General features: G+C 40.3%; 3 protein-coding genes across 3 annotated transcripts in view; 2 read left to right on the top strand and 1 right to left on the bottom strand.

Annotated features, from left to right (window-relative positions):
• The window catches only part of LOC306994770 (sodium- and chloride-dependent GABA transporter ine), a gene marked incomplete at both ends in the record, with an annotated part of 14,622 nt that extends 925 nt beyond the window's left edge, over positions 1–13,697 (top strand). The window contains 12 exons of the mRNA XM_079605563.1: positions 1,366–1,500; positions 1,667–1,871; positions 4,333–4,465; positions 6,198–6,332; positions 7,543–7,646; positions 7,919–8,043; positions 8,136–8,248; positions 10,224–10,364; positions 11,885–11,984; positions 12,090–12,190; positions 12,599–12,766; positions 13,551–13,697. Of these exons, the coding sequence (XP_079461689.1) occupies positions 1,366–1,500; positions 1,667–1,871; positions 4,333–4,465; positions 6,198–6,332; positions 7,543–7,646; positions 7,919–8,043; positions 8,136–8,248; positions 10,224–10,364; positions 11,885–11,984; positions 12,090–12,190; positions 12,599–12,766; positions 13,551–13,697 (1,607 nt within the window). The remainder of the gene's footprint in view (positions 1–1,365; positions 1,501–1,666; positions 1,872–4,332; positions 4,466–6,197; positions 6,333–7,542; positions 7,647–7,918; positions 8,044–8,135; positions 8,249–10,223; positions 10,365–11,884; positions 11,985–12,089; positions 12,191–12,598; positions 12,767–13,550) is intronic.
• Positions 13,698–27,501: 13,804 nt separating this feature from the next.
• Positions 27,502–36,553, top strand: LOC306995647 (cytosolic phospholipase A2 gamma-like). Its single transcript, XM_079607434.1, has 14 exons — positions 27,502–27,650; positions 27,755–27,866; positions 27,983–28,125; positions 28,261–28,459; positions 29,636–29,738; positions 32,001–32,141; positions 32,492–32,557; positions 32,665–32,724; positions 32,944–33,051; positions 33,251–33,397; positions 33,724–33,801; positions 33,875–34,032; positions 35,476–35,641; positions 35,716–36,553. Exons 1-14 carry the CDS (start codon positions 27,625–27,627, stop codon positions 35,886–35,888), a joined length of 1,680 nt encoding a protein of 559 aa, XP_079463560.1. The 5' UTR covers positions 27,502–27,624; the 3' UTR covers positions 35,889–36,553.
• An 8,702-nt stretch (positions 36,554–45,255) lies between these two features.
• Positions 45,256–62,032, bottom strand: LOC306994769 (cytosolic phospholipase A2 gamma-like; the record flags this gene model as incomplete). Its single annotated transcript, XM_079605562.1, has 14 exons — positions 45,256–45,546; positions 45,628–45,793; positions 46,201–46,355; positions 46,432–46,509; positions 47,667–47,813; positions 49,117–49,173; positions 58,203–58,337; positions 59,239–59,304; positions 59,513–59,653; positions 59,801–59,909; positions 60,805–61,015; positions 61,169–61,311; positions 61,404–61,515; positions 61,863–62,032. The coding sequence occupies 14 exons, from the start codon at positions 62,030–62,032 to the stop codon at positions 45,383–45,385; spliced, it is 1,854 nt and encodes a 617-aa protein (XP_079461688.1). The 3' UTR covers positions 45,256–45,382.
• Positions 62,033–72,089: the final 10,057 nt, after the last annotated feature.

Raw genomic sequence — 72,089 nt, 5'->3', positions numbered from 1 at the left:
AAAAGAGCATTAGACCACCCCCTTTAAAAAGTAACAAATTGCGTTACTTAGTTACTTTTTAAAGGTGCTGTATGGAGTTTTTCTACTAAAATGAATCCATTTTGTATTGCCTGTGTGTGAAGGGGTTGTAATCTCACAATAAAATGATCCACTTGGCGGGTTTTGCTATTACCTCTGAAAGCAAGTATTCCTATTTCTATGTGATGCTCCGGGTCGAATTTGCCGCGAAATCCAGTGCCGTGACTGAGACCTGCATGCGCGCTCCCGAGCGTCTCGCCTCTCGCCTCGTCTACTGACTGCACTCAACAGTGACGACACTGCAACTTCTATGCTATATAAGTGCTTTCTTTTGTTTTTTATTATTATGTGGAGTTTGTGTTGGAGTCTGTGTTGTGCTAGTCGTTTCCTAGTATTAGCAGACTCCATGCCATGTCGTCGCTGTTGAGTGCAAAGTCAGTAGACGAGGCGAGAGGCGAGACGCTCGGGAGCGCGCATGCAGGTCTCAATCACGGCACTGGATTTCGCGGCAAATTCGACCCGGAGCATCACATAGAAATAGGAATACTTGCTTTCAGAGGTAATAGCAAAACCCGCCAAGTGGATCATTTTATTGTGAGATTACAACCCCTTCACACACAGGCAATACAAAATGGATTCACAAGCACATTGGTTTGTAGTGCAAATATTGTTACTGTTTTATTCTGCTTCTTTGATTTTGTATTGAGAACCAAGCATATTGTACACTCTAAAAAAATGCTGGGTTGTTTCAACCCAATTTTGGTTAAAATATGGACAAACCCAGCCGTTGGGTTAAATTTTTACATTACATTTTTAACCCAATGTTTGGGTTTGTGACCGTTTGTCCATATTTTACCCAGCATTTTAAACAAGAGTATATATAACCAAGCATGTCAGGGTATATAGAAAGAAAAAGAAGAAGAAAGGTTACATTTTATTTTAAGTTGTCATTGTTACAGTGTAATTATATATTTAACCACTGAGTAATATTAAGCAAGTATACGCATGTACTTACTATATGATTAGGATGTGGTTGAGGGTTAGTTGCATGTAATTATGCCTAATTTACAGTTAATACTATGGTAAGTACATATATTAACATATGTAACAAGTACCCTTTAGTGTGGAAAAACTGCATTATGAAGCCATGCACGTGTCTATAAGACAGCAGAGTTTGTTATCTTCTGTTGTTATTTAACAGCTTCACCTTTACCTTTCAGACTGTAAATGTTAGACAGTGTGACAGCTGATGAATGAGTTTATCTGTAACTAATGGTGTGTAAGATGTTAGGGCCCTGAACTGAAGCGAACTGGATGAAGTGTTGTTGTGGTCCCTGTGGTCCTCAGGTGCGTTCCTGGTGCCGTACCTGCTGATGCTGGTGGTGTTGGGCATCCCACTGCTGCACATGGAGCTCACACTGGGCCAGTACCTGCGGAGGGGACCCGTACTGGCCCTCGCCAAAGCCTGTCCCCTGCTGAAAGGTCACCGCATGCATAATCATGACGTTGAAATCCCTGAGATTAACTGCAATGTGAATGTCAAACAAGTCCTTCAGAATCAGATCAATACTGACATAATTGTCACTGATATGAGAATATATGGTGCAGTTCTGACTAAAGGTCAGTAACCTGTAATCAATCTATGCAGGTGTTGGCATGGCAACGGTGGCCATCTCTTTCATCATGTGCACATACTATAATATAATCATCACATGGGCGCTGTACTACATGTTCAGCTCGTTTCGAAGCCAGCTGCTCTGGGAAAACTGCAACAACACGTGGAACACGGCGAACTGCTCCGACCGGGCGAGCAACAGCTCCTCGTCCTCCACCGCCAGCCAGCAGTTCTTCAAGTGTGTTCATCCCCTCTTCTTCCTAACTTAATGATTTTACCACCAGCTACCGTTATCTCTATAGCACTTTATGCAATACAGATTGTTTCAGAGCAGCTATTGCCAAACTGTTCGCCCAATATTTAATATTTTTGATGCTGCTCTCCATTATGCACCATTTGTTGTTAGAATGATGGAAAGTTTTAAAGTCCCCCTGTAGTTTAATCCCTTAAAACTCACCAAAATTACATATTTAAACGTTTTTTCCTTAAAAAAAAAACTTCATGCCTTAAAATATCTTGAATGTAACTCGACACCCTTGCCTCATTTAGTATACGCGGTTCTATGAATATGCAAATGAGCCCCGCCTCCACCCACTCACTCACTCAGAGGCCCTGTCCCAAATGGCACACTCCGGACTTGTGGACTTCCACACTTTGGTGACGTCATGTAGTGCAGACCTATAGGGCCCTTGGCGCGAGTCCACGAGGGCGCATTGAGAGGTATTTTTGGGACAGACTCGATCGCCACGCCGGAAATAGGAAAACGGTCCAGTTGTTGTTTAAATATTATATTTCAAAATTTACATATGACTCAGTAAAGCCCTGACATTCGGTTATATTTATTTAATGAATCATAATGCGATCATAGCCTATTATTCAGCAAGCTATTTATGTTTATATTAAATATAAATATATATTTATATTTATGTTTGAGATATCAACCACTGGTTGATGACCATAATGTTTGTATAAACTGTAGGTAATAACTGGTAAAATGTACACCTAGGTCATACAAACCATAATGATATTTACACTTAAATATGTTCTTCTCATGTTAACGTGAGCGAAAGCTCCTCCCATTCGTTGTCTGATTGGCCTTTCGCAAATTCGCAAGGATTTCTGGGTAGTTAAAGTGCGTGAAGCCTGCATCTATGCGGGCTTCGCGGAAGACCGCTTCAAGGGTACAAAGGGGGCGCTGCTGAGCACACTTTAGAGCGTTAAAATGATGAATGGGACGGTCTACGGACTCGTAGACTCAGCGAGCACGCGCAATTTAAGTCCACGAGACCGAAAGTCCACATGAAGTGCGTCATTTGGGACAGGGCCTGAGATCCACTGGTTGACGATCACACGTTGATCTGATTGGTTACAAGGTAGTGTGTGACGTCAGAAACACCAGCGATTTCAAACCGTGTTTTTTAACACTGTCTTTGGTTCACTGCAGTTTTAAGCAGAAAATACTCAGCAATGCTGTCCACTTATGAACTTACACATGATGTGTGTTAAAGCAGATTAAAAACACCACATAGACACATAAACTACATTAAAAGCTGGATTTTCACCACAGGGGGACTTTAAAAGTTCGATATTTAGACTAGTCCGCCTCAGTGGTCTAACAGCTCTCGTCAATGTCAAAATGGTTGACCAATCAAAACAAAGGAGGCGGGGCTTTACTGTTCACAGAAGCTGTGCATGTATTCAATATAGTGATACTATAGTTTTAAAGGTGAAGAGTACGAGGTAGTCTACTGGAAGTAGCTAAATATTTAATTTTAACTAATGTTTTACAATAGAAATGCTAAACGTCCAACAATATCCAGTGATGCAAATGACTCAGCCGCTTGTGAAAAGTGAGCTAAACTGTAATGAATCTGCACTCAAAATTTATGAGAGTATTTATTAAAAAAAATCTGTACTTGCAGTTAATATAATATTAATGAAATATAAGGCCACGACTTAAGAGTCACTTACATGACTGTTTTTAAAAACACTTTAAGAAGTGCACTTTTGAATAATGTAAAATTATGTTTTAATAATCTTTTGTTGTGCTTTAAAAAGTATACACATGTGTAACTCGATGTGTTGACTAACATACTAAAGCATGTGAAGTACTTTTTTGAGATTACATTTAAAGTTAATAATTTTTTTAAATGTCCTAAATGTGACATTTAATTATATAAGATCAAAATATTTATTTAAAAATGTGTCATAGAATTGACAAGATATATTTTAGTTTACCAGTATATCTGCAGTACACTTTAACCATATTTTAAAGACAATAGAAATAATCATATAACATCTTACTTAAGTGGGTCAGAACTTCAACTAATTGCATTTAATATTATTTAATAGGCTACATTTTAATTTAATAGCAAATAAGTGTTCAAAAACAAAACATTCAGTTTGCACTTAAGCGTATTCTTTATATTTTTCCATAATAAGCTCACTTTTTGAAAGTATGCAGAAGAGTGCTTCTTTTTTACAACACAAGGGACATTTTGTCAAATTTCATGTAATTCATAACTCAATGTGATGTTTCGGCATATATGATTAAGAGTGAAGGTGTGCATTTTTTAAAATATGCACACTTTTTGTACAACATACAAGATTGGTCAGTGAAGTGTTCTGGTGTTGACTGCAGTGTGTGTGTGCGTGCGTGCACGTGTGTGTGTGTGTGTGTGTGTGTGTGTGTGTGTCAGTTTTAAGGTGCTGGAGAGGACCAGTGGTGTGGAGGAGACTGGTGTCTTGAGATGGGAGCTCTTCCTCCTGCTTCTGCTGGCCTGGATCCTCGTCTACCTCTGCATCTTTAAAGGAGTCAAATCCACCGGGAAGGTAAAAAAAAAACCAACAACAACAAAAACAGACGGAGAACACCACATCATCATCACGCAGAGTCTGAATGCAGTTCAGTGTTGCGGGAAACGCATTACAAGTTACTCGAGTTATGTAATCAGATTACTTTTTCAAGTAACTAGTAAAGTAATGCATAAATTTGCAGCAAATTAATCCTTTAGCAAGTTTCTTTGTTTTCTCTTTTATTAACTGACAGCTCCAGTCCTTATGTTGTCCACAATGAAATGCACAATTAGAATATTACGCAAACCTGCAATAATTAAATTATGTTAAATATCGCAAATATACCTACTTTATCTATTTAATGTCACTAATAAACAACGTCTTTGCTGCTGACTTTCGATGATCTAATTCGACTTTAGATTAACATCACATTTGTGTTTCTTTTCTTTGCTAAAAACATAAATATTTTTGTTATTACAAAAAAAAAAAAAAAAACCCAGCCCAGGTGAGAAAAAGTAATGTAACATTACTTTCCACAAAAAAGTAACTAAGTAACGCAATTGCACTGTAAAAAAGTAAGTTACCTTGTTGCCTTAAAATTTTGAGTTCGTTGTAATTCAAAATTTGAATTAAGAATGGTTTAATAAACAGAAACTCAAAATAGTATGTTATCTTCACACATTAGTTATCGAAGTTGATTTGACAAAAGATAAAACCAGCAGCCATATCACCCTGTAGCCCTGTAGACTGGTGTCCCAGTGAAGCTAAGCGGGGCTGAGCCTGGTTAGTACTTGGATGGGAGACTCCTGGGAAATCCAGGTTGCTGCTGGTAGAGGTGTTAGTGTGGCCAGCAGGGGGCGCTCACCCTGTGGTCTGTGTGGGTCCTAACGCCCCAGTGTAGTGACGGGGACACTATACTGACAAAAGAGCGCCGTCCTTCGGATGAGACGTTAAACCGAGGTCCTGACTCTCTGTGGTCACTAAAAATCCCAGGATGTCTTTCGAAAGAGTAGGGGTGTAACCCCGGTGTCCTGGCCAAATTTGCCCAGTGGCCTCGGTCCATCATGGCCTCCTAATCATCCTCCTATATATACTGATTGGCTTCATCACTGTCTCCTCTCCACCAGTAAGCTGGTGTGTGGTGGGCGTTCTGGCGCAATATGGCTGCCGTCGCATCATCCAGGTGATGCTGCACATTGGTGGTGGTTGAGGAGATTCCCCCCTTCTATGTAAAGCGCTTTGGGTGTCCAGAAAAGCGCTATATAAATGTAATGAATTATTATTATAAATTATAAAAAGTTGTGATAACAAATCATGAAGTGTAGTCATGTAGTTACTTTTTTATAGGGAGTAACACAATATTGAAACGCATTACTTTTAAAAGTTACTTTACAAGGTCACATTCACACGCTGATTTCATGTTTTAAAACGATAAAACATGTTTTATGTTCATAAAATACAAAGTGATAAACAATTGAGTGAAAAAAGTGAATGTATCAATGTGAAATACAAAAAATATTTATGCAAAATTAAATATAATTTCTTTTTTAAATCTTTTTTTTACCCATTTATGTGTTTTTTTCCCCAAGGTGTTTCAAATAACGGTATTATCATGTTACCATCTCCTAAACACCATTACTGCAAATTCAGCAAGACATGAACAGATGGAAAATACATCAATCATAGTCATTATATTATTTTAATGTCAATTAAACTCACCTTATATCCTTAATTGCTATCCTTTTATCTGTATTCTCCTCCGCCACAGGTGGTGTACTTCACCGCTCTGTTCCCGTACGTGATCCTCCTGGCTCTGCTGATCAATAACGTGCAGCTGCCGGGAGCCATCGACGGCATCCGCTTCTTCATCATCCCCGAGTGGGACAAGCTCCTGAATGTGCAGGTGCGGAATATACATCACAAATATGAAGCAATTTAGAATATAGTGCAAAAGTTCATTTATTTCAGTAATTCAACTTAAAAGGTGAAACTAATATATTATATAGACTCATTACATGCAAAGTGAGATATTTCAAGTCTTTATTTGTTATAATTGTGATGATTATGGCTTATGATTATGATTATGAAAACCCCAAATTCAAAATTAGAATATTGTGAAAAGGTTTTCTTAAGCTGTAAGCCATAATCATCAAAATTATAACAAATAAAGGCTTGAAATATCTCACTTTGCATGTAATGAGTCTATATAATATATTAGTTTCACCTTTTAAGTTGCATTACTTTTGCACAATATTATTTTTTTCAGAGTGTCTCCTGTATTACAATCATTTATCATTAAAATACAAACTATTTTGTATTTAAAATGATTAGTTGGACACACAAAAAGCAGTGTATTTTGGTATTACTGCATTTAGTTCCTGGGAGATAAAACTAAATTATGTGCATAAATTATGTTTTGGGGATTTTTGTTGCGACTACACTGCAAGAAATGATTTTCTACAAATATCTAAACATTCTTAAATCAGGATACATTTACTCGGGACTGACTTAATAAATCTTGTTCTATGAAAAATGTTTTTTTTTTTTTATTAAGTGACTTTATGCTTAAAACAAGAACAATTATCTAGCAATGAGGTCAGGAAAATAAACATAATTCAATATTTTTCTGACCTCGTTGACAGATAAGTGTTCTTGTTTTAAGCAAAACTCACTTAATTTTGGAAACATTTTTCATTTTGCTTACCGTAAATATATCTTGATTTAAGAAATTTTTGATATTTGTAATAGAAAACAAGACAAAAATGCTAAGTAAGAATATTTTTTACAGTGTACTTTTATGAAATAAATGTATTGTCATAAACTGCATTATTAACCTCTGCCACACACACACGCACACACACGCACGCACACACACACACACACACACACACACACACACACACACACACACACACACACAAACACGTGCGTGCGTGCGTGCGTGCGTGTGTGTGTGCGTAGCTCTTGACACAATACTGTGCTTGTTGTGATCCAGTTACACATTATGTTTTGTTTCACTGTGTTTCACATTAACAGTGTGTAATGTGTGTGTGTGTGTGTGTGTGTGTGTGTGTGTGTGTGTGTGGGGGGGGGGGTCATGTGTGTGTGTTTAGGTATGGATTAATGCAGCGGCTCAGATCTTTAACTCTATCGGGATCGGCTTCGGCTCGCTGATGGCCATGTCCAGCTACAACAACTTCAACAACAATATCCTCAAGTAGAAGATCAACCTGTACTTTTATCATCTCCAGTCTAAATACTGTCACACCATCTCTAATCTACTTTCCTGAAAGTTATATAAAATCTAGTTGTATTTGTCTATATCGCTCTAGAGCAAAGATCACTGATAATTCATTTATTGCTCTCATTAATTTACGGGTATACTGCCATGTATGTAATGTTATATCACCAGAGCTCAAAGTGCAGAGAGAAATAAGATATTCACAAACATTGATTTAATCTCATCATGTTTTATTCCCGTCACTGCAGAGACACTCTGGCCATTTCCATCACAAATTCCCTGACTAGTATTCTAGCCGGATTCGTCATCTTCTCTGCGTTTGGCTACATGTCTCATCTTCAGAACGTGCCCGTCAGTGAAATCGCAGTGGACGGTGGGTTATCTCAGTGTTCATTCCTTTACTATCTTGTTTTTTTTATAATGTTTGCAACTAAATAACTTGATAAATCTGTCTCATGATTGCAGGTCCAGGTCTGGTGTTCGTGGTTTACCCACAAGCCTTTGTGACGATGCCTGTTGCTCCTCTGTGGGCCGTTCTCTTCTTCTTCATGTTGCTCTGCCTCGGCCTCGACAGTCAGGTATCATGACAACACAAACCTGCTTAATGTGGCCAACACAACACTGTGTAGTCCTGCTGTATTATATTATGCTAACATGATGATGTTCTTATAATGAACTTTTATTGTATTCATAAACACTAAAAAGTAGGTCAAGGTGTAAATGCATAACAAGAGACGAGTTCACATGATCTGCTTTCATTTTCTTTAAGGGGGTGGTATAATGCTCTATTCACAAGATGCAAAATAAGTCTCTGATGTCCCCAGAGTGTGTGTGAAGTTTTAGCTCAAAATACCCCACAGATATTTTTATATTGCATGTTAAAATCGTCTCTTTTTGAGGGTGAGCAAAAACACACCGTTTTGTGTCTGTCCCTTTAAATGCAAATGAGCTGCTGCTCCCGGCACAGGGGGCGGAGCTTCAACAGCTCATGTCCTTTTACCTCACACACACACACACACACACACACACACACACACACACACACACACACACACACACACACACACACACACACACACACACACACACACACACACACACACACACACACACACACACACACACACACAATGATGTGTGTGTCAGACAATGCTGGAGAGACTGGAGAAGAAGTGACAACATGTAGAAGAACAGGACATTTCTGAATGGTTAGTTGATGAATTTATGTAAATTATGTGGAGTTATCTTCTAGTCATTGATTAGCATATTCTGTCATGATAATCTATAAATCGTGTTCTGGGGGCGGGGTTTATGTAAATTCTAGGGTTGGTGATGTCACTAACCCGGGAGGAATGTCGTGTAGTTCCTACCAGCCGTTTGTTGTAGTCCTTAAAAAGTGATTTCTTTAAAAGCAAATATCTCCCTTTGCTCTGAACTTTGAGTGTTGTAACTTTGCAGATGTTGTTTATGATCAAACAGCAACATTACACACTAACTACAGTTAGAAAAGTCAAATCATAATCAAACACCCCTTTAAAACTACTTGTGATTTCCAACAGTAGTTGCTCCTTTTATACTGTACATAGATGATTAAACATTGCTTGTGAGATCATTTGGGGGTGAATCTCACAAAACATTTGAAGAACATAACCAGGTCATTCTGTATTTCAAGCTTGATCAAAAGAAGAAAAAATAAAATAATCCTATCAGGCTTCTTTTTTTTTTAATGCAAAATATTGTTTATATTAGTGATGCACAATATATCGGCAACCATATCGGTATGGGCCGATATATGATCATTTTAATGTTATCGTTATCGGCCCGATAAGAAAATGTACCATATCGGTAGGTTTATTAGTGGTGTGGGGTGTGTGTGTATTACACGCAATGAAGTGCATATCAAATGCACGCGAAAACTGAGTATCATATGCACGTAAAAACTCATTTTCGCATATAAATTGCTCGATAAGCACACTGCGTGCTATAGAGACGCATGTACGTGAGAACAGGCTGATTATTTCCTTCAGCTGAGACTCTTCAGATGCGCACTGTTCAACATGATGCTTTTGAATTGCTTGAAATATGATTGAAATCACTTAAAAAAAGGAAAACACAGTTCAGTGCAACACAAGTCTGTCATATCGGCTATAAAATTATCATGAGAACATCATTATAAGTGTGTGCTTGGGACATGGATTTTAATGGTGAGACTTGTTTTTGTAATAAGGCTCTCAAAAATTATAGAAAAATTTGGATTTAGATTTATCGGCCGATATATCGGTTATCGGCTTTCAAATATAAAAATTTATCAGTATCGGGCAAAATTTTAATATCGGTGCATCCCTAATTTATATATATTTTGGAGTGAAATGAAGCTGGCCATGTCTTGTTTAGGATTACATCTGTGATTTATAAATGTGAGCTGTTCATTGACTCTTGTTATCTCACTGCCAGGATAAAACATTAAGCAACGCATGCATGAATGTTTGCTGGAGTAAAGCTGTTGACAGAAAAGGCGTCTGTTAAACTTTACCTTGTGTTGTTGTTCTGCAGTTCGCCATGGTGGAGGTGATGGTGACCAGTCTGCTGGACAGTTACAGTAAACCCATCCTGAAGATCCTCAAACGCAAGGAGTTTGTCGTGCTCGTCGTCTGCAGTGCGGCGTTTCTCATGGGCATCCCTAATGTCATGCAGGTCACATGATCACTTTTACTTTACTGTACTTTTCGCTTTTATACTAACATTAAAGGTGCTGTATGTAGAATTTAGAACTCTTGTTATTAGCGACACCGGTGGCCATTGAGTGAACTGCAGCTTCGCACTCGAGATCACGTGACACACAAGAGACTGAACGTGATTCAAGACCCCGATATACTCGTTCTCCGCTTAAGAGGAAATCATTTGGAAATACCTTAGCAGTGATTTACTGTCAGCGAACATCCCGACGCCGTCCACCGCTGAGAGCGACGTTTAGATGAACATTTGAATATGTTTCCTCTCAATAACACAATAAACACAGACATGAGAAACATCAGTTCAGAAAGCATCTGATCATAGAGATGTGGAGATGTTCTCGACAGGTGAGCTCATTAAAATCACGCGCTTATGATAGTTTGATTATAAAGTATATCTGAGACTATAGACTATATAGATCTGACTCTGTGAGACTGTAGTTTGAATGAATCTCTGTTCTTTGCACATTGACATTACAGTCCAGAACGCTCTTCAGCATTATCCTGAACAGTGCATTAGCGTTAGCTTCATGTGTCGTCGAGCAGAAGAGAGGCTCTCGGTGGAAAACACACTTCTGAGATTTTCCAGACAAAAACGTAATCATAAAAACCAGTCGACAGGCTTTCAGAGACAAACTGGGAAGTCGGAAGTCTCGTTTTTGAAGATTTGTTACAAGCTGTTCATACAAAGAGAACTTGTTTTATAACACAAATAAAACAAATTGACACCAAGCACAACTGTGCAATATGCTTATAAAATCTGTAATCAATAATATTTAAATAAAGCGTTAAGACGTGAATTTTCCAAGGCCAGACATCACTTTCGGCCACTTCTGTATATTTGCACTGCTTATTTTTCCATGCATTTTTAACCACAATTATGTTTTAAAAGAGCTTCATTATTTATGATTCCATTTAAACTATATTTAATATAAAACCGATTGCAGATGCCACTTCAAAAAATGCTTTTCTTACTTAGTATTTTTGTCGTGTTTCCAGTCGAAATATCAAACATTTCTTAAATCTAGATGAATTTCTTAAAGTAGTAAATTGACATAAGATATTATGTCTTGTTTTCTGGGGATATAAATCAAAATGAAGTGAGTTGTTGCTTAAAACAAGCTAAATTATCTGCCAATGGGGTCAGAAAAATAATCTTGTTTCTGTTTGAATTAACATTATTTTTCTGACCCCATTGGCAGATCATTTTGCTTTTTTTAAGCTACAAATCACTTCATTTTGATTAATTCCCCCAGAAAACAAGACATAATATCTAATGGCATTTTACTCCTCTAGTAAACACATCTTGATTTAAGAATGTTTAGATATTTGGACTGGAAACAAGACAAACATACTGAGTAAGAAAAGCATTGTTTGCAGTGTGTGTGTGTGTGTGTGTGTGTGTAAAGCAGGGCTGTATGATGAGGTTCAGATGAAGTAAGTCTGATATTATACTGAACGTCTCGTGGTCTTCTGACTCAGGTTGGGATCTACGTGTTCCAGCTGATGGATCATTACACCGCCATCGTGTCCATCATGTTCCTGGCGTTTTTTGAAGTGATTGGTGTTTGTTGGATCTATGGTGAGAGAGAAACATCTGATAGATTGTGCCATTCTTTATTCACAATGCAAAAATGTGTAAATAAAACAAGCAATTTCTCGGGTCACCTGAGCTCTGTTTTAACAGGTGTGAATCGCTTGTCCAGTAACTTAATAGAGATGACGGGAAATAAACCCAACATCTTCTTCAGGGTCTGCTGGTGGGTCATCTGTCCTGTCCTGATCACCGTGAGTGCGATCTCACTCTTTCTGACACACTGATAGCTTTGAAAACACAACATGGATTGGTGTTGGAACTGAGGGGTACAGGTGAACCTCGAAAAAGTGGTGCAAAAGTTCATTTATTTCAGTAATTCAACTTAAAGGTGCAATGTGTATTATTTCTGAGGATCTATTGACAGAAATGCAATATAAGATCCATAACTATGTTTTCAGTGGTGTATAAAGACCTTACTTAAAGGGATAGTTCACTTTGAAATTAAATGTTGGTATGTGTTATCTTACCTGAAGACTCATTACATGCAAAGTGAGATATTTCAAGCCTGTTATAATTGTGATGATTATGGCTTACAGCTTATGAAAACCTTTTCAAAATATTACATTTTTGTCGAGTTTCACCTGTATTTGTGTGTCCAGGTGATCCTGGTGTTCTCCGTGATCCAGTTTAAACCAGCTCGATACGAGGATTACGTGTACCCGCCGTGGGCTCAGGCCGTCGGCTGGCTCATCGCTTTAGCGTCCATCATCTGGATTCCTCTGGCAGCCGTTCACACGCTCTGGGTTCTGCCCGGCTCCTTCGCTCAGGTACCGGGCCGACTCTACGGTTAAAGGGTTAAAGCTGGAAACATTTATTTCAACGTTTGGGGTCGGAAAGATTTTTTTAATGTTTTTCAAAAGACGTCTCTTCTGTGCAACGAAGCTGCATTTATTTGATCAAAGATACAGTACAAATGATCAAATATGATTAGAATTTAAAGTAGCTGTTGTCTATGTGAATATACAGTAAAGTGTAATTTATTCCTGTGAATTTTCAGCATCATTACTCCAGTCTTCAGTGTCACATGATCCTTCAGAAATCAGTATAATATGATGATTTGCTGCTCGAGAAACATTTATTATTATTATCAATGTTGAAAACAGTTCATATGTTTGTGGACACCGTGATATATTTTATTTTTCAGGATTCTTTGATGAATAGAAAGATCAAAAGAACAGCATTTATTTGAAATAGAATACTTTGTAACATTATAAATGTCTTTACTGTCACTTTTTATCAATAATGAAAAAATTAATAAAAACATCTTACTGTCCCCAACATGTTAAAAGGTAAATTTGTTGTAAATTGAAGGTAATAGTTTAATAATATTTGGGCCTGTCCAGTACAAAATTATAAAAAAAGATGAAAATACTATTTCAAATTTTTGTGTTTAAATCAATGTTTTCCTTTGACATTATTATAATACTAGCAATTTATGAGTGAACATTGTTTCGAAGTAAATCCTAGACCATTTCTATCCAGTGTAATGATATAAAATATGTGAAATGATCAGCGCTGGATTGGTGAAGATACACTTTTCTCTGGTTTCAGAAACTAAAAAAGTCGGTCACACCGTTTTCTCTGGACGAGGACTCGGAGAGCCCGTATTACCAGCAGAAAGCAGCCGTCATGGAGGCGATACCCAACATCGCCATCATCAGCTCGGAGAATAACACACCAATCCAGACGAACTTATGATGAGCTGATACTGGAACCAGACCGCTGGAAACCAGACCAGATCCAGTCAACGTGTCTGAGGATTATTAACTGGATCAGTGAACATCTGTCTGAATATTGGCTGAAACGCTTCAACAAGTATATTTATGAAATAAATTATATCTGAAATATTTTACAAGTATATTCATCTCAACTATGCAGAGGTGGACGGTAACAAAGTACATTTACTTGAGTACTGTACTTAAGTACACTTTTGGAGTATCTGTACTTTACTTGAGTATTATTTTTTCTGTAAACTTTTTATTTTAACTTCACTACATTTGAAAGACAAATATCGTACTTTTTACTCCACTACATTTCTGTCAAGGTCCGTGAGTAGAGAGTAGTAACGTCAATGATGATTTTGGTTGGAAATGAAAGTCTGGTTGACGTCAGAGCTCGACTGATGTTGGTTTCTGACGTCAACTGATTTTCAACCACAATATAACGCCTGTGCAACGTTGGAGATTAACGTCAATCTGACACTGGATTCTGACATCAACCTGATTTTAATTTTCAACGTTGGGTTTGGTCTAAATGCGAATTTTGTCATTGTTTTGGTCTTTTGGAGCACACTAGCTTATAGATAATGGTATGGCTAACATATTCATACTAAAAGACAAAAAACTGGGACTCTGAAACCATTGTGGACGTTATTGAGTGACTTATTCAATCCCACGACTGGAACTGTGTTCTAGAAATAAATGTGATATTGATATGAGGGTATACGCATATTCAGAGGCATATGGTAATGTAAGTATTACATACAACAATAATAAAACAATGCATTGACATTTACTTTTTATACTTGAGTACTTCTAAAAAAACGAGTACTTTTAATTAAGTAAAAAATCAGTCTTTGCAACTTGTATTTGACCAGTAGTATCTGTTTTACTCAAGTAAGGAAGTTGTGTACTTTGTCCTGACAGACACAACCTATTTGGGGTTTGAGGCTTTAACTCTTTCCATGCCATTGACAACATTTCCCAGCTTTCCATGTTTTGACTGTTATACAGTAGGGGGCGCTATTACACATCTTCTGAAAGAGTGCAGAATCTCCAGATCAAAACACAGGAGAAGAAGAAGCAGAAACAAGTGATAGAAGCATTGCTGAGCTGACCCACATGTAAAATAACGGGATCATCAAACATTGAACGGCATAGGTTGGTATTGCAATTAAAAACTGTGTTACATATTTGGCTATACAAATAACCAAAGATAACTCTAGATGCGCTGCTAATTTGGACCCAATTATTATAAAAACAATGAAATGCCTTAATCTGCAGTTAAAGGAGAACTCCGGTCAATTTTAACATTGAGCTCAATTTTTAGTAAATTTGGAGTGCTGTCAATACAGAGAACAACGACAAAAATCGGTGTTGCCTACACTGTGTTATCCTATTTTTTAAATTTGCACCCTATTGACTTGAATGGGGCAAGTTTTAAACCTGCTTTTATCCTCTTAACATATTTGATGTGTCATTACAAGTGCCCAGCCATGTTGAGTGATACCTTAAGAGTGAACACGAGTGAATCTGACTGCAGTAGATGTGAAAAATATGAATAAAAATGATGTTATATCAGCCAGCGCAAATACCTGTATTTAGTTCCTGTTTTCGGTGGAAGTCCAAAGTAGTCGATTGTCGAGTTCACGCGCATAGGTTTAGTTACTATGATCACGCGCATGAACTCGACAATCGACTACTTTGGACTTCCACCGAAAACAGGAACTAAATACAGGTATGTGCGCTGGCTGATATAACATAATTTTTATTCATATCTTTCACATCTACTGCAGTCAGATTCACTCGTGTTCACTCTTAAGGAATCACTCAACATGGCTGGGCACTTGTAGTGACACATCAAATATGTTAAGAGGATAAAAGCAGGTTTAAAACTTGCCCCATTCAAGTCAATAGGGTGCAAATTTAAAAAATAGGATAACACAGTGTAGGCAACACCGATTTTTGTCGTTGTTCTCTGTATTGACAGCACTCCAAATTTACTAAAAATTGAGCTCAATGTTAAAATTGACCGGAGTTCTCCTTTAAGGCGTTTCATTGTTTTTATAATAATAGGGTAGGGGAGACCAGGGACAGTTGTAACACTTTTAGCAATTTTTAGCAATACATCAAAAACCATTTATACTGGAATAACCAATTTATTATATTATAAACTTCAATCTGTCAACTGCTGAAACAATGTATTTAAGTGGTTTTATGAAATATGTACAGGTTGCAAAATTGATTTTAATACAGTCTCTCCACTGTTACAACCGTCCCAGTGTACAGGGACGTGAAACATGTCTAAAATATACATAATGAATCAATCATATACGCAAAATGGAAAATATTATTTATCAATCATGTTATTGTGACTATTAATTTCATGTTTTTAAGTAATGATTACCTTTTTTTTCATACTACATGACAAAAAAAGTATAATGCAAGAAAATTATTTAATGGGTAGAACACCTAAAAAAAGTTTACATTTAAACTTTTACATTTAATTTGCAATGCACAGTGCTCATTTTACTTTTAATTAGCAAATAAAAAATAAAAAAATGTTTTTTACTTGATTAGTTTTTAAAATATAAGCCTAAATGACACTTGGTTGGTGATACTGGGACAGCGTTTACAACGTTACAACCGTCCCAGTAACACAACCATGTTTTCATCTCATGTGAGCTAGCTTGACTGCAAGTTTGACACTTGTTAGCCATTTTTATTTTTAGCTTACAAAACAGTGATTCTAAATAATACTTGTTTGAATTCATATACATTTGATCTTATAACAGTAGCCTATCCAAAAAAAGTGCATCAGAAAGAAAAGTATTTTTTTTACTCAATAATAACCTTTTGTAGATAACTCCGTCAGGAAGTTTCAAATGTGGCTCCCTTTTTGGCAAGAATGGAGGGAAACTAACTAAGCATGAGCACAGTGAGGTGCTCACTCTAGGTTGTTTCTGATGGGAGGAATTCAAGGTGTTACAACCATAGACATGTATAAAGGCTAGATGGCTTACCGGCGCTGAGAGCCAATGGGACCCGACGACGTCACACGGCGGCCATCTTAGGACAGCACCGCTCGTCCAGTTATAACATTAAAGTCTATTGCATGTAGTGCTGAAATAACTATATTTTGCTAAATTTTCAACCGATTTTCAAACGGCTTGGTGTGTCATAAACGTCAGGGATGCCATGAAACACACAGCTACGCTGCAATGTTAAGCGTTTCTCAAAACGTGAAGCTACAATTTAAACATCGGCATCAGCACAAATCATAGCCACGTTAATAAGGTTTGTAATAAACCAAACCGTTTGTAAATCCGTCAAGAATTCAGCAAGTTACGAGCATTTGTCACTCACCTTCCGTCCACAGCAGCAGGGAGCAGCAGCGCAGTCTCCTGACCTAAGATGGCCGCCAAGTGACGACACAGCTAACTCCGCCTTGAGCCATCTAGCCTTTATACATGTCTATGGTTACAACCGTCCCCTGTTACAACCCAACTGTCCCTGGTCTCTATATCTCATATCCCGGTTTGCATGTTAAAGCACAGGGTCTGTCTCGCCGTACTTATGCTGCTCAGTCACTGATTGATTGATGAGCACACTTGTAAAATTATCGATGGAATCGTAGTTACATTTTTATGGAAAAACAAATTATTTGAAAAAGTCAGTGATACTAAATTCTCAACAAAAGAGCGGCTTAAACTTCATTGATTTTAGTTCACTATATAACACGATTAAAATAAATCGGCTTCATCGATTCCTTAAAAATCCCACCTCTATTTGGAATATTTTCTAACTTGGTTGCGCAAAGTTTGCTCTAATGTGTAATTATGATATTTATAAACTCCCTGTCAAGCTATCTAACTTTCACCAACAAGTTCTTTTGGCATGGACTCTCATTTAAAAACATAACTTTTCTCCTCTGACATTTAAAAAACAGACGGACTTGTGTCATTTTATTTTATTATACATGTACAGTGAAGAGAATGTATAATAAAATTAATATAAAAAATATTATATATATTTTAAAATATATAGCCTAAAATAAAATTACACAACCCTGTCTCTTTTTGTTAAATGTCCGTTTTAATGATCTGATATCCAGTATAAAAGTATAAGTAAATAAAAATAAATAAAGCAAACAATTCAGTCAAACATAAGTCAGCTTAAAATAGCCTATAACGTTAGCTCAAGTTAAATAGCCTAAATATATAAAATTATGAAACTTCACTTTTCCCTCAGCCAAAAACGATTTGCCATGGAACAAATTATAGATTAATGAGACCAAAGATCGCCCGTTAGATATACACAAGACGAATTATATCTCATGTTTAACCGCTAGACTAGAGACACCAGAGCCAGCGGCAAACATCAGAAGCACTAGCCGAAGAAAAGCTGGTCCAGTCGGGGTTATTGAGCGCTGAGCGCCCGGTGATCGCCTGGATCTCACAACTCCGAAAACGTCAGATACATTTTTCAAATAGGCGCTATCTTTATAAATAAACCACAGATTTGAGCTTTAAACAACTACATTCTCGACTGAAACACTCTTAGAATTACATTTCGTGACACGATAACAGTAGTATTTTGATATTACGCGGGTTTTCTCCTCTGCCATTGACGCTTGCAGGTGGGACGAGATGCATTCTGGGATACCTGTCTGTCTCAAGTCTGCACAAGTCACCTCTACATGCATCCTCGGTAAAAGGGCGGATCAAGAACACATCCGGGGATTTGAACTGGACTTGGCTAGATGTGAACTTTTGAATTGGAACAGTACTTGGGCAGCGACTGATGACGTTTCACAAGTCCACAAGAACACAAGTACAGACAAGAACGCATATTGAGACTGTGTTTATGAGTGAGTCAGTCAGTAGAGAAGACTTTTATATTGAAAGGACTCAGAGTTCAGAGTTTCTTTCAGAATATAATATAACCGGTAACTCCCAAAGAGTTTGCCACAGTTATGGATGCTATTCCATCTGGCATACTCATGCTTTTCAAAAATAATTCTCTCTCCTTGAGTTCATTGTCTTCTCCTGAGACATGTTGAGATAAGTGTCACTGGAAAAAAGGAAGAAATTATAAAGTAAGAGTTCTATTCATCGAGAACATTATTTCTGCCCCTCCTGCAATCGCATGTTGGAATGGACTTTTTGATCATTTAAATTGGAAAAATATATGGTCCACACAAACAAAGGTTTTTCCTCACAAACAAAGTAAAAAAAAAAAAAAAAAAATCATTAATTCATAATATTTACCCAGTCAAAATTTTCCTTAAAAAAAAGAATCCGATCTGCTTTTGACACTAATTGCTCTTTCTGTCAGAATGACACTGAAACTCTTCTTCACTTGTTTGGTCGTGCCGTTATACTCTGACACTTTGGAAAGATGTTAGTTGGTTTATCTCAAGCAATATCTTGCAAAATTTCTCTATGAAATAATCCCCAAAATGTTTTTTTTTTTTTGAAGCGGATTCAAATGCCTGCTTTAATAAATATAATTATTTTCCGGTGTAGATTTTATATTCACAAATGTAAGATTTCAAATTGTAAACCAATTATTTTGGTTACACTCACACATTACTTGATTACAATCTCATCCTCTCTTAACCCAAAAGCACTCAGAACATGTACAATTTGCAAGATCTACAAACCTTTTACCTTATTACATGTTTAGATTTCCTTTCATTTAAGTAATGCAGTGTTTCCTTTTCCTTTTCTTTTCTTTTCCCCCCCCCCCCATTCTTGTTTATCATTGTCTAACTGTTTTTTGTTTTGTGCTATGATGTTGTTGAAGTGTTTTCTTTCACTATTCTTTATATTTTTGTTATTCTTAATAATTATTGTTGTGTTCTAATTCTGTTGTTTCACACTGTAAATTGAATGTTCAAATAAAGCATAAAAAACATTTAAAAAAGCAAATTCAAAATTGCATAATGAAATGTCAAACCCAGGATACACGACTGTTGAAATGTGTTTGATCATCACTCTGAATGTCCAGACCAAGTATTTGACAAAAACACGATTTTGTTTGAAACGCTGTTTTTTTTAATGAAACGTATCCACATTTTGTTGATATAAGAATGCATGAAGCTGTAATACAATTACTTTGATATATTGGTTATGATATATTGATATATTTTATATATTGGTTACACTTTATAATAAGGTTCATTAGTTAACATGAACTAAGAATGAACAATACTTCAGCATTTAGTAATATTAGCTAATATTAATTTCAACATTTGGCCTGGGCTACTATAGCCTACGTTAATAACGTAGGCTATAGTAGCTTAGGCTACATATGTCACGGTTGGCCAATCGTGCTCCGTTCGTGTGTGTATGTTTTTGTGCTGATTGTCATCATCTGGACTGATCAACTAATTACTACCTCATCAGCACCGGCACACCTGTTAGTATTTAGATCTGTCTATATAAGCATTGTCTCTTGTTTTGTTAACTGTCGGATCATTGTCATTGTTACCTGTCTCTGCTTCATGTCCTTGTGACTGGTTATCCTGGAGGTCGGTTGTTGTGTTTATTTGTGTAAATAAATCTACGTTTTTTACTTGCATTTGCATCCTCACCGTTACGTGACAGAATGATCCGACCAAACATGGATGCAGCAAGTAACGCGGCTCTCTTGAAGTTTATCAACCTCGAAGCCTCTCACAGAGAACAGCATCGGGAGAGAGACGCCGAGATGAGGCGCGCGGCACGGGCACTGGCGATACAGATGGAGGAACTGACGCGACAGATCCAGGGTCTGAAGAGTCTTACCACGAGACCTATACCGCCAGTTCCTCTCACACCTACGGAGTCGAGTAATCGAACGGAGACGGACCTACTTATCCCGGAGAGATATGCGGGTGAGCCCAACGTTTGCAAAGACTTTATTAATCAGTGTGATATGTATCTGTCCAGGCAACCCAGCATGTTCGAGAAGGAGAACTCTAAAGTGGCGTTTGTATTGACTCTGCTCACTGGTCGAGCGGCATTGTGGGGAACTACTATGTGGGAGAACCGGCACCCATGCTGTGCTTCGTTTCAAGCGCTGTCGACCGAGATGAGTAGGGTTTTCGATGGTGTGGGAGCGGATTTCCCTTCCTTAGAGATGGGATCGAGGCGGCGGACTCACCTTAATAATTTTTTTGGGGGGAGTAGTGAGCACCAAGCTATGCAGGCTGTAGAACCAAGTCTGCATGAGCTTTTGCCCGAACCAGTGCCCAAGATGGCCGTCACCATGCTTGATCCAGTTCACAAGATGGCCGTCACCATGCTTGATCCAGTTCCCAAGATGGCCGTCACCATGCTTGATCCAGTTCCCAAGATGGTTGTCGCCATGCTCGATCCAGTTCCCAAGATGGCCGTCGCCATGCTCGGTCCAGTTCCCAAGATGGCCGTCGCCATGCTCGATCCAGTTCCCAAGATGGCCGTCGCCATGCTCGATCCAGTTCCCAAGATGGCCGTCGCCATGCTCGATCCTGTTCCCGAGATGGCCGTCGCCATGCTCGATCCTGTTCCCAAGATGGCCGCCGCCATGCTCGAGTTTGTCCACGAGATGGCGGAATCGTCTGAGTCTGATCGCGAGATGGCGGAATCGTCTGAGTCTGTTCGCGAGATGGCGGAATCGTCTGAGTCTGTTCGCGAGATGGCGGAATCGTCTGATTTTGTTCATGAGATGGCGGAATCGTCTGAGTCTGTTCGCGAGATGGCGGAATCGTCTGAGTCTGTTCACGAGATGGCGGAATCGTCTGAGTCTGTTCGCGAGATGGCGGAATCGTCTGAGTCTGTTCACGAGATGGCGGTTCCTATCATGGCTGAAAGCTCCAAACCCGAATCCCCTGAGCTTCCTGTTCCGACCAGGTTTGCTGAACCGGAGTCCCCTGAATTCCCTGTCCTGACCATAAGGCATGTATCTGTATTTCCTGAGAGTCCTGGCAAAGCTGAGGTGGTTGCCCCTGAGGTTCCTGTGACCTATAGGTCAGCCAACATGATCGTTCCCAAGCTCTATCGACTCTCGACCTTAGCCAATATGACCGTTCCTGAGTTCTCTAGTCTCTCTGCCCTACCCAAGATGGCTGATCTTGAACTCCTTGAACTCTCTGCCTGCCCCAAGATGGCCGATTCCGAGCTCTTTGAACTCTCTGCCTCATCCAAGATGGCGAATACTGAACCCACTAATCTGGCCGTGAGGCCTTCCGTGTATCTTGTTTCTCTCTCTCCTTCTACCCAGGTTCCTGTTGTCTCCAGCGCCCCTTGGATTCCGGTCCTAGTCTGGCTTCCTACTCGGCGAGCTCCACCTTGGCTTCCTGTTCTACCAGCTCCGCCTTGGTTTTCAAGCCCTCCGTCCCTCCCCCAGGTCCACCTCCATTCCTCCACCCACCTGGACTCTTGTTTCTGTTTAGTATGGAGTGTCTGGAAGCCACTCCTTAGAGGGGGGGTACTGTCACGGTTGGCCAATCGTGCTCCGTTCGTGTGTGTATGTTTTTGTGCTGATTGTCATCATCTGGACTGATCAACTAATTACTACCTCATCAGCACCGGCACACCTGTTAGTATTTAGATCTGTCTATATAAGCATTGTCTCTTGTTTTGTTAACTGTCGGATCATTGTCATTGTTACCTGTCTCTGCTTCATGTCCTTGTGACTGGTTATCCTGGAGGTCGGTTGTTGTGTTTATTTGTGTAAATAAATCTACGTTTTTTACTTGCATTTGCATCCTCACCGTTACGTGACAACATATTGAAATTTACCAAAATTACACATTACTTAACAATGAGTTAATAGTCATGTGCCTCAACGAGTAAAGTCATAATATAATGATACATTTGCAAATCATTAGCTAATGATTAATTAAAGCAGACAATTCGAAGTTGAAGTACATGGCTTCAACCCACTGCGATAATTAACACATTAATTTACACTATTAGTTTATAAAATATGTTATTAAGGAATTAACACATTATGACATAAACACATGATAATCTGTGCATTAGTTAAGCATGAATACATGCATATTAGTGCACCCGTATCGTAAAGTGTTACCAAGAAATGTTTTAAGAGAGTTTATTTTCTTCAAGTCCACATGGCCAAATGTGACCGTAGTCAAAGATACACCGTCCGGTATACTAATTCACAAATACACATATGCCAATTGCCAAGTATAGGGATTTTGCTTTATTCTTTTGTATGACTAATGCTGTGCTGCAATCATTCATTTCTTTCATTCATTTAATTTGGGAAGTTCTCTCTAAAGCGAGCTGAGATTTGGTCTCATTGACACTGATCTCTCTTTAAAGGGGATGTTTTTGAGCATGTGCATAACCACATTGTGTTGGGGAATTTGACAGCATATTTCATAACATCTTACACAATTCAAAACAGGGAACTTCTTTCTGTGAGACGACAGTAAATGTTATATCGTAACATTTATATCACACTACCCTAAATTCAAAGTCCAGTTTTCCACTGGATTTGTTGGATTCTAAGGACGAATTTATTTACTGGAAGGTAAGTATCTCTCATTTAACCATTAATTACACTAAATAACTTGTATAAATGTGCAGAAGACTTGGCTTAGCCTACGAATCTGAGGAAGTTTTTGCTATAGTTTCATTTGTAGATGTTCCTTGCCTGTGCAACTGTGCAAATGTTTACAAAAACTTCCACAAAATAAATACTGAAATAGTCTATTCTAATATAAGATCTATAATAATGCTCAAATGTCAAATTATGGTCATTCAATAAGAACAGCGTATATTGATATTTGGTAGTAGCTTAAAATCTTCTGTATCTTTTTCTAAGTTGCTTCAAAAGTGGGGGCTAAAAATTTAGAGGAAGATCTGAAGGCCAGACCAGGGAAATTGGGGTGTTATTTAACATCAAATAAAATAAGTAAAATAATACATTTGTAAGTTATATAAGCCAAGAAGCATAAGTTTATATACAGTATTACTGCTACCACCAAGCATTAACTCTTTATTGTGTTTAACAAGAATAGCTTTTGCTATAGCAAGAATAGTGTTTAAAGTAGCACATGAATAACAATATTCATAAACTCTAGCAAACCTTTAACTAAAACTGCATATAATGATTTAAATGTAAATAAAATTTGAAATAATAAAACAAATATTTTAAATAAATTAATAAATAAAATTATATTAGAATGTCACTCACAGAAAAAATGGAGCCCAGACTTCTTGGAGGGTCTGTTAGTATAATTAACCGCACAGCAAGCCATACTATTTGATAATTGTATGAAATAATCCAGAAAAAAGCACAAACACGGCAGAGATGCCAAGTTCAGCGCTGGGATTACCTGAGATGACGTGACTCGTATAGTTTTTTCTCTCTCTCTCTTCAAAACCAAATATCAGTGGTTACAGTCTATATCATGCAGGGACACGTTTGTGTGCATTATTTTTGTGATTTCACCGGAACGATTAGAGAGTCTCCGCAACGGAAAGATTGAAGAGCGCATCTGAGTGAAGACTGTGCGCGAGCCACAAGAGAACACTGTATCCATGACACTGATAGCAGCGGCAACGAGCGCTCAGCTGATTTAAAAAACAACCGATTTTAGCGCTAGATCTCTTATTTAATAGCGAATTAAATGAATGCTCTGCTAGTTAACTGGAGATGTTTTATTTATTTGTATTGGGTACATCCGTGCCTCAATGTTTCAAAAAGTGGTGGGGGACAATATCGATCCTGAGAAAAAGTTGTGGGGACATGACTCACCTGCAAATTACGCCTGACAACTTAATAAAATATACCTCTCCCACCTCCCACAAGGGCCGGTGGTCTACGAAATTTCCCGGTAGATTTTTTGGTCCCACTCCGCCCCAGCGTGGCGATAACAGACAGCAGACAACCGGCTATTAGCCACTCAAGTACAAACCCCCACGGGCCTCCTGTGATATGGTGGTCCTGAAGCGCCCCCTGGCTAATCCTTGCTAGGGGTTCGAGATGTCGACGAAGTGCGCTTTCTCGATGCTCCCATCTCACAAGGTGGCCTTTTCAGCGACCCTGTCGACAATTGTGCCCAGCAGGTCTCGGCAGTCGGTCTCAGCCTCTGTTAATCCCCCAAACGTTCGGTGAAACGAACCGGAGATGGTGTGAGCTGGAGGGCCGTGTGCAGATTCTTCTGCTGTTTCCTCAAAAAGAGTTCATTTCTGCTTGAACTCATCCAAGGGCAGGACAGCAGCTCCCCTCGGTCAGGGAGTAAAGCAACTTGCAGTGGGACGTGGCCGGAGAGGTTAACAGGTCTACAAGTGCGGCTCCGAAGCGTCTCCAAATCAGCTGGACCGTCTGGGGGTGGAGTCTCCACTCTTCCAGAAGCGCAGGCTGTCGTGAAAGCTCGTCGGCTGCACGATTGTGCAGGCCCGGGATGTGAATGGTGCGAAGCGACCTTAGATGCTTTTGACTCCAGAGGAGGAGATGGCAGGCGAGTTGCGACATATGACGGGAGCATAGACCACCTTGATGAGGACTCAGGTCTCTGGCTTCATTGGAAGCAAAACCGCGGCGAGGCAAGATGTGTTTTATGGCCTCCTTCTGTTTCTTTACAGTTGAAAACTGTTGAGTGAAGTCCCCAAAAGTGTCGCCACCTTGGGTGATGTGGGTGTCAAGAAACCGATCCTTCTTTGACTACCTTCGTCAATGCAAGGTTAAGCCACAGGTGGCGCTCCTGGACCACTAACGTGGATATTGCCCGACCCAGAGCCTGTGCCGTAACCTTCATAGTCGGTTGCCGAACGCAGATCCTGCAGTAGCTCTGGGTCAGGACTATCCTTGTGCAGGTCTTTCAACGCTTTGGCCTGGTGTACAGCAGGTTGGTGGAGGTGGCTAGGTCAGGAGCAGTGTAAACTCCAGAGATGAGATAAACTTACATGCTTTGGACAGGAGCCTTGGCCAATTCCTGCAGTTGCCGTCGTTTTGCGGGCATAAATGCACCTCAATCACATGCTCAACCTGTGGAACGTCCCAGAACCACCACACCACCCCACCATCGAAGGTAATGAGGACGGAGGAACCAGCGAAGCGTGTTTTGCCTGAGAACTGCACTTTCCATGTCTTATGCTGAGTTCACACTGCATGATTTTAGCCCAGATTTTCACTAGGCAACAGGTTTTGCGAGCTCGCCAACAAATGCCCGAAATCATAGGCAAATCGGTGCTCGTTCACACGAGTGATGATCACGCAGTGTGAATTATCAAAGACGTGATTTGAGAGAATCGCAGATGAGTCGCTGACGCCCGTGAGATATTTGGCATGCTAAAAATCTGGACCTTGAAAATCCTGCTGTGTGAAATGTGTTCTGACTAAAAACTACATCAGTGACCTACAGCCAATGAGACCTACAGGGCAGCAAGGTGTTCGGGGAGGAGTTGTAGACCAGAATATCAGTATTTTAATAGATATATTTACAATCATATCAAACAGAAATAAAGCACAAACATTTGCTTGACCAGCAGCAACAGCAGCACATTGCAAAATGATTGATTTACCCCAACTCTCTTTGCAGAACACACAGTCCTTGCTCCCCGCGTCTCCCCAACCATTTCCTTCTGCATATGTTTCTTTCTTTTTCTTCCTTTCGTTGCAAAATCAGCACACAGTCAATTTGGATCGCAAGCTTCTTGCGGACTATCATTTTTAATAACAATTTCAGTCTTGCGCGAGAACTCGGGTCTCACGCATTGATGATTGTGCGTTATTTCCTTATCACTTCTCGTGTGTTTAGTTGTGAAACGTAGTTTGTGGACCAGACAGAAGTCGGCGATTCTTTCTTTTGTATAAGGTCATGCAATGTGTGCATGTGTATGTCCGGGGGTGTGGCTTGGCATGCAAATTACACACACCAATTCCATTGGCCTTTTCCTGATACTGTCAGGGGTGATTGGGGCTCCCAAGAATGACCCCCTGAGTGTCTGTTCGACACCATGCCGAACATGACTGACAGAAAGGGAACTACAGTTTTCCTGCACTAATACTTTCAGTTCCACTCGTTTGCGCACTGTCTCGAGGACAAGCCCACAACAGGGGGAGTATCATGCATTTCATGAATACTCAACCGACTGGGATAGTTTCCAATGGGAAATGAAAATTACACAAAACCGAAAATTACACAAAAATGAAAATTACACAAACCGGCTTTATCCGAAACTGAAGAAAGGATTGGTAGGCAGCAGAACTAAACAAAATCAAATCAAAATCAATATAGCCTACTTGTAAAATATCAATTTGAATGTACAAGCAAGTAAAATCATTATATATGAAATTAATTTTATATGTATTTTATATGCATTACTAGCTTATGTGTGTCTATATGTGAATGAGCTTACAGGAGTTTCTTCATCAATATGGGCATGTGTTTTCGAAAATAAACTCTCTTACAACACTTTTCACACACTCTCTCTCTCTAGCTTATTTAGATGCAAAGGTAATGTCTCCATGACACAACAAAACCATCCAAAAAAGTATTTTTGCTTGTGTATTTAAGTTTTAATTTTATTTAATCTGTGTCTGATTTTATCTATTACAGATTTTTACAAGACTGTACAGGAACAGTGAGTGCATGTTTTAAAGCTTTTACAACAAAGACATTAATAGGCTTAATGTTATTATAAGTGATAACAGAAGTATGAATGAATCTAGACTTTAATGCTTTGATTCTTAATTAAAGCTTCGCCAAAACCAGTGGCCTGACGCAAACTATTAAACACTATAACTTCCACTGTTAGCAACTTACATTAAAAAACAAAAACACACGCTTAATAATTTACATTTGAGGTATAACAAATTTTGATCAACAGAATTATATAGATGATCATTTTCAAAAGATTTATTAGTTTTGGAATTATAGATTTTAACTTTAATGTCAACTATAGATGAGTGGATCCAAACCCCAGGAAAGGTAATTCTGCTTTTTATTAAGACTTTAATGTATTTAAATTCTAAAATCAAAATATATGAAATAGCAGTATGTTAAACTCAGCACTGGTCTGTCTGTCTCCGCAGTGGTTCAGTGAGAATCGGACACTCTCTGAATAAAAACGAGGAGGAGTTTGTAGACAATAGAAGAAAAGATGTTCTACAAAGTCTGAAGAAAGTTAAGATACACTGCAGTGAGGTAAAACCTAATTGTATAGGTTACTTTATATCTGTCTGGCTATCAATTTTTCTTAGAAATTATGTTGTAAATGATCAACCTCAAATGTTTGTGAAGTCAAACTGTGTGTGTTTCAGAATGAGGTGCCAAACATTGCATTACTGGGATCTGGAGGAGGAGAAAGGGCCATGGTGGGTTTGCTGGGATCCCTGGATCAACTCCAGAAAGCAGGTCTTCTGGACTGTGTGCTTTACCTGAGCGGAGTCTCTGGATCCACCTGGTACACACACACACACACACACACACACACACACACACACACACACACACACACACACACACACACACACACACACACACACACACACACACGGGTTGAATGCCATTAATGAGAGCATATGTTGTTCCTCTGAAGGTGTATGGCCTCCTTATATCAGGAGTCAGACTGGTCCACCAAACTAGAGACTGTGGAAGAAAAGATCATCCAGAGACTCAACGGTCCTGCCGTCAGTTGGGGAGATGCTTATGACAAACTGAAGAAATATTACCATAAAGACATATTCAGCTTGACTGACGTCTGGGCAACGATGTTCATTACAAATTATGTGAAAGAGGTCTGTAACTATTCATAATACAATCCTGTATGATCTTAATGAGCTTCTCACATTCAGTCAAAAATTTTTTTTAGTAGGTTATTGAAATGTACGACACACTAGGGGCCCTATTTTTGCGCTCTGAAACGCAAGTATCAAACGCGAAACGCAAGTAGCTTTGTGGGCGGATCCCGGGCGATGTCGCTATTATACCGGCTGGATAAACGACTCCTGCGCCCGACGCAAATCTAACATGTGTCGGTCTGAAGTCGCTTCATTATTCATAGGTGTGGTTTGGGCGTAACGTGAAATAAACCAATCAGAGCGTCCTCTCACATTCCCTTTAAGAGCCGGCGCACTTGTTCCACGGCGGATTGCTATTATAACGGCGGGTTTGCCGGCGCACGCCAGGAGCGATTCACAGCCGAGGAGACCGACGTTCTCGTCAGGGCCGTAAAACACAGAGAAGTGACATTGGGGATGATGGAGAAACACACACACATTAGCTTCGGTTAAACAGGCGTATAATAATTTGGGTAAATGTGTATCTAGATTTATGCCTATTTTTTTCACATCTTCATGGACACAACAATGATTTCCCTCGTGTGTTAATATTTTTCCTTGTAATAATGATTTGCAAAAATGAAAACTGCTGCGTCTGTTTAGATTAGAGAATCAAAGTGTGTGTGCGTTGCATGCCCCCTTAAAATACTGTAGCACTATCACGCAACGCGCCACTGTCTTTAGACTCGGTTTTTCCTGGTCAGTGGCGGAATTGCTTTTTAAAACTGCAAAATATCACCAGGGAACGTTTGCGCCGGAACACACTCCTCTTTTCACTGAACCGCCCCCCCGAGCGCAAGTTCATTCCCTAATTTACGTCTGTGGAGGGAAAAGTCGCTGTGCGCGGGTGCAAAATAGGAATGATACATGCGTCGGTGTACAAAGTCAATTGCGCTGGGTGCAAGATAGGGCCCTAGATATGATTTTGTAAGTAACTTTCTCATAATTATTAGCAGGGCAAACCATAATAACACGCAGTGACATCAGCTGGTTAAAGCTGTGTAAATGAGAGAACACAGCGGTTTATGTATATATTTAATTATAATTAATACATTTAATAATGAATATAATTAAAGTAAAAATATTTTAAATATTATATTAGCTCATTAAATGCAAAGAAATTATTCTCTTCAGATAGACGAACACACACTCTCAGATCAGTGGGACCAGAAGAGAAAAGACCCGTTTCCCATCTACACAGCGATCGACAAGCAATGCAAACAGAACAAAGATGGAGGTCTGTGTGTGTGTGTGTGTGTGAGAAAGACAGACAGACTTAATGTGTTTGTTTCAGCTGTTATATAGATGTTCTCTTTCATCTCGTGTTCGAGATCCACCTATGGGAAGATCATCCGTACCTGACCTCTGCAGAAGTATCCAATTGCACCAAGTCTGGCTAGACAGACAGAAGCGTGCAGCCAATGCCAGGTAAGACCCCGCCCCCTTACCTGAGGGCATCTCCAGGAGGACATGTCATTCAGATCATCCTCCGCCGGACGTGATTGTCTCGCTCTCCACTTCAGCCGTGTCATCCTGCAAGCCGCCCACATTAGGCTGTCCGCCTTTTGTCTCGCTCGTTCCCTCTGTCACGGCTGCAAACCATTGGGATTTTACTGCCAATATTCACTTTGAATATTCACTTTTATTCGCAAGAACTGTACACAAACGCACCAGCATAACTCACTCGCTCGTTTCTCTCTATCTGGCCTTTTTCCGAACTCATCGCCTTAACCCTATAACTACCGGTGCAAATAAAACAGAAATTTCACTACAATTATAAAGAGTCTGTGCGCTACAGTAGGCCTTTTTCTTTGATTACTTGCACTTATTGTTTGCACTTAATAAGATTAAGAGAAAACTGTTATTTATTTTTGTTTTGTTTTTATTTCTATGTTAAATTTGTGGAAAGGATTTCAATCAGGATGTCAAACACAGCCTCAGTCAGAAGTTCTGAAGCTCATGTACAGTAAGGTCTGAAGAGAATCATGTGAAATCATACAGGAGAAAAGCCAGTCAGTTAAGTTTGTGGCAAAACCTTTTACAGTGCTTGTATACTGTTGTTTTTCAATGCATATGATAATTAATACTCATAAAGTAGAACTGAAATGACATTTATGAGAAGATTATTAGTTAAAAGATTTCAAAATGCACCTGCAGACTATTTTTCTAGTCATGAACTTTGTCATTGGGGATTTCTATAAAATATTGTGCAAAAATCTTGTCTCATCTCGTTCTCGTGAATCCAATCTCGCGTCTCGTGAGATAAGTGTCTCGTCATTTTTGTTTGTTTCTGAGTTGTTCCTGAGTGGGAGCTCTCCATGGAGCTGGAGGCTCTGTCTCAATATCCTTTTGAGCCTCTGGGAAGTATTTCCCTAAAGCTGCTGTCTTTTAAGAAGCCTTGGCGTCAGCTAAACGTGTCCGTGAGCTGCATGCACTCTCGGTTCATTCCTCGTGCACAAAATTCTCTCTTAGTGCAGATAAGGTTTTCCTTAAAATCCGGCTTTCATGCCTAAATGCTTCCCTGCGTTCACATCGGAGGAATTGTTGGAATTGTCCGCTTTTCACCCTCCACCTTTTTCCTCCATGGAGGATCAGAGGCTCTGTGTCCTATACAGACATATATGGCCAGGACCAGTGCTTTCCGGAAGAGCGACCAGCTCTTTATTTCATGGGTGCCCCCTCACAGAGGGAGTCCCATATCTAAGCAACGCCTCTCACATTGGCTTGTGGATGCTATAGCTTTGGCATTTGAATTGAAGGGAGTGCAGCCCCCAGGGGACATCACAGCTCATTCCACAAGGGGCTTTGTTTAGGAGAGTGTCATTGCAGGACATCTGCTCTGCTGCCAGTTGGGCTTCTCTTCATACCTCTGTGTGTTACTACCGGCTGGATGTCACCACAACCTCGGTAGCACATCCTGTTTTGGTGCTGGGGTCTTCTTAGCCCTTCCCTGCGACCCTCCTTTTTCTTTTCCGATTAAAAGCGCACATTCCTGTCACCAAACATAAATCACATAAGCATATGTTGCTGGGATTATTTTCGTGTGTGTGCCACGTACAAGTTTCACGTCCTGCATGTGCACAAGAGTTATGTGTGTACGTCAGGATTGCAGGTCCATGTTATGGGACGTGTCAGGCACCGCCTCCCTGGGGCAACCGTCCTTTTCTCTGGCTTACAGAACCTCAATGTGAGTGTATTGGGAAATTGGGGAGCTGTCCATGTCTCTACCATAGGTGTCGTAACCCCGGTTCTCTTGCAGCACGAGAAGCGAATATACTTACTGGAGAACAGTAGTGCATGCAGGCTTTATATGCCCTCAGGTAAGGGGGCGGGGCCTTACCTGGCATTGGCTGCACGCTTCTGTCTGTCTAGCTAGACTTGGTGCAATTGGATACTTCTGCTGAGGTCAGGTACGTATACCCTTCCCATAGGTGGATCTCTCCACTCGATGTTTCAGAGAACTGGGGTTACGACAGTAATCTATTATTTCTGTCTGCAGACCCCTGGTTTGAGTTCACTCCATATGAAGCCGGTTATTCCCTCACTGGAGCGTTTGTGGAGACATCCAGCTTTGGCAGCAAGTTTGAAAATGGCCGTAAGATCAAGAACCAACCTGAGATTGACATGCTGTACCTGCAAGGTAACAATCTCTGTTTTAAAGGAGAGTTTATTCATATTTATATTATCAACTTCTACAGATTGTCTATTGTACATTGACCTGAATTAGAGAATAGTCCAAAATTGATCAATAGTCTCTGGGATGTATATTGATCTGGAGATCAGGGCTGTCAAAACTGAAATATAAACATTACAGTTAGAAATGTTAAAAATCATTTAAAAAGCAATTTCACAATAAGAAATACAATAAGCTACTTAACAATAAGAGCTTAAATGATAACTTTATGCATCAGACTGTTTGATGATACATGATACAATGATACATTTTTGTTTATTGTAAACACTTTTAAACTTAATTTTATTTTTCTGCAGCTCTGTGCGGCAGCGTTTTAGCCGATGGAGACGAGGATAAGAAATTCCTCTGGGAACTAATAAAAGGTGCAACTTAATTTCTTCTCAGGATTTAGTTCTGTCTAAAGTCGACAGTCATTTCATTATCATGTGAACCTTAATTCCATTTAATCCCCCCCCCCCCCCCCCCCCAGATTTCTTTCATAATTTCCTGCTTAAAAGCGAAACAGGGATGTTTGAGGAAATGAGTAAAGGTAAAGCATTTCTTGATCAATCAAGTTGATCAATCTTTTGTGTCTAATCTGTTCATGAAAATCTGCTGATTGTAAAAAGTTGTAAAACTCTTTAAAGATAAAAAATAATAGTAAGCTATAATGATGATTATCACCAGAAAACACCTGATATCTGAATGTCATAAATTTGGGGATGGAAAGAAATTTAGCACATGTTTGTTCAATATGTGTTTTGTTCAGAAGACAAATGTCACCAGGTGCTCATGGATCTCGTGGACATGAATCTCTCTGTTTTGAATGGCATCGATCCGTCTGCTCTCGATGAATCCATCAGAACTAAGCTGAACGGTAAGATTTTTCTAAAGTGTGCTAGAAAATGTATGTTTAATGGATTTTCTGCAACACTGAAACAAGCTAATTGATGAAACCACTAATATGGATAAATTAATATGCAAAAACATCCATTTTGGCCAACAAAAACTCTTAAAAAATGTTTTTTATCTGCATCAGATAACAAGAACTCAATCATATTCCCCTTTTTTCACAGAGATCTCTGAAGGCAAACATCAGCTGAGTTTTCAAAAGAAAAAACTGAATCTCACTGATAAAGAAGCTGTAAAACAGTATATGAAACAATACACTGAGGATGTGTGTAATGATTTGAGTCGTTGCTGTAATTTCTGGCCTTTTTCTGGTAGGTTGAACTGTCTTTACAATGTGTTGATTTGTATAATGTACTATACTTATTGATTTTCTAGCCAGATTAATGCATAAACCGAATGTGCGTTACTCTAAGCTTCCATAAAGCTTAAATTAGCTTCAACAAAACCGGTTTTAACAGACTGATGCCACAGACGAACCATTAGACATTCAATGAAGTACTTTAAATCTGAAGAAACTATAATGAAGCATCAAAACCTTTTCTTTCAAAAATAGTCAACTAAAAACATACTGTATTCAGAATTTAAAACAACATCAGAATATTTACTGAATATAAGAACCACTGTATTTGTTTTACAGATCTTTGGAAGAGTATTTTTGATTGCATTGTTCAGTGGATCTGGGGCAGGAAATATAACTTTCTTCACAACATGAAAGGTGAGAACAGAAACTCATCGACAGATGACTTGAAATTCATTATGAATAATATAATAATGCTGTGATCTCTCAGATAAAGATGTGCCCTCCACTCTTCTGGAAAGTGAGACGAGAGACTATGAAGATGGAGGACTGTTGCTCAACTCACCCTACTTCTCAGTGCTGAGAGAAGAGAGAGACATCGACCTCATCATTTCTCTGGATTTCAGTGACGATAATGATCCTTTCACGGTAGTATACGCACAGAGAATTCACTCATAGAAGTTCATTTAAAGAAATGAATCCCCTAGAAATCATCATTAATTCCCTCTCTTGTCGTTCCAAACCCGTGACTTGTTTCTTCTAGAACACAACAGGAGATTTTTGTTAAATAATCTTGCTGCTTTTTTCCTCATGACATTCATAGTGACCACCAGAATTCACACTTACCAAAAATGTACAGGATTTTAAACAAATTAACAGATAATTAGAAATATGTTTTGTTTTAGTTCTCTGAGAATGTTAGTTTCCATTGTTATTCATTACTTCCTCATCTGTTCGTAGTTACTCTGTCTGTGTATTTAAACTCTCAGTTTTCTCTGTTCATTGTCTCGTGTTGTCTTAGTTTTAACTTGGTTGATGTCTTTATTTTCCTGTGTTCTCCTGCGTGCCATGAGCATTATTATTTAAAGGGATAGTTCACACAAAAATGAAAATGAGCCCATGATTTATTCACCGTAAAGCCATCCTACAGTAGGTGTATATGACATCCTTCTTTCAGATGAATGCAATCGGAGTTATATTAAAAAATGTCCTGGCTCATCCAAGCAGTATAATGGGAGTGAAGGGGCAATATTTTTTTTTAAGTCCATACAAGTGCATCTCTCCATCATAAAAGTTCCCCAAACGGCTCCGAGGGGGTTAATAAAGTCCTTCTGAAGCGAAGTGTTGCATTCTTGTAAGAAAAATATCCATATATCGACCGTACTTTGACTTATCGCAAAAGAGAAACACTTGACGATGTATGTGTCTCTCGCGGTTTAAACAAACAGGACTGGGCAACTGCGTTTGTCATTACATTGTGCGTCAAGTTCAAGGGTTAGTCTTTTGGCGTAAGTCGATGTGTACGGCCGTCTGCCGGAGGCTAGTTATAAAGTCGATAAAGTTTTAAATATGGATATTTTTCTTACACCAACACAACGCTTCGCTTCAGAAGGCCTTTATTAACCCCTCGAAGCCGCTTGGGAGACTTTTGTGATGGATTGATGCACTTGTATGGACTTCAAAAAAATTGTGCCTATTCACTCCCATTATAATGCTTTGAAGAGCCGCGAAAGTTTACTCCGATTGTATTCGTCTGAAAGAAGAATGTCACCTAGGATGGCTTCAGGGTGAGTAAATCATTTTTGGGTGAACTATCGCTTTAAGACTTGTTCTAGTAGTTTCCTCTTCGTACGATTCATAACCACCAAGACACCTGACAACATCATTTAAACAGATAAAAGAAAACCATTTAAAAATAAGTGCATGGGTTTTCATGTAATCATATTATGATACCCAAAGTGTGCTGTCCATTAGCATTCCCATTTATCTCAGAGGGGGGTTCTCATCCTGACAATTTCAAACAATAATTTCTTAAATTTAAACAGTCTAACCTTTTTAATCAAACAATAACAAGCTGCTTTTCCACTACAGACAGTGAGGGAAGCTGCTGAGACGTGCAAGAAACTAAAAATCCCTTTCCCTGAGGTCAACATTCCTAATAATGACATAATAAAACCGCAGGACTTCTATGTGTTCAAAGGCCAAAACACTCCAACCGTGATACACATCCCTCTCTTTAATGTGGTCAACTGTGGAGGCAAGTTATGATCTAACAATGCCCTGAATAAAACAATACAATGTTCTGATTTAAGTGTGTTAATGTTTCTTCAGATGATTTTGAGGAGTGCAAGGAAAAATATCACACTTTTCAAGGTCCTTACAGCGCTGAGATGATCACTGATCTGATGGAGATCGCTGGAAAAAACATCACAAACAACAAAGTCAATCTGGTGAAGCAGATTCATCTGGCCGTACGGCCAAAAAAGACACAAAATAATGAATAATAAATATCAGAGTGTGGTGTGTTCTGAAATGATGTGGCAAAGTCCTCACTTTTTGGTTTAATGTTTTTTTTTTAAGGTAAATTCTTGTTCCAGTTACACTAAATGACGACACATTTTTGGAATGTGAATGAAAATGAAAGGCGGAATTTATTGTGTGAACAGAGCAATAGGCCAATCAGACAATATTCACAGCAGCGCCATCTTCGATTTTTAAAGGGAATGAAATTGAGACTGTGAGGGAGACATACATCTCTTCAGTGGGTTGTACTGTTATTTAATGTGTTTTTGCTGATGAAAAACGGCAAAATAACTTTCCAAGAAATTTCATTAGTCAAAAAACATGAGCTGCAGAAAATTATAAGTGACATAGGACCTTTATACAGCTTTTTACAGCGGATACCATTGAAAACATTGTAAGTCTCCCAGAGCTTTGCTTTTATTCGTCCTGGCACTGCTCTGAAAAAGGTCTTTAGGCCAATCATTATATTTCTTTTTTGATAAATATGTTAAACATATTAAGCATGTCTTCAGTCTTTTCATTAAGCAATAAATTGCGAATCATTAATAATCAAATCAACCACAACACAGACTGATTTACAACTGTGATTGCCAATAAAAAAGTAATACTTTGTTTCTGTTTTAATGAATTAATAAACTGTTCTCTTAAAATAAGGTTTTGTCCTGGTCATTTGATATCAAACAGCACAAATGCTCATTTTAAAACTGATAGTTATGGACTTGGATGCTGATTGGACAATTTAGAGTTCCAGTGTTTAATCTTATAACGTTTACCTTTTTTCTAGTATTTTGGACATACAGTATTTGAGGAGGCCCACCGTCCTTCTCTCTGAGTGTGTCAGAATCAATCCATTTCACAAGAATCTTCTCTCACAATGACAGCTGTTGTAGACAATGATTGATGTTATAGACAAGCACCTGATCCAAAGGAAAATACTTTTCAAAGTAATTATCAGATCTTCAAACTTTCATTTGAAGTCTAGGAGGTTTCAAATACTCCCCCTATCAGCCACTGGTTAAACAAATTGGTAGCCCCACCCCAAACTCAGAGATGGCTGTAGAGGTGGATGAGGAGCTGGTGAAGACCTTGAAAAAGACAGAGATGTCAGATGAAGGGACAAGGGTGGAGTAGATGGTAGAAGCATTCATGGAGGAGTGGCCGGTGTTAGAGCCCATGGAGGAGTGGCCGGTGTTAGAGCCCATGGAGGAGTGGCCCATGGAGGAGTGGCCGGTGTTAGAGCCCATGGAGGAGTGGCCGGTGGAAGAGCCCATGGAGGAGTGGCCGGTGGAAGAGCCCATGGAGGAGTGGCCGGTGTTAGAGCCCATGGAGGAGTGGCCGGTGTTAGAGACCATGGAGGAGTGGCCCATGGAGTTGTGGCCCATGGAGGAGTGGCCGGTGTTAGAGCCCATGGAGGAGTGGCCGGTGTTAGAGCCCATGGCGGAGTGGCCGGTGTTAGAGCCCATGGCGGAGTGGCCGGTGTTAGAGCCCATGGAGGAGTGGCCGGTGGAAGAGCCCATGGAGGAGTGGCCGGTGGAAGAGCCCATGGAGGAGTGGCCGGTGTTAGAGACCATGGAGGAGTGGCCCATGGAGTTGTGGCCCATGGAGGAGTGGCCGGTGTTAGAGCCCATGGAGGAGTGGCCGGTGTTAGAGCCCATGGCGGAGTGGCCGGTGTTAGAGCCCATGGAGGAGTGGCCGGTGGAAGAGCCCATGGAGGAGTGGCCGGTGTTAGAGCCCATGGAGGAGTGGCCGGTGTTAGAGCCCATGGAGGAGTGGCCGGTGGAAGAGCCCATGGAGGAGTGGCCGGTGGAAGAGCCCATGGAGGAGTGGCCGGTGTTAGAGACCATGGAGGAGTGGCCCATGGAGTTGTGGCCCATGGAGGAGTGGCCGGTGTTAGAGCCCATGGCGGAGTGGCCGGTGTTAGAGCCCATGGAGGAGTGGCCGGTGGAAGAGCCCATGGAGGAGTGGCCGGTGGAAGAGCCCATGGAGGAGTGACCGGTGGAAGATCCCATGGAGGAGTGACCGGGGGAAGATCCCATGGAGGAGTGGCCGGTGGAAGAGCCCATGGAGGAGTGGCCGGTGGAAGAGCCCATGGAGGAGTGGCCGGTGGAAGAGCCCATGGAGGAGTGGCCGGTGGAAGAGCCCATGGAGGAGTGGCCGGTGTTAGAGCCCATGGAGGAGTGGCCGGTGTTAGAGCCCATGGAGGAGTGGACGGTGTTAGAGCCCATGGAGGAGTGGACGGTGTTAGAGCCCATGGAGGAGTGGCCGGTGTTAGAGCCCATGGAGGAGTGGACGGTGTTAGAGCCCATGGAGGAGTGGACGGTGTTAGAGCCCATAGAGGAGTGGCCCGTGCTAGAGCCCATGGAGGAGTGGCCGGTGGAAGAGCCCATGGAGGAGTGGCCGGTGGAAGAGCCCATGGAGGAGTGGCCGGTGTTAGAGCCCATGGAGGAGTGGCCGGTGTTAGAGCCCATGGAGGAGTGGCCGGTGTTAGAGCCCATAGAGGAGTGGCCCGTGCTAGAGCCCATGGAGGAGTGGCCGGTGGAAGAGCCCATGGAGGAGTGGCCGGTGGAAGAGCCCATGGAGGAATGCAGGAGTGCAAGAGTGCAGCAGATGCCCGGAAGACCGTGGCGATGGTGTGGGGACAACTGACCCAGGGGGAGCCGGTAGGACGAGGGAGACGGGTGGAGCCGAAGGGCCAACGGTAACGGGCAGAGCCAAAGAGACAAGGAGCCAGTGCGGAGCCGATTGGTCGACGGTCTGAGGTGGAGCAGAGGGCTCAGAGTGATGAGGCAGAGCCAGGGAATCTCCATGCCATGGCAGAGCTGGTGACTAGAAGTCCCAAGGTTAATCCAGGTTGTATGGCAGAGCCATTGGATGTGCCGAGTGAAACCAGCGGAGGTGGGGTCTGCAGTGGGCTGTGGCTTAATCTCTGCAATAGGCATGGCTCTGGGGGCTAGATGTTGGCGGCAGGATCCTCTTCTACCTCGCCCACTGTAAAAGAAGATCATTCCACCCATTAGTCCAAGTTGATATACTCAGCTAGCGTCCAGCAGGAGTTCTCTCTGTATCACCATCTGGCTCTCGTTGTCGAGTCCGGCCTAGAACCCCTCCATGAGCGTGATGTAAAAAAATAAAAATAAACTTTGTGTCCCCTGGGGGCTGGTGAGAATTCCCCATCTGGGCTACGTTTATGGAAGCAATCTCTATTCTTTTTGGGTCTGGTATTCTGTCACGATCTGGTCCAGATGAAGATGATGAAAACATTCAAACAAGTTTCAATAAACAAAAAGGTTCTTTGATAAAACAAACTAAGGTGATCCAATGCAGGAAGGCAATGTAACAGAGTGTTTTACGCATACACAAACAATACCAGACAACAACTGAGTGAAAAGGAGGAACTTAAATACACAAGGTGATTGAATGACAAACAGGTGGTAACTCATTCATCAGAAACCATAGTAACAAACGAGGAGCGGGAACCTGGAACAAAGGGAAACAGGCAACTGATAGAAACAATAAGAAAGTTCATGAAACGAAACAGAAACTATATAGTAGGTGAAAAACTGTGTGACAAAAAACTCATAAAAGAGTAGTCAAAAGTACCTGGATGACCTACTACTTCTGGCGAGATTCTATGCATGCGATGGACACTTTACTATCCCATGAGGCCAAGGGAGAGGGTTTGTGAATGGCAGTGAAGCGATGCAACTTACACTGGTAGGTCACATGATAATGACAACATGGTGAAGGTAGTATTCATACTACACACATTCATACTATATAGAATGTTTTAGCTGTCGTGTATGAGGTTCCATTTGTGCCAAAAATGTGTCGCCTTCTTTGTGCTTCGTACTATACATTTGTCCTCATTGCCTAATTGTTCAGATAAATTAGTATGTGTATGTGTATGTTCTCTGTTTATAGCGTCTTTACTGTCATCTTTCTGTCCTCTTAATCTGTCGTCTTGTTCTGTTGTTCTTACTGTAGTCCTGTCGTTTATGGAAGGGTGTTTAAAAAAATGTGTTGGGCATCAGAAGGACGACAGAAAATTGGTCGTCGTCAAAGACATTGTTTAATTAAAACAAAAAGAGACAGAAAAACTTTTTCAGTGTGAATGGCCCCTGTATTCACATGACACAACACTAGTTTAATTTTCTCAGTTACCTCTCAAAAAGTAGCCGTACAATTCATTTCAATCAATTGTAGGTAACAGTGCACAGGAAGGAACGTGTTAGTTTCACTTCGTTTTCTGAAGTTGGTTCTCGATGTTGAGGGATCGACATCCTATTCATTCATTCCTATTCAAGGTTTTCTTTTTTTGAGGGAAATATTTTCTCCACATTAAGGTGTTAAGGAGGAATCTGTATTCAGCTAATGTAGGATCATGCTCCTTGTAAATGGGTTGATCCCCATCCCCATGCTACTTGTCGGAGCGGGAATGGTATGGTTGTATTGTGGTTAGAAAACCTCTGTTGATCTCATTAGTCTGGTTATTCTTGGAAGCCGGGGGATTCTTGCCTCATATGCTCCCTTCGGCTTGTGTTCAGGTCTGGTTATATGTAGAGATGCTGGTTCAGTTGCTAGATGTAGTGCTAAAGACTTGTCTGGGGCTTATCTATAATCTCCCCGGGTAGCTCTGCTCTTAGGGACTCTGGGCTGTCCTGCAGCTGTGGCTCGGACTGGTTTAATGCAAGAGTACAGAGTCAGAAATGGTTGACCATAGAGGCTTCAGGGTTTTTTCCTAGCGCACATAAAACTGAGCTTCTAGGGAGCAAGGCTGTGGTGTGGCTGGTTCGTTTAAGTCATTGATCTCATCAGTAGTGATGGTGAAATTAAGCTTTGTGAAGCACCGGGGCTTTCCCCCTCGATGTATCGTAAAATGGTTCATTACTCGAAGCCTTTCAAGACGTTCTGAAGTGCCTGTAGGGCCTGAAGTGCCAACTAGTCTCTCCCCTGTGAAGGATCCCTTTACCACTCTACAGATAAAGCGTTGTCGGGATAATTTCCCGAATTCGTGTATCTACCCTGAAGTGATACAATTCTGTAAAAAAAATTTTTTAAAAGGCCAGACAAGTAGTTTAAGACTTGGTTTGTAGGGAATTACAAACCTGCGCACATATATTCAAATGCGCATAACTATAGAATTAATTATTAATGCGCACGTGAGTGCCATCAGCGTTTCTCACAGGTTTGCGTTTAAAGTCTGAGTAGAGAGAACGGTGTCGTCTTAGCGGCCCCTAATAACTAATGACCGTTGCGACGGAAGTTAATCAATCAAAACTAACTTTAGCTGGAAAATATATTTATTCAAGAACCGCTATAAAGCCAAAACAATCTGTTACCTTAAATTATCCGTTTATCACTGTAAAGCTGCTTTGAAACAATCTACATTGTTAAAAGCGCTATATAAATAAAGATGACTTGACCTGGTGTCACAGGATGGCACTGGTGGCACATTGCGTCTTTGCGAAGAAGTGACCTCCTTCACCACAAACACGCAACAACCACACACACTTTTCTCACCTGTTGATGCTGCTATTGGAGAAGCGGGTGCACACACAATAACGATAGCACATCGTCATTCATTCACATTCCATACTTCCCCTCTGTTATTCCTTCCGGACATATCACTCCTTCTCATTATTTGTTTGTTTTATGTATTGATTTTAAATTGTGTGTTATATGTTGACGCAACCGGGTTGCTGGGAGCTGCGCCGGCAAACTCAAGGCCAGGTAGCGCGAGCGGTTATGACGTCATCGGACTATGCCGCGCCGGCGCAGTGGACCGGAACCTGGTTAAACCATGTTGGGCCCTATTTTGACGATCTGAAACGCAAGTGTCAAAGTGCAAAGCGCAAGTAACTTTGTGGGCGGATCCCGGCGCTGTTGCTATTTTCCCGGCGGGATAAATGACTCTTGCGCCCAACGCAAATCTAAAAGGGGTTGGTCTGAAGTCGCTTCATTACTCATAGGTGTGGTTTGGGCGTAACGTGAAATAAACCAATCAGAGCGTCCTCTCACATTCCCTTTAAGAGCCGGCGCGCTTGTTCCATGGCGGATTGCTATTATAACGGAGGATTTGCCAGCGCACGCCAGGAGCGGTTCACAGCCGAGGAAACCGACGTTCTCGTCAGGGCCGTAAAACACAGAGAAGTGACATTGGGGATGATGGAGAAACCCACACAAATTAGCTTCGGTTAAACAGGCGTATAATTTGGATAGTAAATGTGTAGCTCAATCTAGAATTTTTTTATTTTTATCTAGATAGATCTTTTTCACATCTTCACGGACACAACAATGATTTCCCTCGTGTGTTAATATTTTTCCTTGTAATAATGTATGATTTGCAAAAATGAAAACTGCTGCATCTGTTTATATTAGAGAATCAAAGTGGATGCGCGTTAACATTATGGCCAAGCACGCGCCCTTAAAATACCATATCCCTAACGCGCAACGCGCCACTGTCTTTAGACTGTTTTTTTCCTGGTCAATGGCGCAATTGCTTTCTAAAACTGGAAAATAGCACCATGGAAGTTTTGCGCCGGAACACGCCTCCTCTTTGCGCTGAAACGCCCCCGCGAGCGCAAGTTCATTCCCTAATTTACCAACGTGAGTCTGTGGAGGGAAAAGTCCGCTGTGCGCGGGTGCAAAATAGGAATGATACATGCGTCGGTGTTCAAAGTCAATTGCGCTGGGTGCAAGATAGGGCCCGTTGTGTCTATATGTGGGGTACCCAAGTTTTAGGTTAAAAGACACACAGTAATTTGAGTTATGGTGGTCTTTTTTATTATGTTATTATGTTAATTGAAATTAGTTTGTATAAAGTTTGTTTTGTTATAAGGTGGGGATATATGTCAATCTGAATGTGGAAGATATCACCTTATGACACTTACCTATTAATGGTGGTGCCTGAGAAAAGGGGCGGAGTCTGGTCTTTAAAAGCAGCAGCCAGACTCCAGAACAGGACTTGTTTACCAAGTCGAGGCAACATGCTACTGCGGAGTTGTGAGCTATACCTATATTGTGGATACTTGTGAGTTTGTGTACATATTCGTCTAGTTTAATCTCTTTGATTTATTTTGTTGTTTTATTTTTGTTGTTTTGTTACTTTGTTTTACGGGACTGTACACTTGTGTATATATACTGTATATATTCAGTGCTGGATTATTGGACTTCCGGGCACTTGTAAATAAATACCACCATACTCTGAAGAGTGCTACGGGTTGAGCCATCATTTTTATTAATTTTTTCGACTGTAACACGTCCGCAGTAGACTCGATGTGACCCAGTTGGGTCTGCCAAAGGTCTACTGCATCACAGTCCTTCAGCACTTAAGCCTGACAAGGTTGTGCTTGCTGACCTTCACAGTGCACAGGCAGGCATTGGTCAGCATGGCGAAGTGGGTATTAACGTCCCCATAGCGTCAGTTACTGACGCAGCGTTGAGTTCCCTTGAAATTGAACGTCTTTGGGTTATGTATGGTATGTGGGTTCCCTGAGGAATCTTGATTTATTTAAATATTTTTCTAAATTTGTTAATGATATTGTAATCATATTGCGTAGTTGTGCTTGGAGTTGATTGTTTTATTTGTGATCATAACGCAGTGAAACATGCTAAATTGTGCAATATAATTTTTGTCCAGGCGGTCATACAAAGAAATTATGAACACATGCATAGACAAGAGAACCAACAAAATATGAATAAATTATAATGCTGTAATCAATGTTTGCTTTTTCCTTTCAGCTTTTTGTTTTCTATGATTTTTTTTATTTGCATAGTAAATTACAACCTGTAGCTATAGTTTGTGTTTAATGGCAAGTAACTGTGTCAGATAAAAAGTTTAGTGTTTTGTTCTTCCCTCACCTTTAAAATATATATATTTTTAAATATATATTTAAAATGATTTTCCTCATATTCTGATGGTTTAATTGAACTTGTATGTATGTTAAAAACCTCTGGACATCACTTTTGACCACTACTGTATGTAGGATATTTTTATTTAATATTTATATTTAAACTGTTTTAAAATGTGTAACATTTTTAACATTTTACTACATTGAACATGATAAAAATAGTTTTTTTATTCTAAAAAAAAAAAAAATACTGCCATTCCAAGCAGAGAATGTTGCACTTTGTTGCTCTCTTGTGGTCATCAAATGCTTTGTCCATTATCTTTTCTTCTTCGTGCATTTTGTCCTTTATATGCATAACAGCACATGTTGTCAGGTTGTACTTCTGAGATGTCAAATTCAAGTTATGGTTCCCTCTTCTGATTCAGATAGCAGATTTCTAGTTTAAAAATATTTTTAAAATTATTCGGCAATTTCCCGATGTCCAAATGATTTAGTCAATTTTATTTGAATTTTTTTTTCCAATTACTTTTATTTATTCTATTCTACTTGTTTTCTTAATCAATTAAATGTATTATTATTAACATATTTTCAATTGATTTTTTGTTGTTTGTTGTTGACTTTTTTTTTTTTGCCCTACTGTATTTTTATTTCTAGTATTTTATTATTATTATTTCTAATTCATGCACCAGTGTTAGCATCAAGCCAAATTCTAGTCTATTTGTTTAACCATCTGAATGGGACATGACATCATTGATTCAGCCAATGAGGTGAGTTTGGGGCGGAGCGACCGGTTTATCAGCTCTCTCTCTCTGTCTCTCTCTCTCTCTCTCTCTGTCTCTCTCTCTCTCTCTGTCTCTCTCTCTCTATGGTTTGTCCAATCAGCATCCAGGACCACAACTATCAGTTTCATAATAATGAGCATTTGTACTGTTTGCTATTAAATGACCAGGACAAACCCATATTTGTAGAGAATTATTTATTAATTAATTGGAACAGAAGCAAAGTAAATACAATATTTTAATCAGCAATCATAGCTGTAAATCAGTCTGTGTTATGGTTGATTTGATTATTAAAGGTGCAGTATGTAAGAATGACAACTGTTGGTCGGAATAGGTACTGCAGTATTATAAAAAAATATCGGAGATCGTGGTTTCTCCCGCCTCCTGCTCCTCAGACTGGACGGCGCTCACTCGGGTTGGACAATGAAAATTGGCAAATTGGCAACGTGCACTGTCACAGACCAAAACAAAAACAAACATTCCAGCCTGGAAATGCACATTTCTAAATAAAATAAGTAAAATAGCTGTAGAAGTGTTTTTCAGAGAAAGGAGTATGTGAACTTAGCATGTTTCCCAAATATCTGCAATATGGCATTTTTATGCTTTAGTAGAGTGAAAAAGTTACATACAGCACATTTAATGATCAGACTGAAACATGCAAAAACTATTTAACATTAAACAGAAAATAAACATAATGATTGGCCTATTGCTCCGTCCACATGTTTTTATTGACATTTCATATGCGTCAAAGATTTATCCACATAAAGTGTAACTGGAATTTACATTAAAACAAACATTGAGGACTTTGACTCCTAGTTTCAGAACGCTGCACACCTCTGATATTTATTATTCATCTTTTGTGTTTTTCATGGCCAGACGGACCTCCTCCAGCAGATTGTCTTTGTTGTTTGTGATGTTTTTTCCAGCGACCTCCATAAGATCAGTGATCATCTCAGCGCTGTAAGAACCTTGAAACGTGGCATATTTGTTCCTCCACTTCTCAATATCCTCTGAAGAAACATTAACAAACTTAAATCAGAACACAGTTGATATTTCAGTTTTATTCAGGACATTGTAAGATCATAACTTGCCTCCACAGTTGACCACATTAAAGAGAGGGATGTGTATCACGGTTGGAGTGTTTTGGCCTTTGAACACATAGAAGTCCTTCGGTTTCTTTACGTCTCCACTGGGAATGTTGACCTCAGGGAAAGGGATCTTTAGTTTCTTGCACGTCTCAGCAGCTTCCCTCACTGTCTGTAGTGGAAAAGCATCACATTATTGTTGGCTTAAAAGGGTTAGACAGACATTTCGAGTTTAAATTTAAAGTATTGACCAAAATCGTCAGGATGAGAAACCCTTTTTGAGATAAAAGAGAATGCTAATGGACAGCACTCTCTAGGTATTATAAATAAATATGGTTAGATTTGGGGATTTGGATTTAGATTTTTAAATGGTTTTCTTTCTTGTTTTTTGACATACAGCATTTGAAATTATGATTAGTCTAAACTCTGTCACTATGAATGTCATGAGGGAAAAAGCAGATCATTTTATAAAAAAATCTCCTGTTGTAGAAGAATCAAGTCATGGGTTTGAAACGACATGAGAGGGAGCAAATGATGATTTATGAACTTCTATGAGTGAATTCTCTGTGCGTATAATACCGTGAAAGGATCACCATCACTGAAATCCAGTGAAATGATGAGGTCGATGTCTCTCTCTTCTCTCAGCACTGAGAAGTAGGGTGAGTTGATAAGCAGTCCAGCGTCTATATAGTCTCTCGTCTCACTTTTCAGAAGAGCTGCGGGCACTGCTTTATCTGAGAGATCACAGCATTATTATATTATTCACAATGAATTTCCAGTTAACATCTGTCTATGCGTTTCTGTTCTCACCTTTCATGTTGTGAAGAAAGTTATATTTCCTGCCCCAGGTCCACTGAGCCATGCTATAAAAAATACTCTTCCAAAGATCTGTAAAACAAATACAGGTTCTTATATTCAGTAAATATTCTGATGTTGTTTTATATTCTGTATATGTTTTTAGTTGACTATATGGTTTTTTGGAGACATGTTTCATGATAGATTATTCAGCTTTAAGTATATATTTGGACGTCTAAAGGTTTTGCATCAGTCTGTTAAAAACATTTTTGTTGCCCTAGTAAAAAAAAAAACCCTATACCAAAATATATTTAAAATACATTTATTTCATAAGGATAATTTAAAACCATTAACATATTTCTTGACATATCGCTTAATACTTACTTATATAAAATATAATTCAACTTTATTTGGAGTATTTCTTTATTTCTCACAGCACGTTTCTTAATATTATGCCTAAAATGTGTTTTAATATCATTATTAATAAGGATTGTATGATTGCTGTATAAAATCAGTTTTTAAATGCATGATATTTAAAGTGTACTTACAGTATACTTGCAATTGTTCCACTTTAGCACAATCAAATATACCATGTCTTTAGTTGGACCTCGGCACTATTTCCTCACAATTAAAGTGCATTAAGTACGAAAGTAGTTGTTCTAGTTTAGCAGACTTTAAATATACCAGTTTGGTATTCCAAAAGTACAATTGCAGGGTATTTTTAATAAGAAAATAAATATGTAAATGTATTGTAGTATACTTAGCACAAAAATTATTTCAAATACATTTTAGTGTATTCGTTTTTCAATAAGATGGTGCTATTGTAAGCTTTATGGAATCTTAGAGTAAAGCACTTTGGTTTATGCATTAATCTGGCTAGAAAAATCAAAAATCAACACATTGTAAAGACAGTTCAACCTACCATAATCCATGAAACTGACGCAACGACTCAATCTTTCAAACACATTTTCTATCCAAAACTGTTTTATATCCACGAATGCAAAATCCGCTATTTGAGTACACACAAGTTCGCCTTCAGAGATCTCTGTGAATAGAGGAGAACATGATTGAGTTCTTTTAATCTGAAGCAGGTTTGTGTATCTTGTGTTAATTACAGTTTTTTTGGGGCCAAAAGTGATGTTTTTGCATATTAATGTTTCATCAATTAGTTTGTAGGTTGTTTTACTGTTTAAATGTTGCTGAAAGGCCATTAGAGATACATTTTCTAGCACACTTTTGTGTTTTCTTACTGGCGCTCGTCACTGTACTGATGTATTTATCGTGAGCAGGCGGATCTTCGTCATTCAAAGCCTCGAGATTCATGTCCACTAGATCCATGAGCGCCTGGTAACATTCGTCTATGGATGGGGAGTCTGAATCTTCTGAAGAAATCTCACCTTGAACACAGGGCAAAATATCTTGAATATCAAGTGCTTTCCAGTGCAAAAACAGGAAATTTATGGAGATCTTTCATAGTGCAATTTTTATTCTTTTACTGATTTGGTCATATGATACATCATGTCTGATTGTATCATATGATACAATGTCATCTATACGATGTTGTGATTAGGATTTTGCGAAGACGAAGATGTGCTGCAAGACGGTTCTGGCGGAGAGAGCATGCTCTTCACTGATAGGTGTTCTAACATTATAAAAAACAAGTGAACAGCCAGTAATAAAATGAGAACAAATACACAAATTACAAGCAGAGATGAATACGAAATATCAAAGTTACGAAGTCTAATTCCGGTACAGAAATTCCTAATTAAGCCTAAATGTAAAATAACACCATTTGTTAACTGTAAAAATTAAATGTATAGTTTCATCTTTGTTAAAGCTGTATTTTGTTGTTTTATTAACATTAATGACACAGGCAACAGTAGGAATGTTGGGTTTCTGCTCGGACGAGAAAAAAATGACAAACATCTGGTTTCTTTTTCAACTATGATATAACCGAGAGAATACTTGCAGACAATTTAAGATGAGTCCGTCTTAAGGAAACGCAAAAGAGGAATCAATTCGCTGTTCGAGTCCTATATCGCGCTAGCCTGGTCCTACCAGACTCTCCTACATTTCATCTGTACAGAGAGTCTGGCCACTCTCCATTGACAAGCGTTCACTTCCTTGTAGACGGTCCTCTGTTGAAGTTCAAAACTATTGGATCTGCCCAGAGCCACTCTCGATCTGCCGTAACTAATCGCTAACGTTTGGTCGCAAGTCTCGTGACTTGCGACCAAAAGTCTCGTGACTTGCGACCAACGCGTTCTTCCTGAACGCGTTGTTTGTGTTTGAGCTCCGTCGATTTGATTCAAAATCCGGGATTTCTCTCTTTAAACTCACTTACAACTAATATTTTCTACTTTTTCTCACCGAGAAACACTGACGCTCAAAATATCGTAGTTACAACGCGGACTGTTGAGTAGACGCGTCTCAAACCGATTGACCCAATACCGGTCCGTTACACCTGTGGGTCGGACGGCTGAGCGCGTCTTCTTTACACTCACTTACAAACGAACATTTTCTCGCCTATCGTGCGTCTAACGTTACATCACACCCGTACCATTAAAAAGACAGATTATATCCAAGATTTCAGTTATAAATTAGCGTTAATATTGATAGCATCACTGGTAGCGTCGTTGCTAACTTACTGTCCATCTGTTTAAATGGCGAATATATCAAATGTAACGTTATGTTGTCTACCTTTTGGTGCAGGTGAGGACACATTCGAGCTGCAGGCGGTGCAGTCTGAGCTGGAAGCTGTAGAGAAGCAGATTCACAACCTTTTAGAGAGACAAGCCGAGCTAAGAGACCGGCGTTTAGCTCTTGAAACATCTCGCGTCGATGCACACAAATCAGTTAATAATCCGCAGACTCCGATTGCGTCAACACCGTGCGTCTCTCAGCATTGGTCCCGTGCGCCAAGGCGGTTCTCACAAGTTTCATACACCCCGGCTCCGAGGCGCCGTCACGAAGCTTGGGTTGTTTCGCAGCGGAAGACGCGAAGAATCTCTCCGCCCCTCCCGGTTTTCGAGATTTCCACTCAGAACCGCTTCTCTCCTCTTCGCGAAACGGAACGCGATGCTGTGATTATCGGCGATTCAATTGTTCGGAACGTCCACGCTACGTCAGGTAAAAGTAAGGTGCGTAGCCACTGTTTTCCTGATGACCGTGTTTCTGATATCGCTGCGCGAGTACCCGAGATCTCGAACGGTGACGAGCGCGTCGGAGCTGTCGTCTTGCACGCAGGACTGAACGACGTCAGGCTGCGGCAGACGGAGGTTTTGAAAAAGGATTATAGGAACCTAATCGAGACGGTACGCACCGCATCGCCTGAAATAACGATCATCGTGTCTGGGCCGCTTCCCACGTATCGACAAGGGCATGAGAAGTTCAGTAGATTATTCGCGCTAAATGAATGGTTAATGTCATGGTGCAATGAGTAGAAACTGCTCTTTATAAATAATTGGAATCTGTTTTGGGAGCGTCCTAGGCTCTTCCGCGCTGATGGCTTACACCCAAGTAGAAATGGAGCGGATCTTCTGTCGCATAACATCTCCAAGACGTTAAAGACCGGTTGACTAGTTACCAAAAATCCAAATCACAGTCTCTGCTGCACCAAATTAATTGATATAAATACTAGTGTAGAACATTTAATAGAAACTGTGTCTATTCCTCGTTTAGTGAGATCAAATAATAAATCTACTGTAGGATCTAGGAAAAATCTAATTGTTATTAAAACAGAAAATCTCACTATTAGTGAACAAAAACAATCTCTAAAGCTAGGTCTTCTGAACATTAGATCACTCACACCTAAAGCAGCTATTGTAAATGAAATAGTCACAGATAATAGCATCGATGTACTTTGCCTTACTGAAACCTGGCTTAAACCAAATGACTATTTCGGTCTAAAGGAGTCCACTCCACCAGGATACTGTTATAAGCATGAGCCCCGTCTGATTGGTCGTGGCGGCGGTGTTGCAACAATCTATAGAGATATTCTTAATGTCACTCAGAAAACAGGTGACAAATTTAATTTGTTTGAAGTACTTGTATTAAATGTTACGCTCTTAGATGTAAGGAAAAAATCCCTATTATCTCTAGCCTTGGCTACCGTATATAGACCGCCAGGGCCCTACGCTGATTTCCTAAAAGAGTTTGCAGATTTTCTCTCAGATCTATTGGTCAACGTCGATAAAGCATTAATTGTTGGAGATTTCAACATACACGTAGATAATTCAAATGATGCGTTAGGGGCTGCGTTCACAGATTTATTAAACTCCTTTGGGGTCAAGCAAAACGTCACCGGACCAACTCATCGTCTTAATCATACACTCGATTTAATTATATCATATGGAACCGATCCAACCGATATAGATATCATTCCACAAAGTGATGGTGTCAGTGACCACTTCCTGGTAACTTGTATATTACGGACTACAGTACTATGTCATACTGCGCCGCGTTACCGACCAGGCAGAACAATCCTTCCATCCACCATAGATAATTTCTCAAATTGCTTATCTGATTTGTCTCAGTTACTGCCTAAACCCAAACAAACAGACGAATTAGACGAAGTAACTAGCACTATGAGCACCATTCTCTCTAGAACATTGGATATTGTTGCACCCATTAGATTAAAAAAGGTCAGAGAGAAAAGTAAAGCACCATGGTACAACAATACTACGCATGTTCTAAAGAGAGAAACCCGTAAATTAGAGCGTAAATGGAAACAAACTAATTTAGAGGTCTTTAGAATCGCGTGGAAAGACAGTATGTCACGTTATAAAAAGGCCCTAAAAGCGGCAAGGGCTGAGCATCTCCGCAAACTAATAGAAAACAACCAAAATAATCCAAGATTTTTATTTACCACCGTGGCTAGACTAATAAATAAACAAACGTGACCTGACCAAAATATCCCATTACAGTTTAGCAGTAATGATTTCATGAACTTCATCACTGAGAAAATAGAAAGCATCAGAACCACAATTGTAAACACTCAATCTTCAATCGCGCCTTATAAATCAGCCTCAATTATCACCCCGCAAGAACAATTACAGTGCTTTACAACTATAGAACAAAAAGAGCTAAATAAACTTATCACTTCATCTAAAACAACAACGTGCTTATTAGATCCTATACCCACTAAACTACTAAAAGAAGTGTTACCTGTAGTGGAAGAGCCTCTACTCAATATTATTAACTCGTCTCTATCTTTAGGTCACGTTCCAAAAATATTTAAACTGGCAGTTATAAAACCACTATTAGACCCACATAATCTAGCAAATTATAGACCCATTTCAAATCTTCCATTTATGTCTAAAATATTAGAAAAAGTTGTGTCCGCTCAATTGTGCTCTTTCTTGCAAGAAAACGATATCTATGAAAAGTTTCAGTCTGGATTCAGGCCGCACCATAGCACAGAAACTGCGCTCGTTAAAATCACTAATGATTTACTTTTAGCTTCGGACCAAGGCTGTATCTCAATACTAGTTTTACTTGATCTTAGTGCTGCGTTCGATACTATAGATCACACAATACTCTTAGATCGACTACAAAATTATACTGGCGTTCAAGGACAAGCATTAAGCTGGTTTAGATCATACTTATCTGACCGCTACCATTTTGTCTATTTAAATGGAAAAAAATCGATCATAACTACAGTAAACTATGGAGTGCCGCAGGGATCTGTGCTAGGCCCTCTATTATTCTCAATATATATGCTGCCACTTGGAAATATTATAAGGAAACATGGAATTAGTTTCCATTGTTATGCTGATGACACTCAATTATATATTTCATCACGGCCGGATGAAAACGCTAAATTATCAAAATTGACAGTGTGTTAAAGATATAAAAGATTGGATGACGCGTAATTTTCTTCTATTAAATCCAGACAAGACGGAGGTACTACTCATCGGTTCAAAAAACCGCCCACAAAACCCAGAGGTGTCAAGTAACGAAGTACAAATACTTCGTTACATTACTTAAGTAGAAATTTTGGGTATCTATACTTTACTTGAGTAATTATTTTTCAGCCGACTTTTTACTTCTACTCCTTACATTTTCACGCAATTATCTGTACTTTCTACTCCTTACATTTAAAAAATAGCCTCGTTACTCCTATTTCATTTCTGCTTGTTTTCATTCCCGCTTGTTTTCATTCTGGCTTGTCGTCATTCAAAAAATGGCCAATTATACTACAATAGATCTGAGACCCGCCTCTTGAACACACATCGCTAAACTGATTGGCTTTGTGTTTTCTTTCTAACTTGTGAGAGGCTGTCCGCGCGGCGCGCTGTAGTTACATTTGGTTTGTGCGAAGCGGCAAAACTCCTCCGAAGGAAACCTACTGTAGATGCGGTAAGCGAGGGATAAATCAACAGTTTTGTGCTCAAGAATACGGGGCAAATCGCGTCAAATATTGCTTTGGGGACAGCCGTTTTTACAATATTACCTACTGTATGACAATCGCGGGAAAAGTGGCAAACATAATCGTTAGTGTGTGTGTGTGTGTGTGTGTGTGTGTGTGTGCGTGTGTGTGAGAGAGAGGTGAGAGAGAGTGTGTGCGTGTGTGTGAGAGAGCGAGTGTGTGTGAGAGGGAGACTGAGTGTGTGTGTGTGTGTGTGTGAGAGAGAGAGAGAGTGTGTGTGTGTGAGAGAGAGAGAGAGAGAGAGAGAGAGGGGAGAGAGTGTGTGTGTGTGTGTGAGAGAGAGAGTGTGTGTGTGTGTGTGTGTGAGAGAGCGAGAGTGCGTGCATGTGTGTGTGAGAGAGAGAGAGAGTGTGTGTGTGGGAGAGAGAGAGAGTGTGTGTGTGTGCGCGCAACCATTATAGTGTCAAAATATCCCCACAAAGATGGCAATATCCGAAATCCTTATATGTGGCTGAAACAGGTATACCTGTTATACAGCTATAGCCTAGTGCCTCACAAGTTTTTCAACATTTACATTTTAATATATATAACATTATAGTCATTATGGCCTTAGAATGTTTGAGGAGGGGGGGTGCACTATAGGCCCCTTTGGCGCGGTCTAAGCTTTTGTCCTTAATGGCATTTTTTGCCTTGCATTACTTTTACTTTTATACTTTAAGTAGTTTTGAAACCATGTACTTTTACACTTTTACTTGAGTAAAAAGCTTGAGTTGATACTTCAACTTCTACAGAAGTCATTTTAAACCCTAGTATCTGTACTTCTACTTGAGTAATGAATGTGAATACTTTTGACACCTCTGACAAAACCTCTCACAATACAACTTTAACATAGTAGGATGTCCTGCTACTTTATCCTCTACAGTAAAAGACCTGGGTGTCATACTAGACTGCGACCTGTCTTTTAAAAATCATATTTCATGTTACAAAAACGGCATTTTTCCACCTTAGAAACATTGCTAAGCTACGTAATATGCTGTCAGTTTCTGATGCAGAAAAGTTAGTTCATGCATTCATGACCTCGAGACTAGATTACTGTAATGCTCTATTAGCTGGTTGTCCTGCATCCTCAATAAACAAGCTACAGTTAGTCCAAAATGCAGCCGCTAGAGTTCTTACCAGATCAAGAAAATATGATCATATAACACCGATCTTATCATCTCTACACTGGTTACCTATAAAGTTCCGTATTAATTATAAGGTATTGTTACTGACTTATAAAGCCCTAAACGACTTAGCTCCAGTTTATTTAACGGATCTTCTATCGCCCTATAATCCATCGCGCTCTTTAAGATCGCTAAATTCGAGGCTTTTGGTTATACCTAGAATATCTAAGTCCACCAAAGGAGGGAGAGCATTTTCACATTTAGCTCCAAAACTCTGGAATAGCCTTCCTGATACTGTTCGTTGCTCAGACTCGCTCTCCCAGTTCAAAACTAGATTAAAGACGCATCTCTTTAACCAGGCATTCATATAAATGTTTTAATCTTACAGTTAAATCCGGCCTCTAGTTCATAACCGCCAGAGGAGAACTGGCCCCCGACTGAGCCTGGGTTCTCCCAAGGTTTTTTTTTTTCTCCATTAGGTCACCTGATGGAGTTTTAGGTCACCATTGGGTCACCTGATGGAGTTTTAGGTCACCATTGGGTCACCTGATGGAGTTTTTCGTTTCCTTGCCACTGTTGCCTTTGGCTTGCTCAGTTGGGGATATTCAATTTAATGAATCAATCAATATTACTATTGATTAGCATTACCAAACATGGACGTTTTATTATTATTTTATTTTAATACTGTGAAGCTGCTTTGATACAATCTGTATTGTGAAAAGCGCTATACAAATATTCTTGACTTGACTTGACTTGACTTGACGTATGCCAACTCAAACTAGCGCACAACCTCAACGTTATCGTTCTCGACCACTCCCTCTGTTCGCTGGTTGGACCGGTAAAAAATTGATCAGAGAAAACCCAATAATACACCGCAATCCCAGACGTAGTTCCAGAGAATGTCTAATAATGGGAGAACTGCCACTCTCATTAAACTTCCGGCTTCTGAACTGGTTGCAGTTCCACTCTGGCTCCACATGACGAGTCCTCACAGGACGAGTGCAGAATGAATGCAGGTCTATGGAGCTATACCCCTCAAAATCCACTTTTCTCAGGATATAATTTTTTGTCTAGTAATTTGAATGTTGTATTCGAAAGGAGATGCAAAGAAATTACATATTGCTGGGTGATTTTTTAGAGTCACTTATTTGCTTTAAAAAGTATTTTAAAATGTCAATGACGTCAAACACATCGTACGACCAGAGACACTGCTTTACGGCAATCCTTCAGTCACTGGTGCTTTCAGCTCTGCACTTTCTTTTCCCTCGAGGCATCGACAACACAGCTGATTCAGGTAAACACACAACACAGCTGACACAGGTAAACACACAACACAGCGGACACGAGTAAACACACAACACAGCGGACACAGGTAAACACACAACACAGCGGACACAGGTAAACACACAACACAGCTGACACAGGTAAACACACAACACAGCTGACACAGGTAAACACACAACACAGCTGACACAGGTAAACACACAACACAGCTGACACAGGTAAACACACAACACAGCGGACACAGGTAAACACACAACACAGCTGACACAGGTAAACACACAACACAGCGGACACAGGTAAACACACAACACAGCGGACACAGGTAAACACACAACACAGCGGACACAGGTAAACACACAACACAGCGGACACAGGTAAACACACAACACAGCTGACACAGGTAAACACACAACACAGCGGACACAGGTAAACACACAACACAGCTGACACAGGTAAACACACAACACAGCTGACACAGGTAAACACACAACACAGCGGACACAGGTAAACACACAACACAGCGGACACAGGTAAACACACAACACAGCTGACACAGGTAAACACACAACACAGCTGACACAGGTAAACACACAACACAGCGGACACAGGTAAACACACAACACAGCGGACACAGGTAAACACACAACACAGCGGACACAGGTAAACACACAACACAGCGGACACAGGTAAACACACAACACAGCTGACACAGGTAAACACACAACACAGCGGACACAGGTAAACACAACACAGCGGACACAGGTAAACACACAACACAGCGGACACAGGTAAACACACAACACAGCTGACACAGGTAAACACACAACACAGCTGACACAGGTAAACACACAACACAGCGGACACAGGTAAACACACAATACAGCTGACACAGGTAAACACACAACACAGCTGACACAGGTAAACACACAACACAGCTGACACAGGTAAACACACAACACAGCGGACACAAGTAAACACACAACACAGCGGACACAGGTAAACACACAACACAGCGGACACAGGTAAACACACAACACAGCTGACACAGGTAAACACAACACAGCTGACACAGGTAACACACAACACAGCTAACACAGGTAAACACAACACAGCCGACACAGGTAACACACAACACAGCTAACACAGGTAAACACAACACAGCCGACACAGGTAAACACACAACACAGCTGACACAGGTAAACACACAACACAGCGGACACAGGTAAACACACAACACAGCAGACACAGGTAAACACACAACACAGCGGACACAGGTAAACACACGACACAGCAGACACAGGTAAACACACAACACAGCGGACACAGGTAAACACACAACACAGCTGACACAGGTAAACACACAACACAGCTGACACGGGTAAACACGCAACACAGCGGACACGGGTAAACACGCAACACAGCTGACACGGGTAAACACACAACACAGCTGACACAGGTACAATACAATACAATACACAGGTAAACACACAACACAGCTGACACAGGTAAACACACAACACAGCTGACACAGGTAAACACACAACACAGCGGACACAGGTAAACACACAACACAGCTGACACAGGTAAACACACAACACAGCGGACACAGGTAAACACACAACACAGCGGACACAGGTAAACACACAACACAGCGGACACAGGTAAACACACAACACAGCGGACACAGGTAAACACACAACACAGCGGACACAGGTAAACACACAACACAGCTGACACAGGTAAACACACAACACAGCTGACACAGGTAAACACACAACACAGCGGACACAGGTAAACACACAACACAGCTGACACAGGTAAACACAACACAGCTGACACAGGTAAACACACAACACAGCTGACACAGGTAAACACACAACACAGCGGACACAGGTAAACACACAACACAGCGGACACAGGTAAACGCACAACACAGCTGACACAGGTAAACACACAACACAGCTGACACAGGTAAACACACAACACAGCGGACACAGGTAAACACACAACACAGCTGACACAGGTAAACACACAACACAGCGGACAAAGGTAAACACACAACACAGCTGACACAGCTGAAACTTAGGCAAAGGAATTTATATCCTGACCTAAATTGAGGGTGTCTTGTCTTGTTTTGTTTGTTTATATTGTGATAATGATGGTAATGTATTGTGTATGATGGTCATCTTCCTAGGTTCTTTATTTCATGGTCATCTTTGTGTATTATGTTTGTTTTATGTCATTAGTGTCTTTTAAGCCTATTGGGGCTGGGCATGTAAGTGCAAGACACTTTAATTTTACATTTACATTTACATTTATTCATTTAGCTGACGCTTTTATCCAAAGCGACTTACAAATGAGAAACAATAGAAGCAATTAAACTAGCAGTAGGACAACAGTATGTAAGTGCTATGACCCTTCACAGTACAATCCAACGCAATTTTTTTTTTTTTTTTTTTTTTTTTTTTTTTTAGATAAGAAAATGATTATTATAATTAATAAAAATAATAATAAAAAAACAAAACAAAAAAAACTAAAAACTAAAATTCGGTACAATAGGACTTAATAGGGAGTGGCCAGGCTCTCCGTAGACAGGCTCTGGTAGTACTGAAGGAAAATTGAGCGGAAGTACATAGGAAGGCGGAGCCAGGCTAATAATGCGCCTCTCTCGCGTCACTTTCTCTCACTCTCTCTGCGTGCGTGCGCGCGCTTAGGGTGCGTGCGGTTGTGGTCACAGATAACATGCGACTCCCGATTTTCGCCTCTTTTGCGTTTAAAATAGTTTGAATGTGTAAATTGGCAAGAAAAAACACGTCCAAATGATAAACGTTCAGTCTATGATGGTTACATTTAGTAGTTAATCTATTTTACACTATTCTCTAATTCAGGTCAATGTACAATGGAGAATCTGTCGAATGTAAGTTGATATTGTAAATATGAATAAGCTCTCCTGTCACAGAGTTTGTTACCTTGCAGGTACAGCATGTCAATCTCAGGATGGTCCTCGATCTTACAGCCATTTTCAAACTTGCTGCCAAAGTTGGATGTTTCCACAAACGCTCCAGGGATGGAATAATCAGCTTCATATGCTTGAGGCCTGGGGACTGCAGACAGAAACACATCCATATAACAGCTGACAAACACATTAACTGTCTGTCTTTCTCACACACACACACACACACACACAAACACACACACACAAACACACACACACACACACACACACACACACACACACACACACACACACACACACCATTGTACATAATACAATATACAGTAGCAAAACAGCAGAACACTAAACAGAGGGTTGGAAATACTGTAAGTAAAGATAGGTTTTTATTTGAGTGAGAGTAAAAGTGTAATAAAGATTTAGAGGAAGAGAATTCCAGAGTTTCGGAAACACAGCACTGAATGATCTACCACCCATACCACAAAAGATAAATCCACCTGTCAATAAATAAAAGCTGTAATACATGCTTTACCTTCCCTTTCCTCCGTTTCAGGATCCATCCTCATTTCTGTTTGTGATTTAAATTCAGGTGTTAAAGGGTCTATGAAGTCAAATAGAATTAAAGTTAACATGATAATGAAATGACTGTCAGCTTTAAAAAGATAAATCCACTTGTCAATAAATAAAAGCTGTAATAGATGCTTTACCTTCACTCGTTTCCATTGAGATCCTATGCAATTTTAGTGTACCCTTTGAAGGGCCTTTGTGAGCTGTAACAAATGAGGAATCAAATAGAATTAAAGTTAACATGATAATGAAATGACTGTCAGCTTTAGAAAGATAAATCCACTTGTCAATAAATAAAAGCTGTAATAGATGCTTTACCTTCCCTCCTGCTCGACATGCTCCTGCTCGTCCTCGCTTGTGGTTGTGATTCAAACATAAAATAACGTAAGAACCCTGGGGGATCAAATAGAATTACGGTTCACATGATAATTAAATGACTTTCAGCTTTAGAAAGAACTGAATCTTCAGAACAAATGAAGTTGTACCATATATTTTATCCCAGAGGAATTCACGGTTCTCCTTTTCATCTGCTAAAGCGCTGCCGCACAGAGCTGCAGAAAACACATTTAAGTTTCAGTGTTCACAATAAACAAAATTGTATATCAGTTTTAAAATAAAATGCGTAATACAAACAGTCTGATTTAAGCTCTTATTGTTAAGAAAAAATGATCTTTCCTTTAAATCACTGTGTAATGAGAAGGTTTATGTTGAAAAACAGCACTAAATACCGGTAGGCTGTCCCGTCACAGGGATTGTTACCTTGCAGGTACAGCATGTCAATCTCAGGATGTTCCTCGATCTTACGGCCATTTTTAAACTTGCTGCCAAAGTTGGATGTCTCCACAAACGCTCCAGTGAGGGAATAACCGGCTTCATATGGAGTGATCTCAAACCAGGGGTCTGCAGACAGAAACACCTCCATATAACAGCTGACACAAAACACATTAACTCTGTCTGTCTTTCTCTCTTACACACACACACACACACACACACACACACACACACACACACACACACACACACACACACACACACACACACACACACCTGCATCGGTCCTCTGTTTGCATTGCTTGTCGATCACTGTGTAGATGGGAAACGGGTCTTTTTTGTGATGGTCTCGCTGATCTGTTAATGTGTGTTTATATTTTTCTGTCTGAAGAGAAAAAACAATTCTGCAGCTGTTATTTATCATGTTGGTGATGGAGAGACCTGGGAGAATTTCTTCAGTCACAATCAAGCTCAAGTGAGAGTTACTCTTGAGATCAGGGGAGTGAGGTTTTACACGCACAGCTCTCACTGGCCTACCACACTAGGAATCGTTTATAAATCTCAGATTTTCAATTTGGTCTCAGACTTATGACTTTATTTTTTTACTACTATGGAAGTCAATGGGGTCCATCAACTGCCTGGTTACGTCATTCTACAAAATATCTTCTTTTGTGTTCAGCAGAAGAAAGAAATTCATACAGGTTTGAAACAACTTGAGGGTGAGTATATAGGGGCCTTCGCACCGGGTACTTTTAGGAACTTAGTTCTAGGAACGGGCCGCCAGGAAGAACTGCTATACACAGAGAGTAGACAATGGTGAAGAGTTATGTCCAGTGTTGCTGAGCAGAAATACATGATCATGTTTCTCTCGGTCTCCTCAGAGTCGCGTTGGGTTTTCTCCTCAGCGTAGAGATTAAGAGCTTCATCTATCTCTGTTTTACATGTTCGTAGAGTTAGTTTCTGGAGTTAATATATAGGCTATAATCTGTGTGTTACACAGCCTTTTTTTAAATGGAGGGTGCCGGTGTTTCGCGTGCGTTCGGCCAATACAAAAGTAGAAGTAACTTAGTTCCTCCAAAAGGAGTTCCTAGATCTATAATCGTTCCCAATTCCTGCACCGAACACGCCAAAATCTGGGAACTTCCACCAATAGTTTTAGGAACTATGAAAAGGTTCCTCTGGTGCGAAAGCCCCTAATGATGACAGAATTTAAATTTTTAAGTGAACTATTCCTTTAAGCACCCACATCATTGAGTGTTGTATTATGAATAGTTACAGACCTCTTTCGCACATGTCGTGACGACCATCGCTGCCCAGACGTCAGTCAAGCTGAATAGTTTTGTGTCTTTTTTTTCTTCGTAATATTTCTTCAGTTTGTCAAATGCTTTTCCCCATCCGACTGCAGGATCACAGAGTGTCTTGATGATGTCGCCCTTCACAGTCTCTAGTTTGGTGGACCAGTCCGGCTCCTGATATAAGGAGGCCATACACCTTCAGAGGAACAACATAAGCTCTCATTTATGACATTCAACGTGTGTGTGTGTGTGTGTGTGTGTGTGTGCGTGTGTGTGTGTGTGTGTGTGTGCGTGTGTGTGTGTGTGTGTGTGTGTGTGTGTGTGTGTGTGTGTGTGTGTGTGTGTGTACCAGGTGGATCCAGAGACTCCGCTCAGGTAAAGCACACAGTCCAGAAGACCTGCTTTCTGGAGTTGATCCAGGGATCCCAGCAAACCCACCATGGCTCTTGATCCTCCTCCAGATCCCAGTAATGCAATGTTTGGCACTTTGTTCTGAAACACAGATTGATTTAGCAAACAATTGATGTTCATCAGCTGCAACACACTTATAAATATCCAGGCAGATAAATGAAGTATAACATTACCTCACTGCAGGTTATCTGAAGTTTCTTCAGGCTTTGTAGAACATCTGTTCTCCTTCTGGCTACAAACTCTTCCTCGTTCTTATTCAGAGAGTGTCCGATTCTCACCGAACCACTGCAGCGACAGACAGACAGACTGAATTTAACACCACCAGTTTGTAGACGTTAATTGTGACGCATTACAGTCCTTATATAATGAAGTGCACAGTTTTCATCATAGGAATCTGAGCAGAATTACCTTTCCTGGGGTTTTGATGCACTCATCTATGAAACAATAGAGTAAAACATAAAGTGAAAATCTGTCATTCCAAAACTAATAGAGAACATATTTTGAAAATCTTGACAGTTCTTTTGATAAAAATTTGTCATACCTCAAATGTCGATTATTATGCCACAGTTATTTTTTTTAAACACAAGTTGGTCACTTTAAAACTAAAAACTAACTTTAAAACATATACTCACTGTTCTTGTAGAGTCTTGTAAAATCCTGATGCTTCACCGAAATCAGCACAGCAGCCGTCGACTCTCAGATCAGACAGAAGAGCCTCTTTTATAGGACTCTGAAGGTCAAGATCATCGTGGGAGGTGGAGGTGATAAACCTGAACTCCAGAGAACAGTAAACGTTTTCCATGTAATGTCCTTGGGGGGTGGGTGTGGCCCGTAGGGTTACTGTACTTTGTATGCCATGTCGAAATGCATAGAAGTGTAAAATCTAATATGTGTTTGAACTATATGGAGCAGATCATTTTCAAACCACAAATCCAATGAAATCATAAACATAAAAAAATAAATTAAAACTTAAATACCTAAGCAAAAAGCCCTTTTTGAATGGTTTTGCTGTGTTGTGGAGACATTACCTCTGCATCTAAATAGTGTGAAAACTGTGTTTTACAGTTTTCTTCTATCGATTTGACACACTTCTCTAAACTCAGATCACTGCTCTCAAAACAATCAAGACGGTGATCTGAACACTTGTCATTTGTAATTTTCATTAATTTCATAGAAATTACAAATCATATGCATTATTTTCTCAAAGCAATGTGTGCAAAATTCTCAAAAGTGTTTACAACAGTTCACACAGCCAAACAAAATGTTTATATCAGGGGGGGAAAAATCAGCTCTTTTAAAGTCCCTGTAAAGGCAATTCTAAAAAAAAATTCTAAACACATTATAAATGTTAGAAATGTATTGCTAAAACATATTACAAAGACTGTGAACTGTGAAGTACTGAATTGTGAAGTTAGACTGTTATACAGTTTTTCACCATTACTGTGTTCCGGATTTTTTTGGGCGGGGCTAAAACAGGGGCTCGATGACGCACTGGAGTCACTGAGCTCCTGGCCCCGCCCCTACTTGATGACGCACTGGAGTCACTGAGCTCCTGGCCCCGCCCCTACTTGATGACGCACTGGAGTCACTGAGCTCCTGGCCCCGCCCCTACTTGATGACGCACTGGAATCACTGAGCTCCTGGCCCCGCCCCTACTTGATGACGCACTGGAATCACTGATGCTGGCCCCTCCCCTAACAATAGAGCACATTCACGTCAGTTTGCCGCTCAATCGCGAGTTACTGTCAGTACTATTAGTTACTACATCCTACAGTTTCCTAGCTAGCTATGCCTTCGTCACGGAAATGCAAACTACCTAGATGCGATCACGTACAAAAAAGATCCTTGTCCTTATTTAAATTTACAAAAAATGATCACATCAAGAAGAGGTGGATTCATTTTGTGATGGAGAGCTGAAGATTACCGCCAAAACCCGCCTCTGTAGTGATCATTTTACACGAGATAGATTTATAAACTTTCGTCAGAGATAACTGGGATTCACTGATAATCCGCTGTCACTGGTGAATGGGGCCAAACCGACTATCGGGATCGCGAGATCGCAGTAGACGTGAAGGACTATAATGCGTTAAGAGCTCGCTCAAGTACTGCGGAGCTAAACTATTTAGTGCTTTGAAAGTAATCAGCAATATTTTAAAATTGATACGATGTTTAATAGGAAGCCAATGCAGTGTTGACAGAACGGGGCTAATATGGTCATACTTCCTGGTTCTGGTAAGAACTCGAGCTGCTGCGTTTTGAACTAGCTGTAGTTTGTTTGTTAAGTATGCAGGGCAACCACCCACGCACAATTACTAGAAATGTTTACCTTGGATATTATACAATTTGCATGTATAAAAAAAAAATTGTGGAAAAAAAAGAAACGTTTCCAAATCTAACTTTGAACTAATTTTGTAGAATGGCCTATATAGCCTATTTGAACAGGATTTGTTTCCAGGTATGACTATGTACTAAACATTTTCTTTTGACTTTCATTTATATTTGGATTTTATATATATATATATTTGTCGTCACATTCTTTCTTGTGTGACACACCTGAATGAAAGGCTCATTATGCAGCTCATTATGCTGGTCATTGTCTTCTCAGGTGTGAACCACTTATTATTCATGATGGTGTTGGATCATTCGCATATTGCCTTTCCAAACAAGAAGTGTTTTACAAAATTTAAATCAATGTATTGTTTTATGTGAATGATTAGGCAGGATGATTTTAGGATCCATTACTCAAAAGTATTGTGGACACATATTTAGTATGTGTTTTGTGGCGTTATTTCAGACTGTGACGATGTTCGGCTGGATTGCCCTCGAGTGCCACGAGAGGGCGCTTCACCTCTTCACTGCCTTCCCTTGGACTGTTCACGCACACGCCCTGGACTGATTTCTCACACACCTGTTTCCACTGATCACCCTCACACCTGCATCTAGTTCCACTCACAGCTCCACACACATTTATACCCCACTCTCACTATTACCCTTTGTGAAGTCTTGTTTTGCCACGCTGCATGTCTCTACGTGTTCCCTTGGAGTTTCATGTCAGTGATTCCTTGTTTTGTTACCTGCTTTAATAAAGTTCTGCAGATGGATCCGACTGCCTCTACCTCGTCATTACACAGACACTTTAATTTTTGTTTTTTGAATAACCATGCATAAACATTATTCTCTCAAAAATACAAACATGTACATGTTGCTCACATATTATGCTAGCCCATGTTTGTGATAAATAGAGTGTGATTACACCTTTGCCATTAATATGTTTATAAGCAACTGAAAAAAGCACAAATGTCAGGGCATGTCAGAACATCTCAGGACCCCAAAAAATGCCTTAGACCCCAGAGGGTTAAGGTGGGCGCAAAGACATACACAAGCCCAATAGCACGTATTATACAATTGCCTAGCATTCCTGAATGACTGTAAACCAATCTGTTACGTTTTCATAATTGCACAGATTCTCTTCCCAGAATCTGGGGGCGGCTGTTAAAAAGGCCATGACTAGTAATATGCCTTCTGACTTAAGTCTTTTTCTTTTGCCGAGATTGATCGACGCAAAACATACAGCACAGCAGCCAATCAGCATTCGCTGATCTACGTGCATGCGAACATCCCGCCCACACCGCTCAGTGTGAAGCTGAGAGTTGATTCTATCAGAGCACTGATGCTAACGCTGAACTTTGCCGTTGTAAATAACATATAGTTTGTTCATTTCATGGGTGTTGTGCGTCAATGCAAAGTAAGTGTATTATATTTGATCTCTAGCAATCATATGTGCAATCCTAGACCCACCTGTTTAATATTTAGTTTTCCGTTATAACGGGCATTAGCTCGTTGAGTTTAATTATAGGAGTTATCACGTCTTTGGAACGATGTTGCGCTGTATATAGGATGTTATATTTCTGCTTAGTTGTTTATATTGATGTCATTTATGTATATTTCATCAGTGTTTGGTGCATTTAAATTGTCAAAGACTGCGTTTGAGGTATTCTGAAGTTGTAAACAGTTGTAATTCGTGTGTAACAAGCCCAGACAGAGCACCGCTGACAAACTGTGACGCAGATAAAACTGTTTACAGTTTAATTTAATGTATGACATAGCGAGTTTGTTTTTCTTTCATGATTAATCTCATTTCTGTATTTTGTTCATATTCATCATGTATCTGTTTTAAAACATTTTATGTTATTATCATGTATGTTTACACTTGCCTACATTTTCTGTTTTTATAGAAAAACCACACCCACTTATATCGAGGCTATACATCAGGTGCCAGAGCCTTCGTCCGCAGTGCAAGTCGCATCGTTTCTGGGGATGACAACATACTATATGCGTTTCCTGCCTCAATATTCCACTATTCCACTATCACGTACCCTCTCCGCCATTTGCTAAAAAAGGATGCTACTTGGACCTGGTCTTCGGCTTGTTCAGACACTGTACGCAGGCTCAAGGAACTGTTGACGAGCCCACCTGTTTTGGCCCACTTCAGTCTTGACTGCCCCACACTGGTCACTTGTGATGCTCCAGCTATTACCGCTGGCGCGGTTCTTTCACAACTCCAGGACGGTATCGAACGGCCTGTGGCTTTTGCTTCTCGGGCATTCAACCTGACAGAACAAAAGTACTCTGCTGGGGAGAGGGAGGCTCTGGCTTGTGTATGGGCCTGTGAGCGCTGGCATGCCTACCTTTATGGCCGGAAATTCACCCTCCGCACTGATCACCAAGCCCTCACTGCACTTATGTCTCCTTCTGGGTCTGGCCACAAACCCTTGCGCATGTACCGCTGGACTGACCGTCTCCAGCAGTATGACTTTACAATACAGTACACGTCAGGGAGAGATAATGTAGTAGCCGATTTGCTGTCCCGTTCTGTGTCATCCCCCTTTGCTTCCTGTCATGTGGTTGAAGAAAATGAACTTATTCAACTGGTGCATGCACCCCTCGTGGCTTTCGTGTCTTTGGAGGAACTCAAAGAGGAGTCGTCAGCTGATTCCACCCTCTCCACTGTCCGCGAGTATGTCCTGAATGGCTGGCCAGCCCAAGTCACAACAGATATCCAGCCGTATGCCAGAGTGAAACATGAATTGTCATGCTGGAACGATACTTGCTTGGCCCGTGGACACTGTGTCATTATCCCTGCTAAGCTCAGAGGTGCTATCCATGGCGCAATCCATGGCCATCTTGGTGCTATCCAAGGCACATGAGGGCCATCTTGGCATAGTCAAACTGAAGCAGCGTTGCAGAGAGCTGGTCTGGTGGCCAGGGTTGGACAAAGACATTGAGCTGCTTGTTCGGGACTGTACTCCATGTCTTGTAAGCGGGAAAACGGGCCCACCACCCCCACCACCCCCACCACCACTGGAGTCTTTGCCTTGGCCAACTCAACCTTGGGACCACATTCAACTAGATATCTGTGGTGAACTTCATGATGTGCCCCATCATTCGCGTTTCCTTGTTGTAGCTTACGATCTACACTCAAAGTGGCCAGAGGTTGCACCTGTGGGCTCTGTCACATCCAGTTCCATCATTGACTTTCTGGAGTTGCTTTTTTCCCGCTGGGGCCTGCCTAGGTCCTTGACGACTGACAATGGCCCTCAACTAGTGTCTGCTGAGTTTACCAGTTACATCCAAAGCAAAGAGATCAAACACATACGAACAGCTTATTATCATCCACAGTCAAATGGGGGCGTTGAGAGATTTAATCAGTCACTGAAAAATGGTCTGAGAGCCCACTTAGCTCAAGGCTGCTCTTTCAAAGAGGCTTTGTCTCAGACTCTTCTACACTACAGAGCAGCTCAGCATGCCACCACTGGGGTGTCACCAGCAAAACTGATGCTGGGACGAGAGCTGGAGTTACCCCTACATAGACTTCGGCCTCCTACTTCATGCAGGGGAAACCCTGTGGTGGAATCCAGGGTGCGCGGACAACAGCTCAAAGCACAGTGCAGATACAACGGAAGAAAAAAAAGCCCGGATTCCCAGAATCTCCCTGCTGGACTGGGTGCGGGTTCAGCGGCCACACCGGAAAAACAAGCTCCACACTTTCTGGTCACAGCCACAGCAGGTACAAAAGCAGTTAGGTCCAGTTACATTCTAGCTATCTGATGGTTCCCGTTGGCATGCCAGTCGGCTTAGGAAAGTACAATGCCCTTCTGGTGTGGATCACACTCAGCTCTCTACTGAGTTCTTCGTGCCCCCAGCCCCCAGCCCAGCATCCGGTGGCTCCGCCAGCAACAATCTTGTCACCAGCCGCAGCACTGCCAGGCAGACCTACCAGACTGCACACTCGGCCTACCCGCTTTCAGGATTACTTGACATCTTTTCACACTTAGTGTACTGGGAGGGGGGGATGGGGGGGAGGGGGGGGGGAATGTTGGAAATGTCTTAGTTAATATAATAATCTGATGTTTAGTTAAAGTAATATGTTTGTTACATTAATACGAATGCTTGTTACTTTAAGGATTGGAAACGGAAGTGACGTAAAGGTTTGAATGTTTTCGACACACAGTTCGGTGATGTAAACGAGGAAACAGAAGAATAAAGAAGTGAACTAAGCTCAAGTACGAGTCGTATTTACAGACGTAACAATCAGCCCGTTTTTAGGGCAGTGAAAACAGCGGTATACAGATAAGTAAATTTTGTGAAAAATACTGTATTTTTTTCACGGCCAAACAATCTCTTTTTATTGATTTTGCAAAAATCCATTCCATCTAAGGTCTTGGAGTCTTTAGGTGTGTTGGACTTGAAGCAGCACTGCCCCACTTCACATCCAACACACCTTTTAATAATGAACTGATGAGTTGAATCAGGTGAGTTTGCTTATGGAGACATCTAAAATGAGCAGTCGGGGTCCTCCAGGACACAATGTTCTAGCATACAAATAAATGATTATGGTTCAACAGTGTATTTGATTTCCTAGCCAATTAAAAGCAAGAGATAAGAAAAAAATTAAACCTGTCAGTTAGACAAAGTTCAGAAAAAACTGGTATTAGACTTGACATTTCTGTCCCCCTCACTTCTGAAATGTGACTTCAGTGAATTCTTTTCTAAAAGTTCACAGGTATAAACCTGCCCAAATTGTTGAAGAAACACATATTGTGTAATTTGATGCCACTCCCTTCTTCAGTTTCAGTTAAAATTCTCTTTAAATGGGGTGTTTTTAAAAAGAATTACATTCTGGAAATCTGTATTCAAAACATATTACCAGGGTTGCTATAGTTAACTAAAAAAAAAAAAAATGTTTTTGTATAAAACCCAGACCTAAAAAACACTACCATCAGGTAGCATTTTCTTTTGTACAATTTCTTCACAAAACAAGAATAACACTCTCTACTGCTTATTATTCACTGCAATTTGTCTTACTTGGTCCTTGTTTACATTACAGAACTAAATTATTCCCAAGGTTTCCCCTTTTGAATGGATGGTGATGAAATAGCTAGTTGACGAAGTTCCATCGAATTGTTTTGATAGTATTTTTTAAATTTTTTAGATTCAAAATATATTTAAATATAGATAAAGTTTGTGTGTGTGTCATGTTGTGGAAAATATGCAATTGTCCTGTTTCAAGTATGCCTTTTTGTCACTGTCACTTTTATTTCTTGGTTCTGTGACAGAGCTCTGACACTCCTGTTACTCATGTCTTTGTACGGGTGTGTGGCTTCGAGCATTCTCGAGCCGTGCGCTCTCTCGTCTGTTTGCCCTGTTACATGTGCAAGGCGTGTTACACATATAGAAAAGAGCAGGTGTTGATTCTGGTGCAACACATTTAATAAAGGAATTGTTGGTATGCAAACCTGCAAGACAGATATAACATTCAAAGTCAATCACAAGTGGAGCGTCTCAATTCTGTGTTAGCTATCTGCTCGTCTCTGCATTAACTGCTATTTTACGCGTTCTTATTACATTTTCTCATTACTCATTATAACATTCTCTATACCAAGGTTGTTCAACAAACTAATGTAATCATTCACTTCCCGATTCAGTTTACATATTAATAATAATAAATAATAATACATTTAATTTATAATGCACTTTACATCAATTCAATGACCTCAAAGTGCAACAATGTAAAACAGAGTAAAAACAGAGACATAAAAAAAAAAAAATTTAGCCATAAAAAGCTTTTCTAAAAAGATGGGTTTTAAGTCCTTTTTTAAAAGAGTCCACATTCTGAGGTGCCCTTAGATGGACAGGAAGAGCATTCCACAGACTGGGTGCAACTGAACAAAAGGCGCGGTCACCCATAGTTCGAAGCCTTGTCCTCAGAGGCTGGAGGAGGTTGGCCTGTCCAGAGCGGAGATGACGTGATGAGGAATGGGGGGTGATGAGTTGTTTGAGATATAAGGGGGCAGTGCCATGAAGGCACTGGTGAGACAGAAGGGAAACTTTGAATTCAATCCTGTACTGGACAGGAAGCCAATGGAGCGATTTGAGGATAGGTGTGATGTGGTGGTACTTCCGTACGCCCATCAGGATCCTAGCAGCACAGTTCTGAATGTACTGCAACTGCTGGATGTTCTTGCTTGGGATCCCGATGAGGAGTGCATTACAATAGTCCAGCCTGGAGGAGACAAACGCGTGGACAAGTTTTTCTGCATCGGGAAAAGTGAGTATGGGGCGAAGTTTAGCTATGTTCCTGAGGTGAAAGAAGGAGGTTTTACAAAGATGTTTAATGTGGGCCTCAAAGGTCAAGTGAGGGTCCATTCTGACACCGAGGTTTGTCACTGAAGATGAGAGATGGATATCGTGGCCGGAGAAGGTGATGCTGGTGATGGTGGATGACCTAATCTGGTGAGGAGTGCCAACAAGAATGGCTTCCGTTTTTGAACTGTTGAGTTGCAGAAAGTTAGCCGCCATCCATGTCTCTATCTCCTCCAGGCAGGTGGAAAGTGTGGAAAGGGCTTCAGAGGGGGTTGGGTTAGTTTTAACGTAAAGTTGGGTGTCATCAGCGTAGCAATGGAAAGATATACCATGCTGGCTGATGACATAACCAAGCATGTACAGCGTGAAGAGGGTTGGGCCAAGGACTGATCCTTGAGGGAAGCACTTGAACACCTATCTTGCACCATAATCAAAAATAAACCATGTTAAACTTAATTTGAACCCATACAATTCCCTTTGTCTGTAAAACACTTTTCAGAGTACTCTTTTCCAGCATGACTTGTTTACTCTAAATAACAAATAACACTTTAATATTCTCTTATGTCACATTTCACAACTCTTTTATACCATTACTGAGAGCAAATCACGTCGTTTGAGCTTATTAACTCTGCCACCGCGGCACTATTTGCACGAAATGGCGGACACCCGCGAACTCCACGTGCGTTACTGAACCCGCGTCACTTAAACTCTAAATTTAGCCATCAAAATCACACACTAACTAAATAAACATTGCTGTGAATAATGTATTTTAATATATTTGCACAATACAGACTCGCGTTTCACGTACAAGCTTTTATTACTGTCGTTTCTGATTATGCTCTATCCACGAGTAATGACAATACAGTTTTTGAGCTCAAAACTTACTTAACACAACAAAATACTAAACATAACGGTTCATGAACCCCTTTTACCTGCAATTAACTGAATTAATCTTACCTGCAAGACAGATATAACATTCAAAGTCAATCACAAGTGGAGCGTCTCAATTCTGTGTTGGCTATCTGCTCGTCTCTGTCTGCATTAACTTATATTTTACGCGAGAGCTCCCGTAGCGTTTTGGATAATTTACGCCGCTGTATACACATAAATAAATACCCTTCTTGCAGATCTCTTATTAAAGTAACTGAACAGGAGTCCAAGACAGACTTTAAGCACAAGCAGAGAAATTTAGTCTGAATAGATTACTGTGAATAGAAATGTATGCTAATCTCACATTTCTGTTTTTAATGACTTATTAACACTAGTGCCATTTGGATGGCTTTTTGGATCCCGGCACATCTGTGTAGATTGGTTTCGGTTCTGTCGGGATTCGGACATTCATGCTTTGCGTGTTTGTCCTCTGTTGTGACCGCAGCGTTGATTTGACAAAAGAAAAAAGTGTGCTAACAAATCATGAAAATTATTTTTTACAGTGTACGATTATATTTGTTTGTTGTGTCGGCGATACCCTCATATATATATTTATTTATATATATATATCATTATCTTACATTCATTGTACTCACTGCTAGTTATTGTATGCCACTCGGTTCTATCCAAAGGCAGATTTGACTTCACACGTGAAAGTGTTTATTGTGTTATAGTATTTTCGTTTCTGTCCAAAGATGTTATCGAACTGCTGATTGGGTGTTATTACAGTTTTAAGTGCCTACACTACTAACCGAGGACGTGTTATTGACCGAATACGCTTCTTCCCGACGACGGACACGACCGATGCTCATCATGTTTAGGTGCTCAGCATCTGAAGGAGGCTCTGACTGATCCGTTTGCATTGTAGTATGCTACCGATGTCAGAGAGACAGACATTAACTCGCCTGTTAGCCTGTTAGCCTGGCACAACAGCCGCGAAGAATATAACAGAAGATGAAGCGTCCACAGCGGTCGAGCAAGAAGAAATCTGTACCAGAGAAAGACACTTCAGAACATTTGTTATGTAAGACTGTAGCTTCTCTCTCTTCAGAAATGATGGAGATTAAACGTCTTCTTCAGTCTCTACAACCCCCAGTGTCGGCCCCACATACTGAGAACACACCAGTGGATGAGAGGGATTTACAACCCCCACATGCTATACATTTTGACACTCTCAACACTCACTCATTTTCTTGATGAAGAATTGGTGGAATTTTTTTTTCTAACCTATTTGCTACCGGCGGTTCAAGCGGTGGGTCTGTACATTCATCGGGTGCAGGCCCATC

This window comes from Phoxinus phoxinus (genome assembly GCF_949152265.1).
Source record: "Phoxinus phoxinus genome assembly, chromosome: 3".
Lineage (NCBI taxonomy): Eukaryota > Metazoa > Chordata > Actinopteri > Cypriniformes > Leuciscidae > Phoxinus > Phoxinus phoxinus.
This window is presented reverse-complemented; position numbering and strand designations above follow the sequence as displayed.

Excerpts from the sequence above, each read along its gene's own strand:
- LOC306995647 (XM_079607434.1), top strand. The coding sequence starts at position 27,625 with ATGAGTGGATCCAAACCCCAGGAAAG. Across the intron at positions 33,398-33,723 it reads TAATTTCTGGCCTTTTTCTG|ATCTTTGGAAGAGTATTTTT; the intron begins GTAGGTTGAACT and ends TTTGTTTTACAG. Across the intron at positions 35,642-35,715 it reads TAATGTGGTCAACTGTGGAG|ATGATTTTGAGGAGTGCAAG; the intron begins GCAAGTTATGAT and ends ATGTTTCTTCAG.